This window comes from Arachis stenosperma, chromosome 10, assembly GCF_014773155.1.
Source record: "Arachis stenosperma cultivar V10309 chromosome 10, arast.V10309.gnm1.PFL2, whole genome shotgun sequence".
Lineage (NCBI taxonomy): Eukaryota > Viridiplantae > Streptophyta > Magnoliopsida > Fabales > Fabaceae > Arachis > Arachis stenosperma.
The window spans coordinates 42,644,222-42,716,310 of record NC_080386.1 but is presented as its reverse complement, the minus strand read 5'-3'; the positions used below and the strand labels follow the sequence as shown (position 1 = coordinate 42,716,310).

Below are 72,089 nucleotides of genomic sequence, written 5' to 3'. Positions count from 1 at the left end.
TTGTGGCCAAGAAGAAGGTGATCCCTGAGGTCCCTTTCATGCTCAAAAGGAATGAGTATCCGGATATCCGACATGAGATCCAAAGAAGAGGTTGGAAAGTTCTCACCAACCCCATTCAACAAGTCAGAATATTAATGGTTCAAGAGTTCTATGCAAACTCATGAATCACTAAGAACCATGATCAAAGTATGAACCCAAATCCAAAGAATTGGCTTACAATGGTTCGGGAGAAATACTTAGATTTCAGTCCGAAAAATGTAAGGTTGGCACTCAACTTGCCAATGATGCAAGAAAACGCATGCCCCTACACTAGAAGGGTCAACTTTGATCAAAGGTTGGACCAAGTTCTCATGGACATATGTGTGGAAGGAGCTCAATAGAAAAGTGACTCAAGAGGCAAGCCGGTTCAATTGAGAAGACCAGACCTTAAGCTTGTGGCTAGCAACCGATCCGAAGTAACTGTGGATCGGGCCATCATGATCCATAGTATCATGATTGGGGAAGAAGTGGAAGTTGATGAGATCATACTTCTAGAACTCTACAAGGTGGCTGACAAGTCCTCCACTTTGGCAAGGTTAGCCTTTCCTCATCTCATTTGTCACCTATGCAGTTTAGCTGGAATTGGCATATAGGAAGACAACCTCATTGAAGAGGACAAGCCCATCACTAAGAAAAGGATGGAGCAAACAAGAGAGCCCACTCATAGACCTCAACAAGAGCATGAGGAAATTCCTTATAAAATTCCTGAGATGCCTCAAGAGATGCACTTTCCTCTACGCAACTATTGGGAGCAACTCAACACCTCTTTGGAAGGCTTTAGTTACAACATGGACTAACTAAGGGTGGAGCACCAAGAGCACTCCATCATTCTCCATGAGATTAGAGAAGATCAAATAGCTATGAGGGAGGAGCAACAAAGGCAAGAAAGAGACATAGAGGAGCTCAAAAGCACTATTGGTTCTTCAAGAGGAAGAAGACGCCACCCTCACTAAGGTGGACCCGTTCCTTAATCTCCTCGTCTATTTGTCTTTCTATTTTCGGCTTTGAGCTTTATGTTTTACTATGTTTTGTGTCTTTACTACATGATCATTAGTGTCTAGTGTCTATGCCTTAAAGCTATGAATAATTCCATGAATCTTTCACCTCTCTTAAATGAAAAATGTCCCTAATTACAAAAGAACAAGAAGTACTTGGATTTCAAATTTTATCTTGAAATTAGTTTAATTATTTTGATGTGGTGGCAATACTTTTTGTTTTCTGAATGAATGCTTGAACAGTGCATATTTTTTATAGTAAAGTTTATGAATGTTAAAATTGTTGGCTCTTGAAAGAATGATGAACAAAGAGAAATATTATTGATAATCTAAAAAAATCATGAAATTGATTCTTGAAGCAAGAAAAAGCAGTGAAAAGAAAAAAGTAGCGAAAAAAAATGGTGAAAAAAAAAAAGAGAAAAGAGAGAAAGAAAGAAAAAGAAAAAAGCAAGCAGAAAAAGCTAATAGCCCTTTAAACCAAAAGGCAAGGGTAAAGAGGATCCAAGGCTTTGAGCATTAATGGATATGAGGGCTCAAAGGAATAAAATCCTGGCCTAAGCGGCTAAATCAAGCTGTCCCTAACCATGTGCTTATGGCATGAAGGTCCAAGTGAAAAGCTTGAGACTGAGTGGTTAAAGTCGTGATCCAAAGCAAAAAAAGTGTGCTTAAGAACTCTGGACACCTCTAATTAGGGACTTTAGCAAAGCTAAGTCACAATCTGAAAAGGTTCACCCAGTTATGTGTCTGTGGCATTTATGTATCCGGTGGTAATACTGGAAAACAAAGTGCTTAGAGTCACGGCCAAGACTCATAAAGTAGTTGTGTTCAAGAATCAACATACTAAACTAGAAAAATCAATAAAACTATCTAAAATTCTGAGTTCCTATAGATGCCAATCATTCAGAATTTCAAAGGATAAAGTGAGATGCCAAAACAGTTCAGAAACAAAAAGCTACTAGCCCTGCTCATCTAATTGGGACTAAGTTTCATTGATATTGTGAGATTCATTGTATATTCTCTTCATTTTGTTCTATTTTGTTTTCAGTTGCTTAGGGACAAGCAACAATTTAAGTTTGGTGTTGTGATGAGCGGATAATTTATACGCTTTTTGGCATTGTTTTTAGATAGTTTTTAGTAGGATCTAGCTACTTTTTAGTAATAATTATTAGTTTTTAAGCAAAATTCACATTTCTGGACTTTACTATGAGTTTGTGTGTTTTTCTGTGATTTCATGTATTTTCTGGCTAAAATTGAGGAACCTGAGCAAAAATCTGATTCAGGGGCTGAAAAAGGACTGCAGATGCTGTTGGATTCTGACCTCCCTGCACTCAAAATGGATTTTTCTGAAGCTACAGAAGCCCAATTTACGCGCTCTCAATTACGTTGGAAAGTAGACATCCTGGACTTTCCAGTAATATATAATAGTCCATACTTTGTCCTTTTTAACGATGCAAACTGGCGTTCAAACGCCAACTCCCTGCCCTATTCTGGCGTTAAACGCCAGAAACAGGATAAAAGCTGGAGTTAAACGCCCAAACTGGCATAAAAGCTGGCGTTTAACTCTAAGAAAAGTCTCTACACATGAAAGCTTTAATGCTTAGCCCAAGCACACACCAAGTGGGCCTGGAAGTAGATTTCTGCATCATTTACTTATTTCTGTAAACCCTAGTAACTAGTCTAGTATAAATAGGACCTTTTACTATTGTACTCACAATTTAAGTTTGGTGTTGTGATGAGCGGAAAATTTATACGCTTTTTGGCATTGTTTTTAGATAGTTTTTAGTAGGATCTAGCTACTTTTAGTAAATAATTATTAGTTTTTAAGCAAAATTCACATTTTTGGACTTTACTATGAGTTTGTGTGTTTTTCTGTGATTTCAGGTATTTTCTGGCTGAAATTGAGGGACCTAAGCAAAAATCTGATTCAGAGGCTGAAAAAGGACAGCAGATGTTGTTGGATTCTGACCTCCCTGTACTTAAAATGGATTTTCTGGAGCTACAGAAGCCCAATCGGAGCGCTCTCAATTGTGTTGGAAAGTAGACATCCTGGGCTTTCCAGCAATATATAATGGTCCATACTTTGTCCGAGTTTTGACGATGCAAACTGGCGTTCAAACACCAACTCCCTGCCCTATTCTGGCGTTAAACACTAGAAATAGGATAAAAGCTGGAGTTAAAGGCCCAAACTGGCATAAAAGCTGGCGTTTAACTCCAAGAAAAGTCTCTACACATGAAAGCTTCAATGCTCAGCCCAAGCACATACCAAGTGGGCCCGGAAGTGGATTTCTGCATCATTTACTTATTTCTGTAAACCCTAGTAACTAGTCTAATATAAATATGACATTTTACTATTGTACTCACATCTTTGGATTATCCTTAGATCATCTTTGATCATTTTTATGCTATCTTAGACTTTTATGGGGGCTGGCCATTCGGCCATGCCTGGACCTTCATCACTTATGTATTTTCAACGGTGGAGTTTCTACACACCATAGATTAAGCTGTGGAGCTTTGCCTTTCCTCGAGTATTAATGCAAAGTACTATTGTTCTTCCATTCAATTCAAGCTTATTCTTATTCCAAGATATTCATTCACACACAAGAACATGATGAATGTGATGATCAAGTGACACTCATCACCATTCTCACTTATGAACGCGTGCCTGACAAATACTTCCGTTCTACATGAAAACAAGCTTGAATGCATATCTCTTGGGACTCTAATCAACGATTCACATCGTTTCCCCTCTGACAATAGGGCATCTGAATCTGAGATTAGAACCTTCGTGGTATAAGCTAGAATCAATTGATAGCATTTCTCAGATCCAGAAAGTCTAAACCTTGCCTGTGGTATTCCGAGTAGGATCTGGGAAGGGATGACTGTGACGAGCTTTAAACTCACGAATGTTGGGCATAGTGACAGACGCAAAAGGATCATTGGATCCTATTCCAACACAAGTGAGAACCAACAGCTGATTAGCCATGTGGTAGCTGTGTCTGTTATTTTTCATCCGAGACGAGAAATTCAACAGTTGATTAGCCGTACAGAAATCGTAGAAGACCATTTTCACTGAGAGAACGGGAGGTAGTCATTGATAACGGTGATCCCCAACATACAGCTTGCCATGGAAAGGAGTATGAATGATTGAATGAAGGCAGTAGGAAAGCATAGATTCAGAAGGAATACGCCATTTCTATACATTTATCTGAAACTCCCACCAATGAATTACATAAGTATCTCTATCTTTATTTATAGTTAGATGAGGTAAGCGAGCTTCTTTTATTTAGTTACCATAATATGAATTACTTATCTTATTTTACCACTTATTACTGATGATTATCTAACATATTATGTTGTAGTTCTTGTGGACGTTGTATGATGACCTTGCATTACTAGACCTCTGCTCGTTGTGGCTGAAGGATGAGGCAGAGTAAGGGACATGAATGTCTATTATTTCCCTGATATATGTCAATATAGTTGAGTTTCACCACGTAGACTGCGTGAAATGCCAGTTTGGGAGCGAGCAGCCATTTCTAGGGGCCGCGGTCAACGTCGACAGGTTCCTGACTACCACTTGATGGGGGCGAGGACGTGTGGTGGCCTGCCAATTCCCAAGAGTGGTATAATCATTTTAGGGCTCAATTTAAGGAGGGACATTAGATCTCCATTCAGTCGTTCACAGACTATCAGCCTACACAAGAGTATTGGGATTGGTACCGATAGGCATGTCGCATTAGACACCTATTCGAGTAGCATGTGCTTAATGATCCAGGCTGTTGGACTTACTGGGTGACGTCCAGCCTACTGCCAGTAATCCAGGGACGTCCTTCACCTCCTGTGGGATGTGCCTAATCATCGTTGGCATGCTAGGGAGGTTCAGGAGGACACCCGGAAGCCTACCAGGAGAGTGAGAGGGTTGCTAGAGAGCATAGAGGGGTACGGAGGGACAGGGTCAGGCCTCGTAGGGATTGCTTGGATGTGGAGTCCGAGGAGGAGGGTGAGTATCACCGATAGGAGGAGCACGGTAAATAACGTGTATCCTTAAATACTGCATTCATGCACTCGGAGAGGTTCGTTGTCATATGCCCAAATAGGTGACTACCGTCGTAGTGTGTAGCTAGAACTTTTTGTTAAACCTACCAGCCCAGTCTGCCATCTCTTGCGACAAACCTCTCAAGGCATCCATGTACCACTCGTACGCAGCCTAGCTTGGAGCATCATTTATAAGATATCACTTTCCCTCGGTAGACTTGAAACGAGACATGAAGTTTTCTGGCATGTGCCTGACACAATAAGCATGAAACACTCTAGGAGGCTGCCAACCACTATCATCGATTTTCAGTGCAGCCTTGATAGCCTAGAATCTATCAGAAATAATTAACAGGCCATCCTGTAGGGTCACATGTCATCTATGATTGGTAAGGAAGAAAGACCAGGACTCTGTGGTCTTAGACTCAACAATTGCAAAGCCTATAGGAAGGATATTGCTGTTACCGTCTTATGCCACTGCAATGAGCAAAATACTACCATATTTGCTATACAAATGCATGTCATCGACAGAGACGAATGGCTTGCAATGCTTGAAAAGCTCTACACAAGCAGGGAATGCCCAAAATACTTTATCAAACATGCTACAGTCATGCACCATAAGGTGACCATCATGGTACAGTACAGCCTTGAATTCACATATCGTTTCGGAATAACGACTCTATAGTGTTTGTAGCAACCTCGACACCTTATTGTATGTCTTATCCCAATCACCATATATCTACGTAATAGCCTTTTGCTTCGCCATCTAGACCTTTCTGTACGAGGGTTTGAAGTAATATCTTTGCCTAACTACATCTTGTAAAACAGGGATGCTGACGGATGGGTTGAATTGTATCAACGACAGGATGACACTGCAGATGAGACTGCTATCTAACTATCAATGGTCTTGGGACATGTTGGGTACTAAACACGTGTGCGCTCCTCCTACCCTACGCACCTCCCTAATGAAAATAACACATAATGGTTGGCATTTAATCCAAATATAACAATCAAAAAATGAGAAAATACACCACGGTTAAACTTAAACTCACCAATATTTGAGATTCTGTTGGAGGTGCAACATAGAGACTCCAAGGGCATCCTGCTACATGTTGCCAGCAATGTACATGGTACTTTAATCGATCCGACTCCACAACTCGGTACTCAGCACTTCTGCGAATGCTGTAATTCTTCACACCATGCACTACTACATCTTTGCTTCTGAACCTGTGGCCAACCCAAAACTCTACACCATCGTCTAAGTTATAATCGTCTTCACCCGTGTTGAAAAATGAAATTTTCTCGTGCATTGCATCCAGATCCAATATCTGATAGTGACTGGGTACAGTTGATAAGGCCATATTTGGGTGCGGGACAGGCAGAAGATACCGAACTAATGGCTTGACCATCATCTTTGGTACAAACTCCTGCTCATCATAATCTTCAGAAGAACCACTATCGTTGCTATCCATAACACATTCCTCGTCGTAGTCCTCACCATCAACGTCTATGTCTTCCACTAGACTAGTAACATGTAGCGATGGTGGTGCGAGAAGACGGTCATCCTGCACAAAATCCGATTGGCCAGATCTACCGCCACCAATAATCATAGGCGACTCTGATAATTATACTGAAAGATAATAAAACAATAATAAAAAAAACTTTTTGATTTTTGATCTATATTTATGTGAGATTGGTTAACTTCTTTGTTAATATTTTTTATTTGGGTTAACAGAATATGCCTCCATAACCCATTAAATAGCTAATTTATCTATTAAGTGATAATTAAGATTGACAAATTTTTTTTGTTAAAATCGTGTCTTTTAAAAATAATTGTTAGAAGTTGTTTATGATTTTTTTTTATTTTTTGTTTTTTTTTTCATATAAAATTGTCTAAATTTACTGTGTAAAAATCAAGAAATATTAGTGATTTTTAAATTTTTTTACCTATATAAAAATTAAATGAAAAATATAGTTTTTTAATTTTTACATTGTTACTTAGAAAAATTGTAAAAATATTATATTATTAAGATTATGTTAAGTCTTAGTTGTACTCAATTTAAATTAACTATCGTAATTCACATAAACTCATTATTATTAAAAAAATGCATATTCTGTTTTATAGTAAATAATAAAAAAGTTGATACAATATTTTATCTAAAATAGATACAATAAATGAGTTTATGTTAACTCATCAAGTAGATATAACATCAAATATTCAAAGTTCAATATTTTGGAATAACTAATAACAAATAGATAAGACTAGTAATAACAATTAGCAATCTCATTCTTAGATATTTAGCCGTTTTTAGATAAAAATAGAGAAAAAAAAATTTAAATGACCCTTGACAATTATCCAAAAAATGAAATCCTCCAAAAAAAAGTCAACTCATTAACACGCCATATAAACATGCTCTTTTAACTCAAGAGAGATATTATTGACGGTTGGATTAACCAGTCTCACCAAATTAAATATCATAGAGGTTTTTTTTTTTTTTTTTTTTTACAGAGATGGTCTTTTAAAAAAATGATCAAAGGCCGGGATAACTATTCATCCATATCACATTAAAATTTAAAAATGATCAAATTAGTGTATTATGTACCAAGAGTTGGGTGTTCAAGGGGAAAAAAAAAGTTAACTATGATTTATATGAATTAGGGCAATCTTGACAAAGAGAGTTCTTGTTCTATTCCATTCATAGTGATTCTAGTTAAAGTGAACGCTTCTAAGAGAAGCAAATTATCAAAATTTGAGATAACTGTGGCCGCTTGTCTTCAGTATCTGCCACACCATAAAACACTATACATCTTGAATTATTACCAAAAATCGTAAAGATCGGAACCATCTTCCCATGCCACACATAAATCAATTGGCTGAGGTTGAAGACTGCGGTGGTGAGAACTGAAATACAAAAGTTGTTCCTTAAAACTTCACTAGGAAAGCATACGGTAAAAAAACTTGCAAAAAAACACTCATCACTCTTGAGGCGAAGAGGCTAGAGCGGGAGAGTTGATCGGCTTGCCCCGCCCCATGGTGAAACCTCTTGTCCCATCTGGCATTCGCGGGCCCTTGGTGTTGGATTTAGTAGATGCTTCGCAAAGGACAACGCTGCTCGGTTGAGAAGGTGGCGCAAGTAGGCCACGACCGGCGTGAGTTTGAGTGCGTCCTCTTCCCTTTCCACGGCCTCTAGCCCATCCTTTCTTCGATCCTACTGAATTTTCGTCAACCTGCAGATTTATTGATCTCATTTCGGAACTTGTCACATTGATTGAAAAGAAACTAACATACATACAATTCCCAAAAGAAAGTCTTTGGAAATCTACAAATTGTTGAAATGTAGAATGCATGAAAAAACAGAAGTCTGTATATTCTTGAAAACAGGCTCAACATTCGAACCAGGTTCCATGCATGCATATAGAATACCTGAATTTATCTTGTACGAGATTAGAAAGAATACATGACATAAAGAAAGAAATAACACGTTTTCATCTGATAAGACTGGTTATGCATTGAATGATACTTACATTAGTGTCAGCAGTTAATTCAGTGTTGTTTGAATGAGACGAATCCTCAGCAGAATCAGAATTTAGCATGTCATCGTCATCCAAATAGCCATCGAAATCCGACTTTCTGCTCTTCAGGACAGATTTGGGCTGCGAAGTTGAAATTAAAAACTCGTATTGCAGACGCATATGAAATTCAAGAGATACAATAGACATACGATCATGGGATATTCCTTTCAGCCATGAACTTACCGAACATCTAAACAGCACCCTTACTCGCATACCTTTCCTCCAGTTCCTTTCATCGTTTAACTTCTCAACCTAAAGTAAAGACAGGTCTTTTCTGTTACAGATGAATAACAGAATCCTGAGTAACTTACCAATAGAAATTACTGAAGAATTTACTCACAGCTTTCTCAGCTACATCCGGTGTCTCATACTCCACAAGTGCATGAAGCTTGAGTGGAAAAAGCCACAAAAAGGAAAGAAAACCCCTAAGTATCATTTAAACACTCAGAAAAACATATTAACATGTTATGGAAATGTCTGTGTACCTTGTTACTGATGAAAAAATCACCCTTTGGACGTGAAGAATTGGATTCTGGGGGATGGCATATTCTAATTGTTTTCACACTGTTCACATATCAACCATCAATCACAATGTTAAACTGAAAAAGTATATATTACATATAATTAAGCAAAGGATGGACAAAAAGAAATTCACCTTCCAACTACAGAGAATATTTTCTGAATATTTTGATGGGAATGATCATCCGGTAAATTCTCTGCCACAACAGTACGAGACTGCAAGATAAAGAAAAGCACTTCAAATTTAGATTATGCTACAAAATTTGTAGTTTTGAGATTATCCATGTGAACAAGGGGAATCTCAGTTCTTTACCTGCAATTCCTCTTTATCCTTTTCGGTGAAAGGGTTTTTACGTTTAACCTTCTTGCCATCAGGACTCAAAACCTTCAAATTTTGCATTATTTAAGGGTATATCAGTCCATAGGAAGAAGACCAAGATAATAATGTTTCTTTTACGATATCATACAGCATAAATACTTCATCAGAAATACTTACAACTTTCGAAGATGAACGGAGAGCCTGGGTGATTAGATGAGTGTTATTAGTTAGGGATTTGATCTTTTTGGTTGAAGCAATTAGGCTTATTGGAACTGTCAAAGAACCAAAATCCATGACTGAGATTATTCCAATCTTGAAACCATTAAAGGAACCAAATTTGTGACTAACAGCATTTTACAATCCTTACCATAACCTTCAGGATCTTTATTCACCTGTTTCTGAAAAGATTCATTTGCCAGTAAGCTCATATCACTAAACTGGTACTCCACCTATCACATCAATTTACGATCTTTAGATTTGATAGGCAATGCAAATTCCCTTATTACAACAAACAACATTAGTTAACTCCAAATAAATAAATAAATAAAAGTATTATCTATGTCAAATAATTTAACCCCCCAAAAAAGAGAAATCCATTTATCACATATGCATGCACATTGAGGTGGGAGTCAGATTCGAACCGAACCAAACCAAACCATGACACTTGGCAATGGATAAACGTGTTCAAGTAATAACAATTACACCCTGAACAACAGCTATAATTATTTTATTCTAATGGCAAAAGCTCAATGAAACAACATCCAATCAAAGATCATCAATTTCAATAGCTCAAGAATGCAAAACAAAATTGAATTTCGATAAGGAAAGATGAATGAAATTAGAATGCACCTGCTTGATGATCTTTTGCTGGAGATCAGGGGTGAGGACATTCTTGTTGGAGCAATTAGGGATTGGAGCAGCGGCGATGGCAGAGGTGGCAGCGGCAGGGATCAAACATGCAGCAGGATCATGATCTCCAACGTAGAACCAATCCGAATCAGAAGATCCACCAAGAATCTGAAAGCAGGGATAGAAATAACCGGAAATCGGAACCTGCGTATGCGATCTTGGAACAAATTCAGGTGCTTGTGCATTGAACTTGAAACCCGATTGCGCACTCTCTTGTGCAGCAGCAGCACCCCCGCTACCACCTTTTTCTGGATCCTCAGGGATCATCTTCTCTTCGGCTTGTACCTGCGCCATTCTTATCTTCTTCTTCTTCTTCTTCTTCTTCTTCTCCCTGTAATTCGATTTGTGTGCGTTAGAATTGGTGAATTGGGAAAATTGGGAATTAGGGTTGTGGTGGTGTAACGAAGAGAGAGTGTGTGTGTGGGTGTGTGGGTTAATAGATGCTATTGTTTCGGTTATTGAATCCACGTTTCGCGCCAAAAGAAGGGCAAAACAAAATAGTTAGTTATAGTTTTCTTAAACACATGCTTCTTTTCTTTTGACTAAATCTAATGCTTACTTTGCTATTTATTCCCCTCAAACCATGCTCATTCCTCAAACCATTTTCCGTACATCCATCATTTTTCTTTTTTTCCAACAAATTCCTTTTAAGTTAATATATAATTAGCTATTCATCACGTGGATAAATATGATTCTTTTTAAAAGAATAATTGTAGATATTAATTACTTTAATTCGTTAAGTGACGAAAATTTTGTTTTTGGTAAACAACAATGGAAAGAAAAACAAAAAGAAGCACTAATTCTTTCTAAATGACAGCATCAATACAATCAATTTGACAAAGATCATCGTCAGGAGCCAACCATTCACCATAATTCGAATTTATTTAGGCACTTTATTTTACAAGCAGGTCATCTACACAATTTATCTCTCTGTATATCGATTAAATCAGACTCTCTATAATTAGTGATGTTTTGTATTAAAAGACCTCATTATTATATAGATAATAATGGGTAAAAATAAATCATTTGTACAAATATTCACTAATTTATTATTACATTAATTAACAAAAATGTAAATAAAGTGCACAGGCAGTAAACTTAAAACAAGAGAGAAGGGGAAAAGAGGGCAAGGGGGGGAGGAGTTGACTAATCACTGGATTACCAATTGACATACACCCAGCAACAAATTCAGTTAAAACATCTCTATTGCCACGCTTTTAAAGCGTGGCGATAGCTTTTCGCCACACTTTTTGAATTACTAGCACGCTTTTAAAATGGTTACATCTACAAACATGTCAGTTATTCTATTACCACGCTTTTGATGACCTATCATCACGCTTTTTTTGCCACGCTTTTAAAGCATGCCAATAGCGAGATACTACCATGCTTTTAAAGCGTGGATTTATCCTTATCAAATTAAAAAAAATCTGGTATATCCTTATCAAATTAAAAAAAAAAATCTGGTGAAACCTGTTTGCAACCACCAAGAACAATAAATATGTAATAAACAAAGTCAAGCAGCAGGTCAAACAATTTTACATCATTTAGAAATATCTGTAATCACATTGGGGATACAAAATTACGAACTAGTGTTATTACAATCTTCAAATGATCAAAATAATCCATTAGGAAAAACAGTATGATAAAACAAGATATAAAAGAGCATGATAAAGCCGACTATGAGACAACCTTGAGCAATAATCCATTTTTTGTACAGTATTGGATAGTAAAATTTTCAGAATCCCTCAATAATTTATTTAGATTCAGAGCTCTAAGTCCTTGCAATTCCTTCCCTGCCGCTATCAAGCCTGTTGCCTGTTCAATTATGCTCAAGCCACCCAGAAAAGGTATCCAGGGACAATAGAATCTAAAGGATCCAAGTTACAAAGCAAAAGGAAATGCTTGGCTGTGCAGCACTGCTTGATGGTTCTCCCACACTGGCACTGCAATTACATGGCCTATATAACAGCAATAATTCATCAATTTCCATGACTCAATGAATGAAGATTAGCAGCAAGAGTACATTACATGGCAAGACAACCTTGGTACCGAAGCAACAACCAAAGTTCATATAAAGCAAAGAAAAGAAAAGAAATGAAATGAAATGAAAAACCTGCTGAAAACAGTATCAAACAAGGATAACCACTCTAGCCTAACTTTTTGTAATCTGCCAAATCCAGTTTATCAAACAAATCAGATACCTTAACATATTTTCGTAGGAATGAAATCTTAATAATATATTCTCCAAATATTTCACAGCCATCATTGCCTTTTTAATTAGCTTTTGATATATATATATATATATATATATATATATATATATATATATATATATATATATATATATATAGTAATAGACAATAAAACTACTATCAAAATAATTAACTACTACTATCCCATGTTGAAGGTTCCTCAATAATAATATAAAGTCAATAAAAAAATTAACGATAGCTCTATATCCCTCTTCAAATGCTAAATATCTAGTTCTAATTATTATTGCCCAAACATTAAGACAAAGAATGAAGGGAGCCAGGGAATATAAACCTAACTAGAAAAAGAAGAACTTATTGCTTACTTTGTTAGATTATTTTGATTCGCAATCAGACATACAATGAGTAGAGGATCCGAAGAAATTTCATTAGTCAAAAACTGTTCGTATGAAAAACAGAGAGAAGAAAATCCTCTACTTTCGTTCTAATCAAGATCATTGCAATAAAATCATGTATTCATGTCAATGGCATTAGATTTAAGTTCACTACCTTGTTGAGTTACTTGTACATATTCCTACATTAACAAGAAAAAGAATCAAATTATTTCTATCTACAAACAAACCTGAGTCTCAGCTGAATTCAAACCAGAAGAAAATGACTTCACATCATCATCTCTGAATCCTTTTAGACCAGCAACAATGTCATTCACGGCGACGGAATCATCCCAGGGTGCGAACTCTGTGATGAAAAGCAACTTCGATCAAAAAAATGCTTTTTACGTATTATTCATCATAACATTTAAACGAAAACTTGGACATTTTAACACAGACATCTTAGAGCTATTAATTTTATCAATATTTAAATAGTTTGAAAGAAATAATAAATGGTAAATGTTGCACATATACCCTTTAGGATTTATCCCAGCAGCTACAACATACAGATCAAGCTTCCCAATGGATTGCCATTTCCATGAACTCCAATCTCCAAGTCCAAAAATTCTGCTCCCATCGGTAACAACAACCATATCAACCTGAAAAGAACATAAAAAGAGATGTCTCATTATTAAAATGTTGAAATGCATCATTGTTCATCACTATTGTGTGTATAAAGTTGAGCTTCAATTAGAAAGAAATAATAAAACCATAGCAGATAAAAATATATACCTTATACACTTATCATGATGCAGTTTGCAGTGAGTCTTCCATCGGTTGGCCAATCAATTCTATGTAGTGAGTTTGTAGCATTGTGCACTCCTGAATCCACAACACTTTTTGCAGAAAAAAACACAAGGAACTTTCCATTTGGGCTGGTCAAAATTCCAAAATGATCGCCATAGTTTTAGGCACCTACCTTCTCAATAATTGATATAGTTTCATAAACTAGTAAAATTTGTTCCATTCACTTTGAGTGTTGAGCCTTATTCAATTATCAAAAAAAAAAGAGAAAGAAAAGAAAGAAGAAAAAACATACACAGATACCTGAATCTTGGAAAGAGGGGGGCACAGCTTATGATTCGAGTAAGGTTCGGTATATGCTATTCTTGAGTTGAGCTACATGAAAAGAAATACGTACTAGTATCTAAAAGGATTTAAAAGAGGGAGAATTTAGAAGATATTATTACTAAAGTGACTTACTTGATCTCTTGTTCATTGATGGGGTGCTCTAACTGCATACAATTAATAACACACCTCTTCTTGAATATATCCACCAATGTCTCTCAATACAACATTTCCTAAAGTAAGTATTTACTAATGGCCCTCACAATCCACCAACCGAAGTAAGTATTTACTTCACATAAATGTTAATGTAGTAATAGGCATCTCAAACCAAAGTAGCAACAATGTCACATACATTTTTCATTTTAGCTTTACCTTTGGTTTCAAGTCTCTATGAATGATACCATGACTTTGTAATATTTTCATACCAGAACCTACAAAACACAGGACCAAACTCCTTAGTTGCAAACTTGCAAGGCTAAAACATGCTCCAACACCAAAAGAATACTTCAATAAAGAATGCAGGAAAAAGAGTTACCAAGCTGCTGCATGAATCTTCTGGCAGTTTATTGTTGAACTCTCCCATGGGATAGGATATAAGAAGCAAGGTTCCCTCCAGCACAGAACTCCATCACCAAGTACGCACATCCATCATACTAAAGTAGAAATCAGAAATAGCGAAAGTTTAAATAACAATAATAAAATGATCCTTCAATTATGCAACAAAAAATTGATTCTTTTCAACATATTTCACTTCAATTTAAAAAATAAGAAAAAAGGCATTCAAATAAAAGGGAACTAAAATTAAAAAAGAAGAACCTGGAGAAATCAAGGAGGCGAACGATGTTGGGGTGGTTGACGGAGGACAAGAAATTGAGCTCGCAGTGGAACGATGACTTAATGCGAGGGATGAGTTTGGAGAGGAAGACCTGTTTCACTGCCACCTCTTCGTCGGTGCCTCTGTGCTCGCCTCCACACCGCCGAGAACGACCCATTTCCGATCTTCCGCTTCAGAATGATGTCCTTTACTCTTCCATTCCTGTTGATAGTGATAGAACTGCTGCTGCTTCTTTGACGGAGAAGAGCGCCGCGGTAGGGACTCGCGACTTGGCGACGAGGAACGCGCCACCGCCGTGGATTGCATGAGAAGGATGGCAGGGCAGAAGAACAGCGTCGCAGATGGAGGAGGAGGAGGGACGCACTACGGTCTACCACTCTACGGATGGAGGGAGGGAGAAGCTATGGAGGAGAATGGAGATTCTGAGAATAGGGGTGAGGGAGGGACTGAGGGAGGCGCTGCGTGAGTGAGTATCACTTAGGGTTTTAGCGGTTTTGTTATTACGTTATTAGGAGTGTTACGTTTTGATAAAAGAACGAAAGCTTTTTTTTTTTTTGGAAAACCTTTTGGCCACGCTTTATAAGCATGCCAAAAGAATACAAGAAACGGCCACGATTTTAAAATATCACTATAACGAAATTATGTCGCCACGCTTTAAAAGCGTGTCTGTTTTTCTCTATGGTTATGCTTCAAAAAAAAGCGTGGCTAAATTTTTAATCAATTGCCACCTTCATAAAAATGTGGTCATTGATCTCTTTTACCACATTTTTGAACCATAAGTCCATAACAAAAAAAACATGATCAAATTTCTAATCAATCGCCACCCTTATAAAAACGTAGCCATTAACCTTTTTTCTCGAAGTGGTTGAAACTTGATAACATAAAAGATAGTAAGATCTTTCATGATGTGTGTTTGTAAAAATAAGGTGGAATGAGGAGTCGTATTTCATAATTAAAAGTACAAGTACAAGTAAGAGTTATCTCGTATATACAATAATATATAGTACAAATTTATATATTCTGAATTGATAATATAACAAGAATTTTTTATTTTTAATATTGGAGTCACAGTCGTGTTTTTTTAAAATATGGATTGTTGGTGTTTATTTAAAATGTGGATTGTTAGGGTGTTATTTTTAAATATGGAATCGTTTAACTACAGAAGTAAAAATCAGACCGTCCGAATTATTAGAGGTACAGAAATCGGACTGTCCGATTTTTAGATGTATACAAATCGAACTGTCTGATTTCTAGAGGTACAGAAATCGGATCGTCCGATTTGTGAGAGGTATACAAATTGGACCGTCCGATTTGTGTTAAAAAAATTAAAAATTTTGAAGTACAGAAATTGGACTCTCCGATTTGTATACTTTCCACAATTTTAAAAAACACTAAAAATTACAATTTTAAGGTATATCACCACTTTTACATTGATAACAAAAAAAAAATAGTCATATAACAAAGACTATACTAACTAAGTAGGTTAATAATTAAATTCGTCTATGAAAGATTACTCATTCTTTAAATTAATTTTTAAAGATTAAATTAGTCATGTTAATCTCGAAAGTTAAATTATAAATTAAATTAGTCCTTTCATGAGTTAAACGATGACGTATCACGTTAATTGCCACGTGGTATGATGATGTAGTAGATTAATACTACGTGTCAAAAGATAATTGGTTGACATGTCAAACTAGTAACATATGGCATGCCATGTGTCATTTGGCACATTATAAATTTATTTAGAATTAAATTAGTCCCTAAAAATGTACATGTAAGTTATTTTTATTCCTAAAATTTTAAAAATTGATTAAATTAATTTTTATATAAATCTCTTTTATGTTTTTCATAATAATACATTTTTAATAATTTTTAATGCTACTAATTTTAATATCTTTTTTTAAACCTTAATAAACAAAAAAATTCTTCACATAAAATAATAAAATATAATTAAATATTACAAAGTTATTTTTTATTTGTATTTTAAAATTTTATATTTTAAAATTATATTTTTTGTAGTGAATTTTTTATTTAAATGATTTTTTTTAAACTATTATTAATTATATACTTAAAATTTTATTTTTTTTGAACCTTACTAAATAAATATAGTAGTTATTTTAAAATTTAAATCTTTTAGACTTTTTAAAATTTATAATTTTTGTTATTGTTTAATTTATGTGGTAAAACTCAATAATTGAAAATCGATTTGTGGGATCACTCGTTGAATCTTAATATCTTAATGTAGTTATTTTAATATTATTATTACCTGGTTATTGCTATTTCTCTACGTTTTCTCAATTATCAAATTTTTTTTAAATTAATTTATTAAAAAGAATTTTGAACTAAAACAAATATAGAAAGATAAAGATAAGAGTATAACAATAATATAAAGATCTAGCCATAGCTCGTGGAGTTTGAGCCGGCTAGCTATACACAGTTGAAAACATCATATACAAGTTTTTCTCTCAAAATAAGCCTCTAGGCAAAAGTAAATACAAAAGTGAGAGAAACAAAATAATCAAAAGACTTCAAAATACATCCAGGATCCTCCGCTCTGTCACCATCAAAACAACTTACCGAGGTGGGTTGCGACCTGCATTTGAAAAACAACAATAGAATATGGTATGAGAACCGGAGGTTCTCAATATGGTAACAGTATCCAGTGATGTAAGATATAAGACCCCGGGACGCCAGAGGCAATCCTAGAACTTCATATCCATCACAAGATTCATCTTAAAGCATAACTAAAACAGTAAAACATAACTTAAAACCATAACATACTAAAATGATAATCTAACTTAAGGGATTTTCTAATCTAACAGCTCTCCGCTGTCCCACAGCCTTCACCAACCTATCCTCCATGCGATCCCATCGCCACCGCCTTCCGAACCTCCTCAATCCCAGTAGAAAGCACATATAATATCAATGCAAGTAAAACACAAGTATAGGCATATATAGCAAGTAATTCAAGTAGGAAATTAAGCATGTTATGCAATTAGGCAAGCAATTACAAGTCGGCAAAGCAAACAAACAGATAGAAGATGCATATGATGAATGCCTGTCTTATTGGCTGTGATATTACATTGTCGGTTCAACTGCCAACCTAGCCACAAATTGTTGTACATCCCTTTTCATCTTATCTTGCCCTTGAAGGAGAACGCCAAGGGTTTCATCCATGAGAGATTGAGGTGGATATGAGGGTTCATTGTCTTGGAGAAAGGATTCATGATAGAAAAGTAGTTCTTCTTGGTAAGGGTGTGGAGGTGGTGGTTCTTGGGAGTATTGATATTGGAATGGTGGTGGTTCTATGTATGGCTCATATGGTTCAAAAGGTGGTTGGTGTGGTGGATAGTATGGATTAGGGTCATATGGAGGTGTTTGGTGAAAAGGGGCTTGTGAGTATGGTTGAGGGTTATGTTGGTGATGTGGCTCATAGGCATATAGTGGTGGTTCTTGAAAGTCACAAGGAGATTCACCATAGCCATTGGATTGGTATGCATCATAAAATGGCTCTTCTTCATAGTGCATTGGTGGAGGTTGTTGCCAAGAGGATTGATCATATGCATATGGCTCCTCCCACCTTTGGTTATCACATCCTTGATGCATATTGTCATTGAAATTCACATCTCCTACAACATAATTGTAATCACACTCATAGCCAAAGTGAGAATTCATGGTAGAAAGAGAAAACAAAATTAAAAGCTAATAGAAAACAAGAGAAACAAAACTCTACAACTAGCAAATAAAGTAAAAAGCAAGATATTCACACTATTCACATATATACAATAACCAATAACACAACACCATTGCAACTCCCCGGCAATGGTGCCATTTTTGATGATTGGATTTTTGTGTGGTCTAGAATTTCACAAATAAATTCTCGTTGTAAAGTATAGTCTCTAAACCAACAATAATTCTTTCATACAAAAATTTGTTTGTCACTAGTACAAACCCCTAAATTTATAAACCGAAGTATTGAACCTCGGGTCGTTCTCCCTAGGAATTATAATGAAGTGTCTTGTTATTGGTTATGAGTTATTTTTGGGGTTTTGATAAGAGACATGAAAGATAAATGGCAAAAAGTAAACTAATAGCTAAAAAGGTCTTGGCAAGGGTTGGTGGTCAAGGATCTCTATCCTAATCACTAACCACAATATGAGAATTGGCAAGGATCAATCCCATTAAGTCATCCTCTAACTAGTAGTAAAGGAAAGTCAAATGAGCTATATCAATCCTAGTCCATAAGTCTTAACTCTCCACTAATTCAATTAGTGAGAACTAGAGTCAATGGATCCCAATCATCAATTACTTGGACATTAGCAACTCAAGAAGTCCTAAGTTACCTTTCTAAGCCAAGAGCATAAAATTCTACTCTAAAATCCAACCAAGCATTTTATCAAACACTTGGAAGGCAATAAAAGGAAAGCATAGTAAAATTTCAAGAAAAGTAAATCTACACTACTCAATTGCAAAGAATTAAACAACAACAAATCAAATGAACAATAAAGGAACATGAATCATAAATTGCATTAAAGAGAAATAGAAGAAACAAAAGTACATGAACATAAAAGTAGAGAATTACAAGAATTAAATGCTAAACTAGAGAGAAGAGATGTAGGAGAAGAAGAATTACAAAAGAAAAAGTAAATCAAAGCATGAATTAGACCTAGATCTAAGAACTAAACCTAATCCTAATCCTAATTCTAGAGAGAAGTGAGAGCTTCTCTCTCTAGAAACTAACTCTAACTACTAAACTAAACTAATAGTAACTAGGTGTTTCATCCCTCTTCAATCCTTGGCTTAAATAGCATCAGAAATGAGTTGGATTGGGCCCACAAGGCTTCTAAAATCACTGGCCACGAGTTGCATTAAGTGGGTCATGTGCCACCATCGGTGCGTCCGCGTACCGTGCGTGTGCGCGCCCTTATACGCGATGCAACTATGGCAAATCTTATATCATTTCGAAACCCTAGCTTTCCAACGCAACTAGACCCGCATCATTTGGACTTCTGTAGCTCAAGTTATGGTTGATTAAGCACGAAGAGGTCGGCTTGACAGCTTTTGCGATTCCTACATTTCTTCATGAGTTCTCCATTTTTACATACTTTTCCTTCATTCCCTTGATCCAATCTTTGCCTCCTAAATCTGAAATCACTTAACAAACATATCAAGGCATCTAATGGAATCAAGGTGAATTAAATTTAGCTATTTTAAGACCAAAAAAGTATGTTTTCACTCTTAAGCACAATTAAAGGAGAATTTACAAAACCATGCTATTTCATTGAATAAATGTAGGTAAAAGGTGATAAAATCCCCTAAATTTAACACAAAATAAACCCTACAAATGGAGTTTATCAATGAGTTATGATCCGTTGATAAACCCCTATTTTATGATTCATCTTGTGCTTAAATTGAGTGTTTTTATCAACTCTTCACCCACTTATTCATATGAATTTGCATGGTTTTACAATTCCTTCCTTATGATATGACATATGAGAAAACATATTTCCTATGCTTTAAAAATATTAAATTTAATTATTCTTTATTACCATTCGATGCCGTGATTTGTGTGTTAAGTACTTTCAGGTTTTATAGGGCAGGAATGACTTAAAGGATGGAAAGGAAACATACAAAAATGGAAGGAAAGCACAAAATGGAGTTATTGAAGAACTGGCAGCGACGCGTCCGCGTGGATGACGCGAACATGTGCTTTGCGAAAAGTGGCATCTGCGCGAACGCGTGGCTCATGCGAAACACAAATGACGCGGATGCGTAACTGACGCGACCGCGTGGAAGAGCAACACTGCAGATGACGCAACCGCGTGACCCACACGGACGCGTGACGTGCGCGATCTGCAGAAATTACAGAAGTCGGCCCCAGTGACTACTGGACCCTTTTTGGTCCAGATCCAAGCCCAGAGAACACAGATTAAAGGCTATAAATTGGGGAATCCTTCCATTCATCAAGATACATGATACAACATACATTCATATATATTTTTAGGATTGAGATGTAGTTTTTAGAAAGAGAGGTTTTCTCCTCTCTCTTAGGATTAGGATTAGGATTTATCTTATTGGGATTATTTCTTCATCACAGGTTCAAATGTTCTTTTTATTTATTTTCTCTTTTATTTGTTTATGAATTTTTCCATGTTGGATTTGATTTCTTTTATTAATATTTGAGGTATTTCAGACATATGACTTTTATTTAGTTTCTTATATTCTTGGTTCTAGTTGATTAATTGGTGATTCTTGAGTTATCAAACTCATCATGATTGATAATTGTTATCTTTGCTAATTGATTTAGATTCCTATAACTCTAGTCTTTTCTCAGGAGTTGACTAGGATTTAGGTGTTAAATTGATTTATCCACTTGTCTTACCTTCATAGTTAGAGGTTGACTTAGTGGGAGCAAAATATAATTCTCATCACCATTGATAAGGATAACTAGGATATGACTTCTAGTTTTCATACTTTGCCAGGAGTTTTTCTTTGCTATTGATTTAATTCCTTGCAATTTATTTCCCTTGTTTAAACCTTTTCAAAACCCAAAAATACTATTTTCCATAACCAATAATAAAACACACCTCCCTGCAATTCCTTGAGAAGACGACCCGAGATTTTAATACTTCGGTTTATAAATTTTATTGGGTTTGTTACTTGTGACAACCAAACATTTGTACGAAAGGATTTTCTGTTGGTTTAGAAGCTATACTTACAACGTGAACTTATTTGTGCAATTCTTTACCGATAGAAAATCCGATTCGTCAAAAATGGCGTCGTTGCCAGGGAATTGTAAACGTGTGCCTTATTATTGGTTATTGTAAATATTTTTCTTTTACTTGTTTATTTGTTTTTGTTTTCCCTTCTTATTTCTATTAGCTACTATGAGTTCTCACCCCTCTCGCTTTGAGTTTAGTTCTAATTTTGTTGAAAGGAATGGAAGCTATAACAGGAACATGCACCAAGGTCAAGGCAATCAAAGATGGATGGAGCCGAGAGGATATGATCGACCCTTTAGGCAACAACACCTTCCAAGATATCATGGACAAGGACCATTCTACAATGCATACCAAGCTGATAGATATGGTGGACTCCCTTGTAGTTACCGACAAGCCCCACCCTGTGCTTATAGACCATCCTCTCAACATAGCTTCGAACCACCACACTCACAAGCTCCTTTTCACCATTCACCACTGGTGCGCGAAATTGTGAACAATACTTTTTCACAACTCTCATAATCCCCGGTCATGAACTCCAAAAGACTTGGTGGTTCAATTCCATGGCATTACACAACTTCGCACAACTAACCAGCAAGTGCACTGGGTCGTCCAAGTAATACCTTACGTGAGTAAGGGTCGATCCCACGGAGATTGTTAGCATTGAAGCAAGCTATGGTCATCTTGTAAATCTTAGTCAGGCAAACTCAAATATATATGATGATGAACGAAAATAACATAAAGATAAAGATAGAGATACTTATGTATATCATTGGTGTAAGAGCTTCAGACAAGTGTATGAAGATGCCTTCCCTTCCGTCTCTCTGCTTTCCTACTGCCTTCATCCAATCCTTCTTACTCCTTTCCATGGCAAGCTCGTGTAGGGTTTCACTGTTGTCAGCAGCTACCTCCCATCCGCGCAGTGAAAGCTAATGCATGCACTCTGTCACAGTACTGCCAATCACCGGTTTGGTTCCCTCCCCTACCGGAATAGAATCCCTCTTTTGCGTCTGTCACTAACGCCCAGTAGGTTACAGGTTTGAAGCACGTCACAGTCATTCAATCATTGAATCCTACTCAGAATACCACAGACAAGGTTAGACCTTCCGGATTCTCTTGAATGCTGCCATCAGGTCCTGCCTATACCACGAAGATTCCGATTAAAGAATCCAAGAGATATTCACTAAGCCTCAGATGCTTGTAGAACAAGAGTGGTTGTCAGTCACTTTGTTCATGGGTGATAATGGTGATGGGCGTCAATCATCACCTTCATCATGTTGAAGAACAAGTGATATCTTGGACAAAGAACAAGCGGAATTGAATGGAAGAACAATAGTAATTGCATTAATACTCGAGGTACAGCAGAGCTCCACACCTTAATCTATGGTGTGTAGAAACTCCACCGTTGAAAATACATAAGAACAAGGTCTAGGAATGGCCGAATGGCCAGCCTCCCAAAGGTCTAAGATAGCATAAAACGAAGATAGCTACCAAAAGTCTCTCCAATACAATAGTAAAAGGTCCTACTTATAGAAAACTAGTACATAGATGAGTAAATGACATAAAAATCCACTTCCGGGCCCACTTAGTGTGTGCTTGGGCTGAGCAATGAAGCTTTTTCGTGTAGAGACTCTCCTTGGAGTTAAACGCCAGCTTTAGTGCCAGTTTGGGCTTTTAACTCCCAATTAGGTGCCAGTTCCGGCGTTTAACGCTGGAATTTCTTGAGGTGACTTTGAACGCCGGTTTGGGCCATCAAATATTGGGCAAAGTATGGACTATTATATATTGCTGGAAAGCCCAGGATGTCTACTTTCCAACGCCGTTGAGAGCGCGCCAATTGGGCTTCTGTAGCTCCAGAAAATCCACTTCGAGTGCAGGGAGGTCAGAATCCAACAGCATCTGCAGTCCTTTTGAGTCTCTGGATCAGATTTTTGCTCAGGTCCCTCAATTTCAGCCAAAAAATACCTGAAATCACAGAAAAACACACAAACTCATAGTAAAGTCCAGAAAAGTGAATTTTAATTAAAAACTAATAAAAATATACTAAAAACTAACTAAAAGATACTAAAAACATACTAAAAACAGTGCCAAAAAGCATACAAATTTTCCGCTCATCACAACACCAAACTTAAATTGTTGCTTGTCCCCAAGCAACTGAAGATCAAATAAGATAAAAAGAAGAGAATATGCAATGAACTCCAAAAACATCTATGAAGATCAGTATTAATTAGATGAGCGGGGCTTTTATCTTTTTGCCTCTGAATAGTTTTGGCATCTCACTCTATCCCTTGTAATTCAGAATGATTGGCTTCTTTAGGAACTCAGAATCCAGATAGTGTTAATGATTCTCCTAGTAAAGTATGATGATTCTTGAACATAGCTATTTATTGAGTCTTGGCTGTGGCCCAAAGCACTCTGTCTTCCAGTATTACCACCGGATACATACATGCCACAGACACATAATTGGGTGAACCTTTTCAGATTGTGACTCAGCTTTGCTAAAGTCCCCAATTAGAGGTGTCCAGGGTTCTTAAGCACACTCTTATTTGCCTTGGATCACAACTCTTATTCTTTCTTTTTCTTTCTCTTTTTTTTTCGGTTTTTTCCTTTTTTTCTCTTCTTCTTTTTTTTTTCTGCTTTTTCTTGCTTCAAGAATCATTTTTAATGATTTTTCAGATCCTCAGTAACATGTCTCCTTTTTCATCATTCTTTCAAGAGCCAACATTCATGAACCACAAATTCAAAAGACATATGCACTGTTTAAGCATACATTCAGAAGACAAAAGTGTTGCCACCACATCAAAATAATTAAACTATTATAAAATTCAGAATTCATGCAATTCTTTCCTTTTCAATTAAGCACGTTTTTATTAAAGAAAGGTGATGGATTCATAGGACATTCATAACTTTAAGGCATAGACACTAAGACACTAATGATCACAAGACACAAACATGGACAAACATAAAGCATAAAAATCGAAAAACAGAAGAATAAAGAACAAGGAAATCAAGGAACGGGTCCACCTTAGTGATGGCGGCTCTTTCTTGCTCTTGAAGATCCTATGGAGTGCTTGAGCTCCTCAATGTCTCTTCCTTGTCTTTGTTGCTCCTCCCTCATGATTCTTTGATCTTCTCTAATTTCATGGAGGAGAATGGAGTGTTCTTGATGCTCCACCCTTAGTTGTCCCATGTTGGAACTCAATTCTCCTAGGGAGGTGTTTAGTTGCTCCCAATAATTTTGTGGAGGAAAGTGCATCCCTTGAGGAATCTCAGGGATCTCATGGTGAGAGGGGTCTCTTGTGTATTCCATCCTTTTCTTGGTGATGGGCTTGTCCTCATCAATGGGGGTATCTCCCTCTATGTCAACTCCAACTAAATAACAGAGGTGACAGATGAGATGAGGAAAGGCTAACCTTGCCAAAGTGGAGGTCTTGTCCGCCACCTTGTAGAGTTCTTGGGCTATAACCTCATGAACTTCTATTTCTTCTCCAATCATGATGCTATGGATCATGATAGCCCGGTCTATGGTAACTTCGGACCGGTTGCTAGTGGGAATGATTGAGCGTTGTATGAACTCTAACCATCCTCTAGCCACGGGCTTGAGGTCATGCCTTCTCAATTGAACCGGCTTTCCTCTTGAATCTTGCTTCCATTGTGCGCCCTCTTCACATATGGTTGTGAGGACTTGGTCCAACCTTTGATCAAAGTTGACCCTTCTAGTGTAAGGATGCTCATCTCCTTGCATCATAGGCAAGTTGAACGCCACCCTCACACTCTCCGGACTAAAATCCAAGTATTTCCCCCGAACCATAGTGAGATAATTCTTTGGATTCGGGTTCACACTTTGGTCATGGTTCTTGGTGATCCATGCATTGGCATAGAACTCTTGAACCATCAAGATTCCGACTTGTTGAATGGGGTTGGTGAGTACTTCCCAACCTCTTCTTCGGATCTCATGGCGGATCTCCGGATATTCACCCTTTTTGAGTGAAAAGGGGACTTCGGGGATCACCTTCTTCAAGGCCACAACTTCATAGAAGTGGACTTGATGCACCCTTGAGAGGAATCTATCCATCTCCCATGACTCGGAGGTGGAAGCTTTTGCCTTCCCTTTCCTCTTTTTAGAGGTTTCTCCGGCCTTGGATGCCATAAATGGTTATGAAAAAGCAACGCTTTTACCACACCAAACTTAAAATGCTTGCTCGTCCTCGAGCAAAAGAAGAAAGAAGAGAGTAGAAGAAGAAGAAATGAGGAAGAGGGGGAAGGTGGTGTGTTCGGCCAAGAAGGGAAAGAAGGGGTGTTTAGGTTGTGTGAAAATGAAGGGTTGAAGAAGGGTATATATAGGAGAGGGGGGGTAATGGTTCGGCCATGATGGGTGGGTTTGGGAGGGAAAGTGGTTTGAATTTTGAAGGGTGAGGTTGGTGGGGTTTTATGAAGGATGGATGTGAGTGGTGAAGAGAAAGATGGGATTTGATAGGTGAAGGGTTTTTGGGGAAGAGGTATTGAGGTGATTGGTGAATGGGGGAAGAAGAGAGAGATTGATGGTGGGGTCCTGTGGGGTCCACAGATCCTGTGGTGTCAAGGAAAAGTCATCCCTGCACCAAAAGTTGCTCAAAATCACGTTTTGAGCCATTTCTGGCGTTAAACACCGGGCTGGTGCCCATTCCTGGCGTTTAATGCCAGGTTGTTGCCCTTTACTGGCGTTTAACGCCAGTCTGGTGCCCCTTTCTGGCGTTAAACGCCCAGAATGGTGCCAGACTGGGCGTTAAACGCCCAACAGCTAGCATTACTGGCGTTTGAACGCCAGCTTCTTCTCCTCCAGGGTGTGCTGTTTTTCTTCCTGTTTTTCATTTTGTTTTTGCTTTTTTCATTGTTTTTGTGACTTCTTATGATCATCAACCTACAAAAAAGATAAAATAACAAAAGAAAATAGTTAATTATAAAACATTGGGTTGCCTCCCAACAAGCGCTTCTTTAATGTCATTAGCTTGACAGAGGACTCTCATGAAGCCTCAGAAATGATCAGAGCAATGTTGGAACCTCCCAACACCAAACTTAGAGTTTGAATGTGGGGGTTCAACACCAAACTTTAGAGTTTGGTTGTGGCCTCCCAACACCAAACTTAGAGTTTGACTGTGGGGGCTCTGTTTGTCTCTGATTTGAGAGAAGCTCTTCATGCTTCCTCTCTATGATGATAGAGGGATGTCCTTGGGCCTTAAACACCAAGGATTTTTCATTCACTTGAATGATCAACTCTCCTCTATCAACATCAATCACAGCCTTTGCTGTGGCTAGGAAGGGTCTGCCAAGGATGATGGATTCATCCATGCACTTCCCAGTCTCTAGGACTATGAAGTCAGTAGGGATGTAATGGTCTTCAACTTTTACCAGAACATCCTCTACAAGTCCATAGGCTTGTTTTCTTGAGTTGTCTGCCATCTCTAGTGAGATTTTTGCAGCTTGCACCTCAAAGATCCCTAATTTCTCCATTACAGAGAGGGGCATGAGGTTTACACTTGACCCTAAGTCACACAAGGCCTTCTTGAAGGTCATGGTGCCTATGGTACAAGGTATAGAAAACTTCCCAGGATCTTGCCTCTTTTGAGGCAGTTTCTGCCTAGACAAATCATCCAGTTCTTTGGTGAGCCAAATAACTTGTCATTTAGCTTCATGATTGCTCCAAGGTATTTAGCAACTTGCTCTTCAGTGACATACTCATCCTCTTCAGAGGAAGAATACTCATCAGAGCTCATGAATGGCAGAAGTAAGTCCAATGGAATCTCTATGGTCTCATTTTGAGCCTCAGATTCCCATTGTTCCTCATTGAGGAACTCAGAGGAGATTGGTACACGCCCACTGAGGTCTTCCTCAGTGGCGTCCTCCTCCTCTCTTTCCTCTCCATATTCGGCCATGTTTATGGCTTTGCACTCTCCTTTTGGATTTTCTTCTGTATTACTTGGAAGAGTACTAGGAGGGAGTTCAGTAATTTTCTTGCTCAGCTGTCCCACTTGTCCTTCCAAATTTCTGATGGAGGACCTTGTTTCATTCATGAAACTTTGAGTGGTTTTTATTAGATCAGAGACCATTGTTGCTAAGTCAGAAGTATTCTGCTTAGAACTCTCTGTCTGTTGCTGAGAAGATGATGGAAAAGGCTTGCCATTGCTAAACCTGTTTCTTCCACCATTATTGTTATTGAAACCTTGTTGAGGTCTCTCTTGATTCTTCCATGAGAAATTTGGGTGATTTCTCCATGAAGAATTATAGGTGTTTCCATAGGGCTCTCCTAGGTAATTCACCTCTTCCATTGAAGGGTTCTCAGGATCATAAGCTTCTTCCTCAGATGAAGCATCCTTAGTACTGTTTGGTGCATTTTGCATTCCAGACAGACTTTGAGAAATCAAATTGACTTGTTGAGTCAATATCTTGTTCTGAGCCAATATGGCATTCAGAGTGTCAATCTCAAGAACTCCTTTCTTCTGACTAGTCCCATTGTTCACAGGATTCCTTTCAGAAGTGTACATGAATTGGTTATTTGCAACCATTTCAATCAATTCTTGAGCTTCTGCAGGCATCTTCTTCAGATGAAGAGATCCTCCAGCAGAGCTATCCAAGGACATCTTAGATAGTTCAGAGAGACCATCATAGAAAATACCTATGATGCTCCATTCAGAAAGCATGTCTGAGGGACATCTTCTGATTAATTGTTTGTATCTTTCCCAAGCTTCATAGAGGGATTCTCCATCCTTCTGTCTGAAGGTTTGGACTTCCACTCTAAGCTTACTCCATCTTTGTGGTGGAAAGAACTTTGCCAAGAAGGCATTGACTAGCTTTTCCCAAGAGTCCAGGCTTTCTTTAGGTTGAGAATCCAACCATATTCTAGCTCTGTCTCTTACAGCAAAAGGGAATAGCATCAGTCTGTAGACCTCAGGGTTAACCCCATTAGTCTTGACTGTGTCACAGATTTGCAAGAATTCAGCTAAGAACTGATGAGGATCTTCCATTGGAAGTCCATGGAACTTGCAATTCTGTTGCATTAGAGAAACTAATTGAGGCTTAAGCTCAAAGTTGTTTGCTCCAATGGCAGGGATAGAGATGCTTCTCCCATAGAAATCAGGAGTAGGTGCAGTGAAGTCACCCAGCACCTTCCTTGCATTGTTGGCATTATTGTTGTTTTCGGCTGCCATGGGTTCTTCTTCTTTGAAGAATTCGGTCAGGTCCTCTAAAGAGAGTTGTGCTTTGGCTTCTCTTAGCTTTCTCTTCAAGGTTCTCTCAGGTTCAGGGTCAGCTTCAACAAAAATGCCTTTGTCTCTGCTCCTGCTCATATGAAAGAGAAGAGAACAAGAAAATGTGGAATCCTCTATGTCACAGTATAGAGATTCCTTGAAGTGTCAGAGGAAAAGAGAAATAGAAAGAAGAAGGAGAAGAAGAATTCGAACTTTAATTAGTTAGAGTTCGAATTGTGCATTAAGAAGGAGTAGTACTCCATAAATAGAAGGATGTGGGAAGGAGGGAAGAGAATTTTCGAAAATTCAATTAAAAGATTTTGAAAACATTTTGAAAATTTGATTGATAATTTTCGAAAATTCAAAGTGAAAAAGAAATCAAGTGATTTTTGAAAAAGATTTTGAAATTAGAATTTAAAAAGATTTGATTGAAAACTATTTAAAAAAATGTGATTAAAAAGATTTGATTGAAAAGTTATGGTTTTAAAAAGATGTGATTGAGAAAATATGATTTGAAAACAATTTTAAAGGATATGATTTGAAAACAATTTGAAAAGATATGATTTTAAAAATTAATGACTTGCCCAACAAGAAAAGATATGATTCAAACATAAAACATTCCTTAACAGAAAAGGCAAAAAATGTTCAATCAAATCATTAATTGTTAGTAAGTATCTTTGAAAAAGGAAAGAAATTGATTTTGAAAACATTTGATTGAAAAGATATGATTTGAAAAAGATTTGATTTTGAAAAACTTTGAAAACTTGAAAAAAGATTGATTTGAAAACAAAATCTTCCCCCTAGCACCATCCTGGCGTTAAACGCCCAGAATGGTATACATTCTGGCGTTTAACGCCCAAAATGCTACCTTTTTGGGCGTTAAACGCCCAACCAGGTACCCTGGCTGGCGTTTAAACGCCAGTCTGCCTTCTTCACTGGGCATTTTTGAATGCTCAGCTTTTTCTGTATAATTCCTCTGCAGTATGTTCTGAATCTTCAATTCTTTGTATTATTGACTTGAAAAGACACAAATTAAAAATATTTTTGGATTTTTAATAATCAAAATGCAACAAGAATCAAATAACAATGCATGCAAGACACCAAACTTAGCAGTTTGTGTACTACTGACACTATATGAGACACATAAACACTCAAGCCAAAAGAATTAAAAGATCAGAGTAAGAAATCATCAAGAATTACTTGAAGATCCTTAAGACACATGAATGAATGCATGCAATTGACACCAAACTTAAGATGAGACACTAGACTTAAGCAAGAAACAGCAAATATTTTTTTTTGGTTTTTATGATTTTGTAATTTTTTTTGTGTTTTTCGAAAATTAAGTGGAAAAAGGTATCAAAATTCTTAATGAGAATTCCAGGAATCAGTGCAATGCTAGTCTAAGACTCCGGTCCAGGAATTAGACATGGCTTCACAGCCAGCCAAGCTTTCAAAGAAAGCTTCGGTCCAAAACACTAGACATGACCAAAGGTCAGCCAAGCCTTAGCGGATCACTGCTCCAAAAGCAAAATTGATGAAAATCAACAAGCTCTTGTGGTGATAAGTTGAAACCTCGGTCCAATCAGATTAGACATGGCTTCTTAGCCAGCCAGATTTCAACAAATCATCATGAAACTCTAGAATTCATCTTCAAGAATTTCGAAAAAAAATAAATACCTAATCTAAGCAACAAGATGAACCGTCAGTTGTCCAAACTAGAACAATCCCAGGCATTGTTACCAAAAGCTTGCTCAAAACTTGAACAATCCCCGGCAACGGCGCCAAAAACTTGGTGCGCGAAATTGTGAACAATACTTTTTCACAACTCTCATAATCCCCGGTCATGAACTCCAAAAGACTTGGTGGTTCAATTCCATGGCATTACACAACTTCGCACAACTAACCAGCAAGTGCACTGGGTCGTCCAAGTAATACCTTACGTGAGTAAGGGTCGATCCCACGGAGATTGTTAGCATTGAAGCAAGCTATGGTCATCTTGTAAATCTTAGTCAGGCAAACTCAAATATATGATGATGAACGAAATAACATAAAGATAAAGATAGAGATACTTATGTATATCATTGGTGTAAGAGCTTCAGACAAGTGTATGAAGATGCCTTCCCTTCCGTCTCTCTGCTTTCCTACTGCCTTCATCCAATCCTTCTTACTCCTTTCCATGGCAAGCTCGTGTAGGGTTTCACTGTTGTCAGCAGCTACCTCCCATCCGCGCAGTGAAAGCTAATGCATGCACTCTGTCACAGTACTGCCAATCACCGGTTTGGTTCCCTCCCCTACCGGAATAGAATCCCTCTTTTGCGTCTGTCACTAACGCCCAGTAGGTTACAGGTTTGAAGCACGTCACAGTCATTCAATCATTGAATCCTACTCAAAATACCACAGACAAGGGTAGACCTTCCGGATTCTCTTGAATGCTGCCATCAGGTCCTGCCTATACCACGAAGATTCCGATTAAAGAATCCAAGAGATATTCACTAAGCCTCAGATGCTTGTAGAACAAGAGTGGTTGTCAGTCACTTTGTTCATGGGTGAGAATGGTGATGGTCGTCAATCATCACCTTCATCATGTTGAAGAACAAGTGATATATTGGACAAAGAACAAGCGGAATTGAATGGAAGAACAATAGTAATTGCATTAATACTCGAGGTACAGCAGAGCTCCACACCTTAATCTATGGTGTGTAGAAACTCCACCGTTGAAAATACATAAGAACAAGGTCTAGGCATGGCCGAATGGCCAGCCTCCCAAAGGTCTAAGATAGCATAAAACGAAGATAGCTACCAAAAGTCTCTCCAATACAATAGTAAAAGGTCCTACTTATAGAAAACTAGTACATAGATGAGTAAATGACATAAAAATCCACTTCCGGGCCCACTTGGTGTGTGCTTGGGCTGAGCAATGAAGCTTTTTCGTGTAGAGACTCTCCTTGGAGTTAAACGCCAGCTTTAGTGCCAGTTTGGGCGTTTAACTCCCAATTAGGTGCCAGTTCCGGCGTTTAACGCTGGAATTTCTTGAGGTGACTTTGAACGCCGGTTTGGGCCATCAAATCTTGGGCAAAGTATGGACTATTATATATTGCTGGAAAGCCCAGGATGTCTACTTTCCAACGCCGTTGAGAGCGCGCCAATTGGGCTTCTGTAGCTCCAGAAAATCCACTTCGAGTGCAGGGAGGTCAGAATCCAACAGCATCTGCAGTCCTTTTGAGTCTCTGGATCAGATTTTTGCTCAGGTCCCTCAATTTCAGCCAGAAAATACCTGAAATCACAGAAAAACACACAAACTCATAGTAAAGTCCAGAAAAGTGAATTTTAATTAAAAACTAATAAAAATATACTAAAAACTAACTAAAAGATACTAAAAACATACTAAAAACAGTGCCAAAAAGCATACAAATTATCCGCTCATCAACCACCGTATGATCCTCATCCGCCCCAATTCCAATCCAATTACTCCCAAGAACCACCACTTTCCTACGTACCATGTCCATACCCATCGCCTCAAGAATCACAGGCTCGCTTCGAAGAATCAGTAGATCAATTTCATGCAACCCTTCATCAACTAGATCAAGCAATAAATCAATTATCTTCCAGACATTCAGACACTCAAGGAATCCCCATGGCTTCATGTGGAAAATCTAATGAAGAACGTAGTACGAAGGAGACACTAGAAACTCCAACAAATAGTAAGGAGTATGACTTTGTTCTGGAACAATTGGAGGAAGCCCAAATTATCCAAGAAGAAGAAGTACTGGTTGAAGACTTAGGAGACGTTGAACCTCCATGGGAATCCAGAGTTGTGAAAAATTCCGTCAAGGACGTTACAATTGATGCTAAGGAGGATAGTGCACAACCCGCAAAGCAGCTACCTCATGAAGAGCTGGACAGAATGACCCAAGACGCAAGTCTCCTTGAGAATGATAATCACGAGTCAAGTTCTCTTAGTAATGAACTTGCAACCGCAAGTGAATTCTTTGAGCTAGAAGAATCTTCCCCAAGTGAATACGAAGATGATGCAGAGGTAGACTTTTCTCAACCTCCCAAATATGACTCAAGTGATGAGGAAGATATCGAAGACTTTGATTAAGACATGGTTGAAATTGAAGAAGTTTACAAAGAAGTGGAGGAATTCACAGAAGACCACAAGGGAGTAGAGCTTGCAAAACCACTGGAAACACCTATCCCAAGGCCATTACCGCCCAATACAAACTTCAAGTGGGTAAAATCCTTAGCTTTTATCTTTACTTTGCCACTTGAATATGGTTTACTTGAAACAGATGGCCAGATTAAAGCTCTTTGCGGCTTTAAGTGTAAAAGGGAAATGACTCGCACTCAGAGCTGGTATGCGAGATTCAATAAGGTTTCACACTTCAATTTGAGATGCAAGGATTGGTGTCAAGCTCAATTGTATGGGTCTCGGAAGCTGTTTGGTCGCTGCAGTGAGAATTCAGATTGCTTACCACCCGGCTGGAAAAATGTAGATCAAGACAAAAATGGGTGTAAAAGTAAAGTTTGGGATCCTGGAATCTGTTCTGACATTCAACACCCCGAGAGCCTGAAAACCTGTTTGAACTTGGTCAAAGGCTTTACGTGCCTTGTTTGGGACCCCGGAGGATGCTGGCATTCTAAACATTAGTGGAGATTTCTGGATGAATTCAAGCACAAGCCACCATAGCAGGAAGCTCATCAAATGTCCAACTTAAGGACTTTAACTAAAAGTGCTAGGTGGGAGACAACCCACCATGGTATGATCGTTCCTCTTCCATTTTAGTCTATTTTTTAATTTTGATTGAACCTGGAATTGTGCATAACATTCATTGCATTCTGCATTCTGCATACTGCATATAAAAAAACCCCACCCAAGCGCGCAGGCCACGCGTGGGCGAGGAATGGAAATCGGCGTAAAGATCCAACACCCAGAAAGTTGGGCTGGAATCGTGCGGCTGGTGTGCGTTTAGCAAAAAATGGCCCACGCATTCACGTCAATTGCACCACACTCATCCCACGTGAAAGCATGAGCGACGTATCCGCGTCGCATGGATATTATGGCTCCCTAAATGGAAACAAAGAGTTGCGCCAAAATGACGCTGAAACTGTGCGTCTAGCACAATTGACTAAGACGCGTTCGCGTGCCTCACGCGTCCGCGTCACTCATCTTTTACCCAACTTACGCGATCGCGTCAATCACGCGACCGCGTCATACCCCTTTTACCCTAATCACATGATCGCGTACTTCACGCGTTCGTGTGGATTTGAATCCACTAAACCCAAATCACGCGAACCCTACCCGTCGCGCCCCCCATTCCCCCCCTTCTCCTTCCTTCTCTGCAACCACCTACCTCCTCTGCAACCACCACTGCCACGCCCACCAGCCCCAACCACCCAGACCACCGCAACCTCCCAGAACCGCCGCCCACCACCTCCCACCCCGACCTCCCCACAGCCCCATTCCCTCATCCCATTTCCTTCTCCTCCACTACCCTCCACCACTGCCCCTACCCGAACAACCACCATTGCGCCGCTTTCCATTACCGCCGACAACCCCAGCTCCACAACCTTCGCCCCCTTCTTCCTTCCCTACCCTCCCTTAACCCTAACCTAGCACTACAATCACTATTTTCACTTTCTAACTTTCTTTTACCTACTAACCATTTTAACTTTCCAACTTCTCTTTTTACCTGACTACTTTAACTTTCTAACTCAGGGCGTGATCATTATTTTTCTAATTAACATGACTTCCACTTATCATATATTTTGGATTGTGATTTCTATTTTCCGACTTTTCCACTTGCATCCAATCCAAAATGCACATATATTTCACTCATTTCATGCTTCTCTTGCTCTTTTGTCACTCTGTGCTTCTATTTCTATTATTCTATTTGCCTACTTGTTTTCCTACTTTTATTCTTCCATTATATCCTGGAATTTTTGCTTTTCAGGATGTCTGACCCTCCAAGCAAAGGAAAGGGCAAAGCAACCACTGGCAAGAGGAAAAGAGGCGAATCCTCTATGACCATCCTTGGCATTTTGCATGATGATTCCTAGCGGGAGAAGAACTTTATCCCGCAGGAAAAAGCTTATCAGTTGGTACCTGCGACTGACCCGGTAAAATTTGCAAACAAATACTGTGAGCTGAAGTACCCAGTTTTTGCCACATCCAGGAACCTATACCTGGAAAGGACACTCAAAATTCCAGAAGAACTCAAGCAATACACTTCAGACCAAATTAAACAGAGAGACTGGTTCTTCCTGGAGAAAAACTTGACTGAGATCAACTCATCCTGGGTCAGAGAATTCTACTGTAACTACTTTAAAACATCCCTGGATGCAGTACAGCTCAGAGGCAAGCAAATTCTGATCACTGAGGAAGTAATTGAAGACATCCTCCAGCTCCCACCTAAATCAGATCAACCAGACGGTTACCAAAAGGCTGAGGAGTGTAGAACCTATGCACAATTACTCAAGAGGGGGGTGAATTGAGTATTGCAATAACAATGAATATTTTTGCGAAAGTTAAAGACAATATACAAAAGTGTTATTGTACTAGTATTTTTCCAAGAGCTTAACTCAATTGCTAAGCATTTATAAGGAGCTTTTACTTTCCAATAGACACCAACTCAAATAAATTGATCAAGCTTTTCACCAATCGGACTTAAGCCACTTCTTAAGTACTTACGAAGCTACTTTTCGATCACAATTTATTTGCTCAAAAGTAAAAGACAATAATGTTGAAGAGATGAGTTTGGAGAAATGCAAACGCTATTTAGAGTGGTTCGGCACAATCCTTGTCCTACGTCCACTTTCTTTCTCAATCGCAATTGAGAAGTTCCACTATTGCCAAGCTTCAAGGTGCTCGCGCAAAACCTTTTACAATCCGAGTCCTTAGTTTCTAACACCTCACGGTATATGATTACCACTCGTATACTAACCCACTCCACTTAGAGATACCTTCTCTAAGATTTGCCTTGAGTACTTAGTATACCTCTTTGGTATCCTCACCGACTATAGTGTTTATAACTCTTGACTCAACCTAGGAGATCACACTCCAATTTACAAGGTGTACAAGAAAACAATTCTCAAAGAATTGTTGAGATGAAATGGGTACTCTCTAGAAGAGTGTATGATTACAAGTTTAGCACTATTGAACCAATTGATATTACTCTCTCAAATTGTGTATTATAACACCTTAAAAATGTGTAGAATGAAAGAATATGAACGAGATAGTTTGCAAATGCTCAAAGATGTGAAATGAGGCTTCAATCCATCCATTTATAGATTCCCCAAACCTTAGAAACGTTGGGGAATTAATGGGATGGAGCATTTATGTCAAAACTAGCCGTTTTTTATGTTTTTGAATTATTTGCATCGATGCATAACACTTTGCATCGATGCAAATGTGTCTTTGATGCTGAAATTTGAATTTTCAGTTAGGTTGCATCGATGCAAACATCTTTGCATCGATGCAACAAGTCGTTGCATGCTTTGCATCGATGCAAGATGAGTGTGCATCGATGCAAACCTTAAAGAATGGCTTAAAATCACTTCAAAATGCTTAGGATTGATCTCAAACTTGTTGGAGTCAATTCCTATGCTTTTGTACCTTTGAAAACAAGTTTTTAAACCTTTTGGCTAGCATCGAATTGCAAGATGTGCATCAAAACATTTTGTGAGTGTGTGTTGAGATTTTTAGCAATTGGTTCTTAACAAGAAGTTACCTAAGTCCTAAGACTCTATACTTGTCTTCAAAAGTTGTGGACTTGAGTTTCTTGTTGTTGTTGTGTTTGCTTTCAACTCTTCATGCTTGTTCATTCAAGTTGTTTGTTGGTTTGTCTTTTCATGTCGTTTGTTGGTTTGTCATTCATCAAAACCTACGAATACAAACTTCGCATACAAGCAACATGATTTACAATTTCCCCCTTTTTGATAATGACAAACCAATTTTGAGGATATGTATTTATAAATGATTTTGAAAGCAACAATAATGCACTTTGTTTTATAGAAAGCTTTGGAGAAGACTTAAAAAAAAATTTGCAAGAGTTCCCCCTAAATATGTGCATTTGTTCCCTTAAAGATTTAGATATCAAAGTTTTTGCTTAGCGGAAGTCTTTTTGAAATCATTGTTTCGCAAACTTATTTCTTCTTTTCAAATCCTCAAACTTCTTCTTTTTCAAAAGATCAAAACCTCAAACTTTTCTTCCTTTTTCAAAAGTTCAAAACTTCAAATATCCTCAAACTTTTCTTCCCCCTTTTGACATTATCAAAAAGAAAGGATTTTGAAAATGTGTTATAGAAGCATGCATAAAACAATGAATTTTTAAGATCAATTTCTCTATTAATCTCAAGAGTGAGATATTTCCCCTTTCAAAAAGAATTTGATTTCCTCTTTTTATTTTTAACAAGCATGCATAATTCCCCCTAAAGAAGTGAAATATATCAAAGCATGCACATTAACTTAAAATAGGGGTACCAAGCCTATTTTGAGTCATTTACTAAATAAGCATACAAGCATTAATCATTAAACATATATCAAAGTATTTAAACCATAATAGAAATCCTTATCTTACTAGGAGTTAGTTTAACAGTTCATATAATCAAATAAACATAAAGCAATAAAAAGTGACTTGATGAAGAGGAGATAATCAATCTTGGTCTTCATTATCATCACTATCCTCTTCATACGGTAGGTGGATGCCGAAATGCTCATATAAGTCATCAATACGACGATCCAAGCGACCCGTGCGATGATCTACACGAGACACACGACGATTAAGTGCTTCAAGTTGCCTACCATGCTCTACTTCAATCCTTTGGATGTTTTGGTTGATGGATTGTAATTCTCTCATTACATCAACCAAGGAGGGTGGTTCTTGAGCTTGAGGTGCTTGTGGGGGAGCTTGCTCTTGAGGATCTTGTTCATCAACATTTCTTCTTCCCATTTTGTTGAGAAGATGAGTGTTGATACAAGATTGAGGTGGTACTTCCTTGGCAATTTCATTTGATACATCAATACCAACATAATCAAATACTTTAGACCATAGGCAAAGGAATCCTAATCCACCATTCCTATCCTTCATCTTGAGCCTAGTCATATGTTGTACTATAAAGTATGGCCAATTAATCTTAATCCCATTTATCATAGCCCACATGACAATCAAATCTTCATCATTTACATTTGCATGCCCGGATATTCTAGGTTGCAATACATAGGAGACTAGATATAACAAAGTTCTATGTTCCGCACTCATTGAATTGCAACTAATTTTGAGTGAGCTCCTTGTACAAGGTTGAATAAATGCATGGCATTTCCTTTGAATAACCCCATTCATCAATTGGGGTCTTACCACCTTGAAACAAGTCACCTTGATTTGGCAACTCCCAAATGGTGGCTAACTCATCACCATCTAGCCTATAATCCTTTCTTCCTATCTTGAAGAACAATGTGAAATTTGATTCATCTCCCTCAACAATCTCAATCATGAGTGTACTATAGGCTATGGCAACTAAATCCGGATAATATTTACTCTTAATTTGAACAAAATCCATGAGACCTTGATGAACTAGAATGGCCTTAAGAGTATCAAACTTATGAATGACAAGAAGGGTCGGATCTAAATACCTCGGAGGAATTTCCTTTCTTCCGGCGAGCCTTGTCTCATAGAATTGAAGATCTTCATTAGAAGCAAAGTACCTTGCCAAAGGATGATCATTTGGAGGTGGAACCACACTTGAAGAGCCTTTTGACTTCTTGATGGTTCTCTTGATTCTAGGCATTGTGCACGATTTTGTTTTATGGGTTTTATAGAAGAGAATGTGGGGACTTCAAATATGTAATTTGTTTGTAGTGGGTATCAAAGTTTTGTGAGTTGTATGAAGCTATATGTGAGCTTGTTTTGGAGGTTATGGAGGTTTGAATGTGGGGATATGAGTTGTGAGGTTGAAGATGATGAAAAAGTGGGGCTTTGTTGCTCAAAAATGCCAAATTCACGTGTTTTTGTGCAATTTGGTTGTGTTTGCATCGATGCAATAGGTTTTGCATCGATGCACATAGCACGTCATGTGCTTTGCATCGATGCAATAGGCTTTGCATCGATGCACATAGCACGTCGTGTGCTTTGCATTGATGCAAAGCTTGGTTGCATCGATGCAACATGCATCATTTTACCCAAAATCACCAAATTTTCATCCTTTGGTGGTTCTTTCTTCAATCCTTTGAGTTCCATCATGTATATACTCACTTAAACCATTATAAACTTCAATTTGTTGATCCTCCATTGCTGATAATCTTCAAATTCTTCAATCTACCTCAAGATTAATCACTCATTCATCAACTCATAAACCTACAAAACAATGGCCAATTTGATATCTCCAATGCTTAAGTTAGTAAGAGATACAAAGATAGCAATATAAACACGATGAATTCAAACAAATCATATTAGATTAGAATCCAAGATACCAAGTTCATTTCGGATGTTAAAAAAACTTTCTTTACATAAAGGTTTAGTGAAGATGTCCGCTAGTTGTTTACTAGTTTCGACAAATTCAATAATCACATCACCCTTTTCAACATGGTCTCTTATGAAGTGATGTCTAATCTCAATATGCTTGGTTCTTGAATGTTGAACCGGATTATTGGTTAAATTTATTGCACTAGTATTATCACATTTGATAGGAATGTGATCAAGCATGAGTCCATAGTCCATAAGTTGTTGTTTCATCCATAAAATTTGGGCGCAACAACTACCGGCGGCTACATACTCGGCTTCGGCGGTAGACAAGGCTACACTTACTTGTTTCTTACTATGCCATGAAACAAGAGAGTTTCCTAGCAAGTGACAAGTGCCGCTAGTGCTTTTCCTATCCAATTTGCAACCGGCAAAATCGGAATCGGAATAACCAATCAAGTCACAAGTGGATCCTTTCGGATACCACAATCCAACATTTAATGTTTCTATGAGATACTTCATGATCCTTTTTACCGCACTTAAGTGAGATTCCTTAGGATTAGCTTGGTGTCTCGCACACATGCATACACTAAACATGATATCTGGCCTACTTGCCGTTAGATAAAGTAATGATCCTATCATGCCTCTATACTTCTTTACATCTATGCTTTTACCTTGTTCATCTTTGTCAAGGTAGCAAGTAGTGCTCATTGGTGTGTCCATTGCCTTAGCATTGTCCATTCCAAATCTTTTGAGCAGTTCCTTGCAATATTTGGTTTGGCTAACGAAGGTTCCTTCTTTTCCTTGTTTGATTTGCAAACCAAGGAAGAAGTTGAGTTTGCCCATCATGGACATTTCAAATTCACTTTGCATGAGGTTTGAGAAAAACTTGTAAAGTGATTCGTTAGTTGAACCAAATATTATGTCATCGACATAAACTTGTATCAAAAGGATATTTTTGTTTTCTATCAAGATAAATAAAGTTGTATCAACCTTCCCTCTTCTAAAACCCTTTTCTATTAAAAACTTGCTCAAACGTTCATACCAAGCTCTTGGAGCTTGTTTAAGACCATAAAGAGCTTTCTTGAGTTTAAAGACATGATTAGGATTTTCATAATCCTCAAAACCGGGAGGTTGTTCAACATATACTTCTTCTTTAATGAAACCATTAAGAAAGGCACTCTTAACATCCATTTGATAAAGTTTGAAGTTATAAGAGGATGCAAAAGCAAGTAACATTCTAATTGCTTCTAATCTAGCTACGGGAGCATAAGTTTCGTCATAATCAATGCCTTCCTCTTGATTATAACTTTTAGCTACTAATCTAGCTTTGTTTCTAACAATTGTACCATTTTCATCAAGTTTATTTCTAAAAACCCATTTTGTTCCTACAATTGTTTGATTATTTGGTTTAGGCACCAATTCCCAAACGTCATTTCGTTTGAATTGGTTAAGCTCCTCTTGCATTGCCATAGCCCAATGTTCATCATTAATTGCGGACTCAATGGTAGATGGTTCAATTTGAGAAACAAAAGCACTATATGCAAATAAATTTCTAAAAGTGGATCGAGTTGTTACCCCTTTCGAAACATCACCAATGACGTTGTCTAGAGGATGATCCTTTGAAGTACGCCAATCCTTTGGAAGTGCATTTATTTGTGCTTGTGATGGTTCAATTTCTTCAACTTGAACACTATCCTTTGTTGAGCTTGTAGAGGCTTTATTTAAACCTTTTTCTTTGTCTTCACCATTCAAATTTAGTGAATCAAAGTTTTCTACATTTTCATCAAAATCTTTTCTAGCACAATAACGGTTAGTTTCATCAAAAGCGACATGAATACTTTCTTCCATAGTCATGATGCGTTTATTATATACTCTAAAAGCTTTGCTAGTTAAAGAATAGCCTAAGAAGATTCCTTCATCAGCCTTAGCATCAAATTTGCCTAAGTTATCTTTTTCATTATTCAGAATAAAGCATTTACAACCAAAGACGTGAAGGTGGGAAATATTTGGCTTTCTTCCTTTGTACAATTCATACGGTGTTTTCTTAAGAATAGGTCGAATGATAATCCTATTCATAACATAACACGCGGTACTAACCGCATCCGCCCAAAAGTACTTAGGAACATTAGCCTCATTGAGCATAGTTCTCGCCATTTCTTCTAAATGACGATTTTTCCTTTCAACCACACCATTTTGTTGTGGTGTTCTAGGAGAGGAAAAATTATGCTCAATGCCATTTTCTTCACAAAAAGTTTCAAAAAGATTGTTTTCAAATTCTCCACCATGATCACTTCTAATAGATGATATATGCAAATTCTTTTCATTTTGAATGACTTTGGCTAATCTTTTGAATGCTCGAAATGCATCACTCTTGTTTGCTAGGAACAAGGTCCATGTAAATCGAGAGTAATCATCAACAATAACTAAAGCATAGTAATTGCCACCAAAGCTCATAGTCCTAGAAGGACCAAATAAATCCATGTGCAAAAGTTGTAATGGCCTTGTTGTTGAAACAATGTTTTTGGATTTAAAAGAGGCCTTTACTTGTTTTCCCTTTTGACATGCGTCGCAAAGGACGTCTTTTTCAAAACGTAGTTTTGGTAAGCCAATTACTAACTCTTTAGAAACCAACTTGTTAAGATGGTCCATGTTAGCATGAGCTACTTTACGATGCCATAACCAAGTTTCATCATTTTTACTAACAAGGCATTTCACATCATTTGAGGAAACTTCATTTAGATTAATCATGTATACATTGTCAATACGGTGCCCAATCAGCACAATTTCATTAGTGTCTTGCCTTTTTATCAAACAGCATTTTGAATCAAAGGTGACTAAGTTTCCTTTGTCACAAAGTTGGCTAACACTAATGAGATTATGTTTGAGACCTTTGACAAGTATAACATTATCTATGGAGGTAGAAGGATTTTTACCAACTTTTCCAACGCCGATTACTTTGCCGGTGTTGTTGTCTCCATAGATCACGTTTCCTCCGTTTGTAGGCTCTATTGCGGTGAATTTTGATTCATCGCCGGTCATGTGTTTGGAGCATCCACTATCAACATACCAATTTGTATCCTTAGCTCCAACACGTACCTTTTCTTCGCTTGCCATTAAGCAAAGATTTGCAACCTCGTCGTCATTGAAGTCGGATTCATCCTCGTTCTCCCATGATATGTATGCTTTCTCCTTCTTCTTAAATTTCTTGTTTTTGTCCTCCTTTTGAAGTTTTGGACAGTTGGGTTTGATATGTCCAACTTCTCCACACTCATAGCATTTTGGTACCTTTGTTTTGCTCTTGAAATTTTTCTTCATTGCAAACTTATTGAATCTTTTTAATAAGAGTGCAAATTCTTCATCTCCTTCTTCTTCATTATCATCACTCTCTTCTTGCAGTGATGTTGTTTTAAGGGCGAGACTTTTCTTCTTGCTTTCTTCACCTTTTTGTCTATTTAGCATAGTCATTTCATAGGTGAGTAGATTACCTCGTAGTTGATCAAATGTAAGTTGATCATAGAGCCTTCCTTCCACAATGGCGTTTACTTTGGAGTTCCATTTTGGTGTAAGGCTTGTAAGCACCTTGGTCACAATTTGTTTATCATTGTACTTTGTGCCAAGCATGCTTAGATTGTTGAAGATCTTGGAGAGTCTTTCAAGAGCTTCTTCAATGCTTTCTTCGTCTTTCATTTTAAAATTTTCCCATTCATGAACCAACATAAATACCTTTGATTCTTTAACGTGGTCGGTTCCTTCGTAAGTGATTTGGAGTTTATCCCAAATCTCTTTAGCGGTTTCACATGTAGAGATCTTCATATAATCATGCTCGTTAAGTGCACAATGAATGAAGTTGATGGCTTTATCATTCATTGCCACTTTCTTCCAATCATCGTCACTATATTCATCTTCTCCTTTCGGTACTTGCTTTAAGACGGAGGCTTCTCCTTCTTTAGCGCTTGTTGTCTTTGTTGGAATGTGATTTCCATTCTCAATCACTTTCCAAATTCTCACATCTTGAGAACGGATCCAAATTCTCATCTTATTTTTCCAATAGGAGTAATTTGTTCCGCTAAAAAGAGGAGGTCTGGCGGTTGAGTTACCTTCGCTAGTGTTGTTGTTGTTAAAGCCTGTGCTTGCCATGATCTTTTCCCTTAAACGGTTAAGTCTTTCAAAGGGTTAAGCTCTGATGCCACTTGTAGAACCTATGCACAATTACTCAAGAGGGGGGGTGAATTGAGTATTGCAATAACAATGAATATTTTTGCGAAAGTTAAAGACAATATACAAAAGTGTTATTGTACTAGTATTTTTCCAAGAGCTTAACTCAATTGCTAAGCATTTATAAGGAGCTTTTACTTTCCAATAGACACCAACTCAAATAAATTGATCAAGCTTTTCACCAATCGGACTTAAGCCACTTCTTAAGTACTTACGAAGCTACTTTTCGATCACAATTTATTTGCTCAAAAGTAAAAGACAATAACGTTGAAGAGATGAGTTTGGAGAAATGCAAACGCTATTTAGAGTGGTTCGGCACAATCCTTGTCCTACGTCCACTTTCTTTCTCAATCGCAATTGAGAAGTTCCACTATTGCCAAGCTTCAAGGTGCTCGCGCAAAACCTTTTACAATCCGAGTCCTTAGTTTCTAACACCTCACGGTATATGATTACCACTCGTATACTAACCCACTCCACTTAGAGATACCTTCTCTAAGATTTGCCTTGAGTACTTAGTATACCTCTTGGTATCCTCACCGACTATAGTGTTTATAACTCTTGACTCAACCTAGGAGATCACACCCCAATTTACAAGGTGTACAAGAAAACAATTCTCAAAGAATGTTGAGATGAAATGGGTACTCTCTAGAAGAGTGTATGATTACAAGTTTAGCACTATTGAACCAATTGATATTACTCTCTCAAATTGTGTATTATAACACCTTAAAAATGTGTAGAATGAAAGAATATGAACGAGATAGTTTGCAAATGCTCAAAGATGTGAAATGAGGCTTCAATCCATCCATTTAGATTCTCCAAACCTTAGAAACGTTGGGGAATTAATGGGATGGAGCATTTATGTCAAAAACTAGCCGTTTTTTATGTTTTTGAATTATTTGCATCGATGCATAACACTTTGCATCGATGCAAATGTGTCTTTGATGCTGAAATTTGAATTTTCAGCTAGGTTGCATCGATGCAAACATCTTTGCATCGATGCAACAAGTCGTTGCATGCTTTGCATCGATGCAAGATGAGTGTGCATCGATGCAAACCTTAAAGAATGGCTTAAAATCACTTCAAAATGCTTAGGATTGATCTCAAACTTGTTGGAGTCAATTCCTATGCTTTTGTACCTTTGAAAACAAGTTTTTAAACCTTTTGGCTAGCATCGAATTGCAAGATGTGCATCAAAACATTTTGTGAGTGTGTGTTGAGAGATTTAGCAATTGGTTCTTAACAAGAAGTTACCTAAGTCCTAAGACTCTATACTTGTCTTCAAAAGTTGTGGACTTGAGTTTCTTGTTGTTGTTGTGTTTGCTTTCAACTCTTCATGCTTGTTCATTCAAGTTGTTTGTTGGTTTGTCTTTTCATGTCGTTTGTTGGTTTGTCATTCATCAAAACCTACGAATACAAACTTCGCATACAAGCAACATGATTTACAAGGAGGATATGAGATTCCTGAGATTTGACGGGGATGCAGTAAAACGGGCTATAGCTCTTGATCCTTCTGTTCCATGGGTCATGGGAAAGAGCACAGTGGTACCCAAGGGAATCAGGCTGATATATCTAAATGATGAGGCTCGACTATGGCAGCAGATTCTGAGTAACTACGTAATGCCGAGCACTCATGAGACAGAGGTGCCAGCTGCTATGATTACCCTCATCTGGTGTGTGATGGAGGGTAAGGACCTTTATCTGCCCCGCTTCATCCGGCATTACAAGGCCAGGGTCCATGTGAGAGGCATCCTCCCGTTTCCATTCCTAATTACTTTTTGGGTCTCCGAGCTGAGGTACCTTGGGAAATTGCTGATGAAAAGCCATCTGCCACGGACTGCAGGAAGATCATCCCTCACAGTAGGAAGTTTCAGGCTCTTTGCTACCAACCTCCGTTTCTCACTGATTCTGCCGAGGCAGCTACATCTTCAGCTGCCCCTTCAGCATCCCCTGCCCCAGCTCCATCCACTACACCCCCACCTGCTCCTGAGCCAGTTTATCTTCTGGTGCACCGACTCTTTGACCGCTTAGACCAGATGGAGCGCCGCCACCAGCAGCAATTTGAGATGTCTGAACGTTGCAATAGGCGACGTTTTGAGAGATCTGCGCGTCGCCACAAGCGACGCTATGAGCACCTCAAGCCGATGCTCTGATCTGGTGGCGACATCCCCTCCGAGCCAGACACACCATCAGAGACATCTGAGGAGGAGGCGAGCGATCTTGAGGAGGAGGCACATACCCAGGCTGAGCAGGCAGCACCTGAGCATACTACACCACACCATGAGGAGCACCACCACCACCTACAGGCCGCAGATCTGGAGATTCCTCTACAAACAGAGCCTCCACTTCAGCAGACCGCTCCTCCTACACTCACAGAGACTGCAGACCCTCAGCCTACCACCGAGACACCAGCAGTCCATCCTTCCGGAAATGACACTTCTTCACACATATTATTTAAGTGTGGGAAGGTCGCCATCTCTGGCATATATTTTTTGGTGAACCACTACAGACTCTTATCTTATTTTGTTCATTTTTTGTATTTTATTTACACATTTTTTCTCTTTTTTTTTTGCTTTTGTTGTATTTTTGCATTCTGCACTTTGGGCTGTATATATCTTAGATATTTTAGCTTAATTTGCACTTTTAGTTTACTAGTTATATATTAAGTGGATTAATTAGTATAGTTTGCCCTTTTAGCATATGATAAGTTGGTTTAATTGAAAATAAAAGAGTAAACTAGGAACTTTAGTAAATTAAAACAATCCACACACCTTGTATATATAGCATTACATGTTAGTTAGTTAACAACATTTCTTCAAGAAGGAACACTAAGATTTTAAGGGGCACCTTAAGATTTACATTGAGTTGAATGGAAACTCTTGATTTCTACTTGCATGACATACATAACTGATATATGATCTCTGAGCTTGAGAATACACAGCCCGTGAGTTTTGAGCTTAATTGTATGGTTACATCAAACCATAAATTTCATTCCTATGTGTTTCGCACTTCTTTTCTATGCTTACAATCTTTATTTTGTTTTAATCTGTATGTCTAATTATAGAATATAGATATATACCAAGAGATGATTGAGGCCATTATTTGTATTTATGCTCACCTGTCCCAAATAAACCTACCTTCTATGCCATCCTTGTTAGCCCCCTTGAGCCTTTTAACCCCCTTCTATTTCATAACCACATTACTAGCCTTAAGCAGAAAAACAAAATGAAAATCCCAAGTTGAATCATTGGTTAGCTTAAGATAGATATTGTGTATAATTTAAGAGTGGAAAATTTTATAGGAACATGGGATGATAGAAACGGAGTAGGGATTTAAATTGAATAAGCTATTTCAAAAATTTGGGAAGCATGCTCATGTGAAAATCAAAATAATTAAATTACCATGTGCATTGAAAAAAAATAATTATTTTTTAATTAAATAAGGGGATACAAAAATTTCTCCAACGCAAAATAAAAAGAATCAATGCACATGGGACAGAATTCAAAAGTAAATTTGGTGCATGAGCATGTAATACAAAAGTGAAAAAAAAGTTGGGTAGCTAGGTAAAAGAATTTTGAAAATTATAAAGTATGTATGTTAAGTGAGATCTTAGACTAATCAAGGATTCACTTTGTTAGCTCACTTAAGCCTTATATGTACACCATTACCCTTACCTTAGCCCCATTACAACCTAGGAAAAGACCTCATGATTTTTGTATGTCTATATTCCATATTTGTTGATTGGTTAGATGAAAAACAAAGTTTTAGAAAGCATGACTAGAAAAGAAGAGAGTGATTAACCCCAAACACTGAGTGATTAGAGAGTAAACACAAAATACAGTGAGGGTTCAATAGCTCATTCTCATATATCCATGTTTAATTACTAATTGTCTTGCAAACTGTGAACTATCTTAACTCAACTCAATTGTAACTGTGCTTTAAAATGATTTGGCCTCAATTGTACATATATGATTCCTTGAAGATATGGATTAATTTAACTACATGTAAGCTTTATATACAAGTGAATAATAACTAGAATTGCATGACTCATTTAGGTAGCTTGCATTTAGAATAGATTGCATTACATAAGATTCCACCATTTTACCTTTACTCTTTCCTCTTGGGTTTAGCATGAGGACATGCTAATGTTTAAGTGTGGGGAGGTTGATAAACTCCTATTTTATGATTCATCTTATGCTTAAATTGAGTGTTTTTATCAACTCTTCACCCACTTATTCATATGAATTTGCATGGTTTTACAATTCCTTCCTTATGATATGACATATGAGAAAACATGTTTCCTATGCTTTAAAAATATTAAATTTAATTATCCTTTATTACCATTCGATGCTGTGATTTGTATGTTAAGTACTTTCAGGTTTTATAGGGCAGGAATGACTTAAAGGATGGAAAGGAAACATACAAAAATGGAAGGAAAGCACAAAATGGAGTTATTGAAGAAACTGGCAGCAACGCGTTCGCGTCGTCGCTTTGCGAAAAGTGGCATCTGCGCGAACGCGTGGCTCATGCGAAACACAAATGACGCGGATGCGTGACTGACACGACCGTGTGGAAGAGCAACACTCCAGATGACGCGACCGCGTGACCTACGCAGATGCGTGATGTGCGCGATCTGCAGAAATTACAAAAGTCGGCCCCAGCGACTACTGGACCCTTTTTGGTCCAGATCCAAGCCCAGAGAACACAGATTAAAGTCTATAAATTGGGGAATCCTTCCATTCATCAAGATACATGATACAACATACATTCATACATAGTTTTAGGATTGAGATGTAGTTTTTAGAGAGAGAGGTTTTCTCCTCTCTCTTAGGATTAAGATTAGGATTTATCTTATTGGGATTATTTCTTCATCACAGGTTCAAATGTTCTTTTTATTTATTTTCTCTTTTATTTATTTATGAATTTTTCCATGTTGGATTTTATTTCTTTTATTAATATTTGAGGTATTTTAGACATATGACTTTTATTTAGTTTCTTATATTCTTGGTTCTAGTTGATTAATTGGTGACTCTTGAGTTATCAAACTCATCATGATTGATAATTGTTATCTTTGCTGATTGATTTAGATTCCTATAACTCTAGTATTTCCTCAAGAGTTGACTAGGACTTTAGGTGTTAAATTGATTTATCCACTTGACTTACCTTCATAGTTAGAGGTTGACTTAGTGGGAGCAAAATATATTTGCCAGTTTTCATACTTTGCCAGGAGTTTTTCTTTGCTATTGATTTAATTCCCTGCAATTTATTTCCCATGTTCAAACCTTTTCAAAATCCAAAAATACTGTTTTCATAACCAATAATAAAACACACCTCCCTGCAATTCCTTGAGAAGACGACCCGAGGTTTGAATACTTCAGTTTATAAATTTTATTGGGTTTGTTACTTGTGACAACCAAACGTTTGTACGAAAGAATTTTCTGTTGGTTTAGAAGCTATACTTACAACGCGAACTTATTTGTGCAATTCTTTACCGATAGAAAATCCGATTCGTCACCCGTCATTACTAAAAACCAGTTTTTCCTAAATTCCACAAATTTCTCAATTCCTTGCAATACACAACCAAAACCAAATCAAACAATTACAAACTCCAATTTACATCATAAGTCACCCTTTATGCAACTTTCCACCATTCATACTAAAATTTTCACCCATATTACTATATCATCAACCTCAACATCACATATATCATACTAAATCATTTTTCAATCCACACAATCATCCATCATCATTATATCATTAACAATCATCATAATTAAACTCATTCAACCTCAATCTCACTCTTCAACATCATTTTATCAACATTAACAATCACAATTCATCAAAATAGCCAAAACTCATCAATTCATCACGCATCATATCTCAACAATTCCAACAACCAATTTAATTCAATCCTATCCTATGGGTGACTAGCCTAAGTGTCCAGATATATTATATATTACATAGAGGAAACCGAAATCATACCTTGACCGATTCCCAATATGTACCAAAACCCCAATTGATCACAAGTTAAGCTTCCAACCACAATCCAAGTCACCAATCACTCCAACATGCATCAACAATCACCAACAAGCTCCAATATTCAAGCTAATATCACAAATTTCACATAAAGCAAAACCTAATACTCACCATAAATCAATTTACAAGGGTTCAAGAACAACTCACCTTACCCAATAGTTTTAGAAGCCAAAATCAATGTCAATCAAGGGCTAAAGTGTACCTAAACACTCAAAAATAACAAAATTTTACTTAATCCAAAACCTTAGAAATTTGAAATTTTGGAAGGAAAAACTAAGAGAGATTCTGTTATTTCCTTACCAATTTCTTGGGTGGGTTTTGTAGAGCTCTTCGCAAGAAATGCGTGGCCGCAAACGGTGCGGCGATGGGAGCTCCTTAGCTCAAGATATGAGCTTGACAAGATGATGATGAATAGTGAAAATGGAAATCCTCACTCTCTCTTCCTCAATCTCACTTCAGCTGTGTTTTGTGGTTTATGTGACTGAATGAGGTTCACTTAAGTGTTTATATATGTTGGGTTTGGGCCCAACTTGGGTCCAGTCCAACCCGTTAGCGTTTTTAGCCCGTTTGGCCCAACTTTGGGCCAAACCTTTAAAATTAACGCCCGGTTTTCGACTTTAAATATTTTCCTAAGGTTTTTGACTGTTTTAAATTTTTCTCGCATAGTACCAGGCAGACTTAAACCGGTTCGACCAGTTCACGATTTTTCACAGTTTTTCATAGAAAATACATTTTCTGACTCAGAAAAATCTACTGAGTCCAAAAATATTATTTAAATCCTCTAATTCTCATTCTAAAATTTTTGGATCCTATTTTGGGCAATATTAATTATTTAATTAGACGGTTAATTAGTCTCGGTTCTTACATTCTCCCCACCAAATAAGAAATTTTGCCCTTAAAATTTAGTGATTACCTAAGAATAGCTCAGGATAATCCTTTCGCATCTCGGAATCCAATTCCCAAGTATGCTCCTCAACTCCAGCTCGCTTCCAAGCAACTTTAACCAATTGAACTTCTTTCCCGCTTAACTTCTTCACACTAGTGTTGTCAATTCGCACCGGCGTTACTTGAAAAGTCAAGTTCTCTCTTAACTCGACCTACTCGGGCTCTAGCACATGAGCCGCATCCGACGTGTACTTACAGAGTTGTGACACGTGGAATACGTCATGCAAGTTAGATAAATAAGGCGGCAAAGCTACTTGATATGCCACCGGCCCGAATCGCCTCAGAATGTCAAACGGTCCAATGAATCTCGGATTCAGCTTCTTGGTTTTAATCGCTCTTCCAATCCCGGTTGTCAGTGTAACCCTTAGAAATACATGTTCTTCCACTTCAAATTCCAACGGTTTCCTTCTCTGATCTGCATAACTTTTTTGTCGACTCTGTGCCATTAGAATTCTCTCCCGAATCTTCTTAATCTTCTCATTAATCTCTGCTACCAAATCAGGACCCAAAACACTTGTTTTACTCGACTCATACCAATAAAGTGGAGATTGACACTTTCGTCCATACAAGGCCTCATACGGAGCCATCCCAATGCTCGCATGAAAGCTATTGTTGTACGCAAACTCCACCAATGGCATGTAATGGTCCTAACTCCCAGGTTGATCCAATACACATGCCCTCAGCATATCTTCCAACGTCTGAATAGTCCTTCCCGACTATCCATCTGTTTGTGGATGATACGCGATGCTGAGACATAGCCTCGTACCGAAAGCTTTTTGGAAAGCCCCCCAAAACCTTGATGTGAATTGGGGATCACAGTCCGACACTATGCTCGATGGCACACAGTGCAACCTTACAATCTCCTTGATATACAATCTCGCCAACTCCTCCATTGAATAATTCACTCGAATAGGCAAAACATGAGGGAATTTGGTTAAGTGATCCACGATCACCCAAACCGCATCAAATCCCGACCTAGTCCTCGGTAAACCGATCACAAAGTCCATTGCAATTCCTTCCCACTTCCACTGAGGAATATCAGGTGGCTGTAACATTTTCGACAGTTTTTGATGCTCTATCTTCACCTTCTGGCATGTCAAACACTTGGATACCATTATAGCTACATCACCTTTCATCCCAAGCCACCAGAACATCTTCTTTAAGTCATAATACATCTTTGTACTTCCAGGATGAATAGAAATCCCACTGTCATGAGCTTCTTACAATAAGTCTTGCCTCAAACTCCCAACATCTGGTATACAAATTCTCCCCTTATAACTCCACAACCCTTCATCATCCTTAGTAAACTCTTCATGTCTCTCCTTGCCAACTGGTTGAAATAATTGCTGAAGCATTTGCTAATCTTGCTGAGTCCTCTGAATCTCTGTTTTAAACGTACTTGAAATCTGCAACTGATTCAAACAGGCTCTTTCGGAAACTTCACCAATATCCAGCTTAAGATCCACAAACTTATCCACTAACTCCTCTTCCTTGATTCTCATCCAAGCAATTGTTAAAGACTTCCGACTCAACGCGTCCGCCACCACATTCACCTTTCCAGGGTGATAACTTAGTTCAAAATCATAATCCTTTAGCAACTCCATCCACTTCCTCTGACGCATATTAAGCTCTTTCTGATCAAAGATGTACTTGAGACTCTTATGATTAGAAAAGACGCTAAGCCTCACTCCGTACAAGTGGTGTCTCCAAATCTTCAATGCAAACACAATCGCCGCTAATTTTAAGTCATGAGTTGGGTAATTTACCTCATGCGGTCTCAGCTGATGCGATGCGTAAGCCACCACATTCCAGTGTTGCATCAACACGCAACCCAAACCTTTCAAGGAAGCATCACAGTATACCTCAAATGGTTCATGCAGTTCCGGCAAAATCAAAACAGGCGCTGAAGTTAACCTTTGTTTCAAGGTCTGAAAACTCTCTTCACACTCCGATGTCCACACAAACGGCACCTCTTTCCTTGTCAACTTAGTCATCGGTAGTGCAATCCGGGAAAATCCTTCAATAAATCTCCGGTAGTATCCGACTAAACCCAAGAAACTTCTGACTTCTATCACCGTCATTGGTCTTTCCCATTCCATCACCGCCTCTACTTTTGAAGGATCCACCGCTATTCCTACTTTGCTCACCACGTGACCTAAGAACTTCACTTCCTCCTTCCAAAACTCACACTTAGACAACTTAGCATACAATTTCTGCTGTTTTAAAATTTGCAACACAATCCTCAAGTGTTCCTCGTGCTCCTTCACCATCTTAGAATAAACTAAGATGTCATCTATGAAAACCACCACAAATTTGTCAAAAAAGGGACAAAATGCTCTGTTCATGTAATCCATGAATATAGCAGGTGCATTCGTTAACCCAAAGGACATTACCGCAAACTCGAAGTGTCCATAGCACGTCCTAAACACAGTTTTCAGAATATTCTTCTTCTTCACCCTTATCTGATGGTAACCAGATCTCAAATCAATCTTGGAAAACATTCCAGCTCCTTGCAGTTGATCCATCAAGTCGTCAATCCTAGGCAACGGATACTTGTTCTTCACAGTCACTTTGTTCAACTGTCGATAATCCACACAAAGTCGCATTTCTGCATCCTTCTTCTTCACCAATAAAACTAGCACTCCACACGGAGATACACTCGGTCGAATGAACCTCTTGTTTAGAAGCTCTTCCAACTGAGTCTTTAGTTCATCCAGCTCTATCGGAGCCATTCGATACGGTATAAATCGACACTGTTCCGGCTCCCGACACCAATTCAATTGCAAATTCAATCTCTCTTTGAGGTGGGAATTCAGGAATATCTTTCGGAAACACTTCCGGAAAGTCTGTAACTACTGAAATCTGATCTAAGTTCTGGGCGTCACCTAAAGCATTAGCAGTCAACAAGATATAACACTGACACTCTTTCCCACTACAGTGCACCCTCACAGAGTTCAGGTAGTAACCCTCAGCTATCACTGCTCCATTTTCCCCTTCTAGCATAAACTGAATTGGCCGCTCAAAGCAATCCAACAAAACTCGGTTCTTTAACAACCAATCAAATCCCAAAATCATCTCTAACCCAACCATTGGTAAACAAATCAAGTCATGTACAAAGTCTCTACCCTCAAGCTTGAAACCTACTTGCCTACAACCTGACCTAGTCATAACCGTCTGATGTGGAGTATGTACATGCAATTCAAATGCTAATTCTGACACTTTCAAGCCTAGCTCCTCAACTTTGTCAAACAAAATAAATGAATACGAAGCTCCAGTATCATACAATGCAACCAAGATTTTATCACCAATTAAACAGTTACCTCTCATAAGAGGATCTGCCTTAGTAGCATCTTTGGCACTCACAGCAAATACTCACCCTTGGTGTTGACTCTGACCCGCATTCGAATTCTTCCCACGAGTGCAATCTCTCGCAATGTGACCAGGAAAACCACAATTGAAGCAACCACCTAAACCAATCTTGCAAGAGTCATATGGATGAAAATGTCCACAACGATCACAAGCTGAATCCGGAGAAACCTTACCCTAGTTTCCTCTCTCTTTGCCACGCTGAAACTGATCATGAGTGTTCTTTCTGAAGCCTCCGTGTCCTTGAGGCGCATGTCCTCCTCTCTTGAAATTCTGCCCCCTCGGCTAAAAGTACTTGCCACGTCCCCTACTAATGCTTCCTCCATGAGTGTCCTCTGACGAGGCTACCGTCTTTGCATATTCTTTAACAACTCTCACCTTGTTCACCAGATCGGAGAAAATACGAATCTCCATAGGAGCCACAGCAGTCATGATGTTATCCTTCAAGCCCCTCTGATACTTAATGCACTTTCAGCTCTCATAGGTCTCCAGGGCTCCCTGACACACCCTAGAGAACCTACAAAGCTCCTCGAATTGGCTAGTATAGTCCGCCACTTACAAGGAACCTTGCTTCAGCTACATAAGTTCCATCTCCTTCGCTTCCCTTGCAGACTCAGGAAAATACTTCTTATAAAAAGCTGTTTGGAATACATCCCAAGGGATATCAATATTTTGAAGCTGTAGCAAATGGTATTCTCCTTGGCACCAATGCTGGGCTTCTCCCAAAAGCTAATATGCAGCAAACTCTACATATTGGTTGTTCAGAACATGCTGTGCCTGCAGCGCGTGCTCCATGGCCTAGAACCAGTTATTCGCTTCTGTAGGGTTGGTTGAACCTCTGAAACTTGGCGGATGAACCTTGAGAAAAGTAGCCAAGGTCATTGGAGCACCTCCCATATTATTCCCATTTCCTTCAGCATTATCATTCGCGTTTCCTTCGCCATTCTCGTTTTCGTTTCCAACCGATTGGCCTAACATCTGCACAGCTTGCAGAGTCGCAGCAGCTTAGCTTCCATGGTGTTCACAAGATACGCCATTGCTGCCATAAATTCGGCATGGTTATCGGCCGGCTGCTCATTCCTACTCTCTGCTCGGAAACGTGTACGACATCGTCTGCGAGTGGCCATTAGGGTTCCTGTCTATACCAAACAATCGATATCAAGGTAATCTGTCTCAATATCAAAAGCCTACTGCTTCAATTATCCTAAAAGGCACTCACAAACAAGCATGCTATGCAATATCAATTAGATAACCTAATAGCATCAAAGAAAAGACACACAGAGTATGCAATGAATCATAATCAATCCATCCCTCAGGCTCACGAGGACGAAACGCTCTGATACCACTAAATGTAACACCCTAATTACCCTAAGTCTTACCTCGCGTCGTAAAGCAAAGGCTAATCAAAGGTTACGACAGTTCTAAAGCTTATACATATAAAATATAGAAGTAGTAATATATTCTAGAAGCTCGATGAAGGATACAACTCAAAACAGGATTTGAAAAGCACAAAACATACACACGAAGCTACAACTTAATGCACAAGATAAAGATATAATATAACAAAAGATAAGAGTATAATAATAATATAAAGATCTAGCCACGACTCGCAAAGTTTAAGCTGGCTATCTATAAGTATAGACAATACAGAATTCTGATAGTTGAAAACAACTTATACAAGTTTTTCTCTCAAAATAAGCCTCTAGGCAAAAGTAAATACAAAAGTGAGAGATATAAACAAAATAATCAAAAGACTTCAAAATACATCCAGGATCCTCCGCTCTGTCACCATCGAAATAACTCACCAAGGTAGGTTGTGACCTGCATCTGAAAAACAACAACAGAATATGGTATGAGAACCAGAGGTTCTTAGTGTGGTAACAGTGCCCAGTGATGTAAGATATAAAACCTCGGGACGCCAGAGGCAATCCTAGAACTTTATATCCATCACAAGATTCATTTTAAAGCATAACTAAAACAGTAAAACATAACTTAAAACCATAACATACTAAAAGGATAATCTAACTTAAGGGATTTTCTAATCTAACAGCTCTTCGCTGTCCCACAGCCTTCACCAACCTATCCTCCATGCGATCCCATCGCTACCGCCTTCTAAACCTCCTCAATCCTAGTAGAAAGCACAGATAATATCAATGCAAGTAAAACACAAGTATAGGCATATATGACAAGTAATTCGGGTAGGCAATTAAGCATGTTATGCAATTAGGCAAGCAATTATAAGTCGGTAAAGCAAACAAACAGATAGAAGATGCATATAATGAATGCCTGTCCTATTGGCTGTGATATCACATTGTCGGTTCAACTGCCAACCCAACACATCTCCATGGAGATGTCGCCCTTCGGAATCATAATTGGGAACCCCCAAGATATGGTGCTCGGAACACTGTCCAGGATTTTGTGCCTGCACACTCTAGTGATCCGAAGGGATGTGAGCGGGATACTCTTGCCACAGACCTCACATCTCAACGCAAGCGGGACGAACCACTGCCCTTACGCCGCCATCGCTACCTAGACAGGCGGGATCCAACCGCCGTCCCTGCTGGATGCATAGTGTTTCAACAATCTCAGTATAAAACAGTAGTTCAGTAGTTTTTAGAAAATATTCTTTTCAGTATAGCATGGATCCATCATTTCATTCCGAGTTCTTAACTCATCTCAACCACTGTCAATTCAAAATTTCCATTCCAAACTCGTTAATTCATCAATTTCTCAATTCATATATCTTTCTCCCTTCTCATTCCACCAGAGCCATCCTCAGTACACCAGAAACCTAAGCCTTCGTTCTCTAACTTTTCAAAGTAATACCATGTAAATATCCTAGGGCCTTCATATGCTTTGATACCTAAAATTAAGCCAAAGAGTATTAAATAGGTGTCACGGAAGTTTACAAGCTTGTTTGGAAGGTGAAATAGTTAAAAACAAAGTTTAAGTTGAAAAACAGGGCATGTGCGTACACACAGGGGTGTGCGTGCGCACTGATGAGCGGATAATTTATACGCTTTTTGGCATTATTTTTAGTATGTTTTTAGTATGTTTTAGTTAGTTTTTATTATATTTATATTAGTTTTTAGTTAAAATTTACTTTTCTGGACTTTACTATGAATTTGTGTGTTTTTCTGTGATTTCAGGTATTTTCTGGCTGAAATTGAGGGACCTGAGCAAAAATCTGATTCAGAGGCTGAAAAGGACTGCAGATGCTGTTGGATTCTGACCTCCCTGCACTCGAAGTGGATTTTCTGGAGCTACAGAAGTCCAATTGGCGCGCTCTCAACTCCGTTGGAAAGTAGACATTCTGGGCTTTCCAGCAATAGATAATAGTCCATACTTTGCCCGAGATTTGATGGCCCAAACTGGCGTTCCAAATCAGCTCAAAACTGCCCGGCGTTAAACGTTGGAACTGGCACAAGAATGGGAGTTAAACGCCCAAACTGGCATAAAAGCTGGCGTTTAACTCCAAGAAAAGTCTCTACACATGAAAGCTTCAATGCTCAGCCCAAGCACACACCAAGTGGGTCCGGAAGTGGATTTTTATGTCATTTACTCATTTCTGTAAACCCTAGGCTACTAGTTCTCTACATATAGGACCTTTTGCTATTGTATTTTCATCTTTGGACGTCTAGTTCTTAGATCATCTTGGTAGCTATCTTTAGTCTTATGCTATCCTAGATCATTTAGGGGCTGGCCTCACGGCCATGCCTAGACCTTGTTCTTATGTATTTTCAACGGTGGAGTTTCTACACACCATAGATTAAGGTGTGGAGCTCTGCTGTACCTCGAGTATTAATGCAATTACTATTGTTCTTCTATTCAATTCAGCTTGTTCTTGTTCTAAGATATCACTTGTTCTTCAACTTGATGAATGTGATGATCCGTGACACTCATCATCCTTCTCACCTATGAACGTGTGCCTGACAACCACCTCCGTTCTACCTTAGATTGAGTGGATATCTCTTGGATCCCTTAATCCGAATCTTCGTGGTATAAGCTAGAATTGATGGCGGCATTCAAGAGAATCCGGAAGGTCTAAACCTTGTCTGTGGTATTCTGAGTAGGATTCAATGATTGAATGACTGTGACGAGCTTCAAACTCCTGAAGGCTGGGCGTTAGTGACAGACGCAAAAGAATCAATGGATTCTATTCCAACCTGATTGAGAACCGACAGATGATTAGCCATGCTGTGACAGAGCATTTGGACCATTTTCACTGAGAGGACGGGACTGTAGCCACTAACAACGGTGATGCCCAACATATAGCTTGCCATGGAAAGGAGTAAGAAGGATTGGATGAAGACAGTAGGAAAGCAGAGAGACGGAAGGGACAAAGCATCTCCATACGCTTATCTGAAATTCTCACCAATGAATTACATAAGTATCTCTATCTTTATTCTATGTTTTATTCATATATCATCCATAACCATTTGAATCCGCCTGACTGAGATTTACAAGGTGACCATAGCTTGCTTCATACCAACAATCTCCGTGGGATCGACCCTTACTCGCGTAAGGTTTATTACTTGGACGACCCAATGCACTTGCTGGTTAGTTGTGCGAAGTTGTGATAAAGAGTTGAGATTGCAATTGAGCGTACCATGTTGATGGCACCATTGATGATCACAATTTCGTGCACCGAGTTTTTGGCGCCGTTGCGGGGGATTGTTTGAGTTTGGACAACTGACGGTTCATCTTGTTGCTTAGATTAGGCATTCTTCTTCAAAGTTCTTAAGAATGAATTCTAGTGTTTCAAGGTGATGTTATTATCATCATCAAAGCTGATTGATTCTCATCAATTTAGCTCTTGAATGTAATGTCCTGCTGAAGCTTGGCTAGCCATGTCTAATTTCCTTAGACTGAAGCTTTAGACTAACATTGCATGATTCCTGGAATTCTCATTAAGAATTTTGATATCTTTATTTTCTTTTCCACTTAAATTTCGAAAAATCCAAAAAAATTTAACAAAATCATAAAAACCAAAAATATTTCATGTTTCTTGTTGAGTCTAGTGTCTCATTTTAAGTTTGGTGTCAATTGCATGTTTCTGTTCTTCTTGCATTCATTCATGTGTCTTAAGTGATCTTCAAGATGTTCTTGATGATTTCCTTGCTCTGATCTTTAAATTCTCTTGTCTTGAGTATTTTTGTATTTCTCATATGCATTCTCATTTTGTTAGTGTCAGTAGTATACAAACTGCTAAGTTTGGTGTCTTGCATGCATTGTTATTTGATTTTAGTTGCATTTTGATTATTCCTCATCATTAAAAATCCAAAAAATTTTTAATTTGTGTCTTTTCAAGTCAATAATACAGAGAATTGAAGATTCAGAACATACAGCAGAGGAATTATACAGAAAAAGCTGGGCATTCAAAACGCCCAGTGAGGAAGGCAAACTGGCGTTTAAACGCCAGCCAGGGTGCCTGGCTGGGCGTTTAACGCCCAAAAGGGTAGTGTTTTGGGCGTTAAACGCCAGAATGTATACCATTCTGGGCATTTAACGCCAGGATGGCACAAGAGGGAAAATTTTGTTTTTAATTCAAATTTTTTTCAAGTTTTCAAATTTTTTCAAAATCAAATCTTTTTCAAATCATATCTTTTCAATCATATGTTTTCAAAATCAATTTCTTTCCATTTTCAAAAATACTTGCTATCAATTAATGATTTGATTCAACATCTCAGAGTATGTTGCCTTTTCTGTTGAGAAAGGTTCAATGTCTGAATCATATCTTTCTTGTTAGCCAAGTCATTAGTTTTTTAAAATCAAATCTTTTTAAATTGTTTTTCAATCATATCTTCTCAATCATATCTTTTAAAACTATATCTTTTCAATCATATCTTTTTAATCACATCTTTTTCAAAATAGTTTTCAATCATATCATTTTGATTTATAATTTCAAAATCTTTTTCAAAAATCACTTGATTTCTCTTCCACTGCTAGTTTTCGAAAATCAATTAAGTTTTTTTCAAAATGTTTTTAAAATCTTTTACTTAATTTTCAAAAATTTCTTCCCCTCTTCTCACATCCTTCTATTGATGGACTAACACTCCTCCTTAATGCACAATTCGAACTCCATCTTTCTTGATAAGTTTGAATTCTTCTACCTCTTCCTTCTATTTTTCTATTCCTCTGACACCTCAAGGAATCTCTATACTGTGACATAGAGGATTCCATATTTTTTTGTTCTCTTCTCTTTCATATGAGCAGGAGCAAAGACAAGAGCATTCTTGTTGAGGCTGACCCTGAACCTGAAAGAACCTTGAAGCGAAAGCTAAGAGAAGCTAAGGCACAACTCTCTGTAGAGGACCTAACAGAAATCTTCAAACAAGAAGAAGACATGGCAGCCGAAAACAACAATAATGCCAACAATGCAAGGAAGGTGCTGGGTGACTTTACTGCACCTACTCCCGACTTCTATGGGAGAAGCATCTCTATCCCTGCCATTGGAGCAAACAACTTTGAGATTAAGCCTCAATTAGTTTCTCTAATGCAACAGAATTGCAAGTTCTATGGACATCCATTGGAAGATCCTCATCAGTTTTTAGCTGAATTCTTGCAAATCTATGACACTGTCAAGACTAATGGGGTTGACCTTGAGGTCTACAGACTTATGCTATTCCCTTTTGCTGTACGAGACAGAGCTAGGATATGGTTGGACTCACAACCTAAAGAAAGCCTGAACTCTTGGGAAAAGCTAGTCAATGCCTTCTTGGCAAAGTTCTTTCCACCTCAAAAATTGAGTAAGCTTAGAGTGGAAGTCCAAACCTTCAGACAGAAGGAAGGTGAATCCCTCTATGAAGATTGGGAAAGATACAAACAATTGATCAGAAAGTGTCCTTCTGATATGCTTTCTGAATGGAGCATCATAGGTATCTTCTATGATGGTCTGTCTGAACTGTCCAAGATGTCATTGGATAGTTCTGTTGGAGGATCTCTTCATCTAAAGAAGACGCCTACAGAAGCTCAAGAGCTCATTGAAATGGTTGCAAATAACCAATTCATGTACACTTCTGAAAGGAATCCTGTGAACAATGGGACGAATCAGAAGAAAGGAGTTCTTGAGATTGATACTCTGAATGCCATATTGGCTCAGAACAAAATATTGACTCAACAAGTCAATATGATTTCTCAAAGTCTATCTGGAATGCAAAATGCACCAGGCAGTACTAAGGATGCTTCATCTGAAGAAGAAGCTTATGATCCTGAGAACCCTTCAATGGAAGAGGTGAATTACATGGGAGAACCCTATGGAAACACCTATAATTCTTCATGGAGAAATCATCAAAATCTCTCATGGAAGGATCAACAGAGACCTCAACAAGGTTTCAACAACAATAATGGTGGAAGAAACAGGTTTAGCAATGGCAAGCCTTTCCCATCATCTTCTCAGCAACAGACAGAGAATTCTAAGCAGAGCCACTCTGACTTAGCAACCATGGTCTCTGATCTAATCAAAACCACTCAAATTTTCATGACTGAAACAAGGTCCTCCATTAGAAACTTGGAGGTACAAGTGGGACAGCTGAGCAAGAAAATTACTGAACTCCCTCCTAGTACTCTTCCAAGCAATACAGAAGAAAATCCAAAAGGAGAGTGCAAGGCCATCAACATGGCCGAATTTGGAGAGGAGGAAGAGGCAGTGAACGCCACTGAGGAAGACCTCAATGGACGTCTACTGGCCTCCAATGAGTTCCCTAATGAGGAAACATGGGAATCTGAGGCTCACATTGAGACCGTAGAGATTCCATTGGATTTACTTCTACCATTCATGAGCTCTGATGAGTATTCTTCCTCTGAAGAGGATGAAGATGTCACTGAAGAGCAAGTTGCTAAATACCTTGGAGCAATCATGAAGCTAAATGACAAGTTATTTGGTAATAAGACTTGGGAGGATGAACCCCCTTTGCTCACCAAAGAACTGGATGACTTGTCTAGGCAGAGATTACCTCAAAAGAGACAGGACCCTGGGAAGTTCTCAATACCTTGTACCATAGGCACCATGACCTTTAAGAAGGCTCTGTGTGACTTAGGGTCAAGTGTAAACCTCATGCCTCTCTCTGTAATGGAGAAGCTAGGGATCTTTGAGGTACAAGCTGCAAGAATCTCACTAGAGATGTAGACAATTCAAGAAAACAAGCTTATGGACTTGTAAAGGATGTTTTGGTAAAGGTTGAAGACCATTACATCCCTGCTGATTTCATAGTCCTAGAGACTGGGAAGTGCATGGATGAATCCATCATCCTTGGCAGACCCTTCCTAGCCACAGCAAAGGCTATGATTGATGTTGACAGAGGAGAATTGATCATTCAAGTGAATGAAGAACCCCTTGTGTTTAAGGCTCAAGGATATCCCTCTGTTACCATGGAGAGGAAGCATGAAGAGCTTCTCTCAAAACAGAATCAAACAGAGCCCCCACAATCAAACTCTAAGTTTGGTGTTGGGAGGCCACAACCAAATTCTAAGTTTGGTGTTGAACTCCCACATTCAAACTCTAAGTTTGGTGTTAGGAGGTTCCAACATTGCTCTGAGTATCTGTGAGGCTCCATGAGAGCCCTCTGTCAAGCTATTGACATTAAATAAGCGCTTGTTGGGAGGCAACCCAATGTTATATTTAATCTATTTTCCTTTGTTATTTTATGTTTTCTGTAGGTTGATGATCATGGGAAGTCACAAAATCAGTTGAAAAAGCAAAAACAGAATGAAAAACAGAAAGAAAAATAGCACGCCCTGGAGGAAGGTCTTGCTGGCGTTTAAACGCCAGTAAGGGCAGCAAATGGGCGTTTAACGCCCAGTCTGGCACCATTCTGGGCGTTTAACGCCAGAAAGGGGGCACCAGACTTGCGTTAAACGCCAGGAAAGGGCAAGAAGCTGGCGTTAAACGCCAGAAATGGGCACCAGCCCGGCGTTTAACGCCAGAATTGGCATAAAGAGCATTTTTGCTCGCCACTTGGTGCAGGGATGAATTTTCCTTGACATCTCAGGATCTGTGGACCCCACAGGATTCCCACCTACCCCACCACCCTCTCTTTTCTTCTTCACCCATTCACCAATCACCTCAACCACTCTTCCCCAAAAAACCCCTCACCTATCAAATCCCACTATTCTCTTCACCACTCACATCCATCCTTCATAAAACCCCACCTACCTCACCATTCAAATTCAAACCACTTTCCCTCCCAAACCCACCCTTACATGACCGAACCATACCCCTCTCTCCACCCCTATATAAACCCATCTTCACTCCTTCATTTTCACACAACCTACACACTACTTCTCCCCCTTTGGCAGAACCACAAAGCCATATCCATCTCCTCTATTTCTTCTTCTTCTATTCTCTTCTTTCTTCTTTTGCTCGAGGACGAGTAAACCTTTTAAGTTTGGTGTGATAAAAGCATTGCTTTTTGTTTTTCCATAACCATTTATGGCACCTAAGGCCGGAGAAACCTCTAGAAAGAGGAAAGGGAAGGCAAAAGCTTCCACCTCCGAGTCATGGGAGATGGAGAGATTCATCTCAAGGGTGCATCAAGACCACTTCTATGAAGTTGTGGCCTTGAAGAAGGTGATCCCTGAGGTCCCTTTCAAGCTCAAAAAGAGTGAATATCCGGAGATCCGACATGAGATCCGAAGAAGAGGTTGGAAAGTTCTTACCAACCCCATTCAATAAGTCAGAATCTTAATGGTTCAAGAGTTCTATGCCAATGCATGGATCACCAAGAGCCATGATCAAAGTGTGAACCCGAACCCAATGAATTGGCTTACAATGGTTCGAGGGAAATGGTTAGATTTTAGTCCGAAAATGTAAGGTTGGCATTCAACTTGCCCATGATACAAGGAGATGAACACCCTTACACTAGAAGGGTCAACTTTGATCAAAGGTTGGACCAAGTCCTCATAAACATTTGTGAAGAGGGCGCTCAATGGAAGAGAGATTCAAGAGGGAAGCCGGTTCAACTAAGAAGGCATGACCTCAAGCCCGTGGCTAGGGGATGGTTGGAGTTTATCCAACGCTCAATCATTCCCACTAGCAACCGGTCCGAAGTTACCATAGACTGGGCCATCATGATTCATAGCATCATGATTGGAGAGGAAGTAGAAGTTCATGAGGTTATAGCCCAAGAACTTTATAAGGTGGCGGACAAGTCCTCTACCTTGGCAAGGTTAGCCTTTCCTCATCTCATTTGTCACCTCTGTTATTCAGTTAGAATTGACATAGAGGGAGACACCCTCATTGATGAGGACAAGCCCATCACTAAGAAAAGGATGGAGCAAACAAGAGATCCCACTCATCATGAAATCCCTGAGATGCCTCAAGGGATGCACTTTCCTCCACAAAACTATTGGGAGCAAATCAACACCTCCCTAGGAGAATTGAGTTCCAACATGGGACAACTAAGGGTGGAGCACCAAGAACATTCCATCCTCCTCCATGAAATTAGAGAAGATCAAAGAATCATGAGAGAGGAGCAACAAAGGCAAGGAAGAGACATTGAGGAGCTCAAGAACTCCATAAGATCTTCAAGAGGAAGAACAAGCCGCCATCACTAAGGTGGACCCGTTCTTTAATTTCCTTGTTCTTTATTTTCTTGTTTTTCGAATTTTCATGCTTATGTTTATCTATGTTTGTGTCTTATGATCATTAGTGTCTTAGTGTCTATGCCTTAAAGTTATGAATGTCCTATGAATCCATCACCTTTCTTGAAATGAAAAATGTTCTTAAATTGAAAAAGAGAAGAATTGCATGAATTCTGAATTTTATAACAGATTAATTATTTTGATGTGGTGGCAATACTTTTGTTTTCTGAATGTATGCTTAAACAGTGCATATGTCTTTTGAATTTGTTGTTCATGAATGGTTGGCTCTTGAAAGAATGATGAGAAAGGAGACATGTTACTGAGGATCTGAAAAATCATAAAAATGATTCTTGAAGCAAGAAAAAGTAGTGAATACAAAAAAACGAAAAGAAAAAAAAGAAAGAAATAAAGTTGTGATCCAAAGCAAAAAGAGTGTGTTTAAGAACCCTGGACACCTCTAATTAGGGACTTTAGCAAAGCTGAGTCACAATCTAAAAAGGTTTATCCAATTATGTGTCTGTGGCATGTATGTATCCGGTGGTAATACTGGAAGACAGAGTGCTTTGGGCCACGGCCAAGACTCGTAAAGTAGCTATGTTCAAGAATCATCATACTTAACTAGGAGAATCAATAACATTATCTAGATTCTGAGTTCCTATAGAAGCCAATCATTCTGAATTTCAAAGGATAGAGTGAGATGCCAAAACTGTTCAGAGGCAGAAAGCTAAAAGCCCCGCTCATCTAATTAATACTGATCTTCATAGATGTTTTTGGAATTCATTGCATATTCTCTTCTTTTTATCTTATTTGATTTTCAGTTGCTTGGGGACAAGCAACAATTTAAGTTTGGTGTTGTGATGAGCGGATAATTTATACGCTTTTTGGCATTATTTTTAGTATGTTTTTAGTATGTTTTAGTTAGTTTTTATTATATTTCTATTAGTTTTTAGTTAAAATTCACTTTTCTGGACTTTACTATGAGTTTGTGTGTTTTTCTGTGATTTCAGGTATTTTCTGGCTGAAATTGAGGGACCTGAGCAAAAATCTGATTCAGAGGCTGAAAAGGACTGCAGATGCTGTTGGATTCTGACCTCCCTGCACTCGAAGTGGATTTTCTGGAGCTACAGATACCCAATTGGCGCGCTCTCAACTGAGTTGGAAAGTAGACATCCTGGGCTTTCCATCAATGTAAATAGTCCATACTTTGCCCGAGATTTGATGGCCCAAACCGGCGTTCCAAATCAGCTCAAAACTGCCCGGCGTTAAACTCTGGAACTGGCACAAGAATGGGAGTTAAACGCCCAAACTGGCATAAAAGCTGGCGTTTAACTCCAAGAAAAGTCTCTACACATGAAAGCTTCAATGCTCAGCCCAAGCACACACCAAGTGGGTCCGGAAGTGGATTTTTATGTCATTTACTCATTTCTGTAAACCCTAGGCTACTAGTTCTCTACATATAGGACCTTTTGCTATTGTATTTTCATCTTTGGACGTCTAGTTCTTAGATCATCTTGGTAGCTATCTTTAGTCTTATGCTATCTTAGATCATTTGGGGGCTGGCCTCACGGCCATGCCTAGACCTTGTTCTTATGTATTTTCAACGGTGGAGTTTCTACACACCATAGATTAAGGTGTGGAGCTCTGCTGTACCTCGAGTATTAATGCAATTACTATTGTTCTTCTATTTAATTCAGCTTGTTCTTGTTCTAAGATATCACTTGTTCTTCAACTTGATGAATGTGATGATCCGTGACACTCATCATCATTCTCACCTATGAACGTGTGCCTGACAACCACCTCCGTTCTACCTTAGATTGAGTGGATATCTCTTGGATCCCTTAATCGGAATCTTCGTGGTATAAGCTAGAATTGATGGCGGCATTCAAGAGAATCCGGAAGGTCTAAACCTTGTCTGTGGTATTCTGAGTAGGATTCAATGATTGAATGACTGTGACGAGCTTCAAACTCCTGAAGGCTGGGCGTTAGTGACAAACGCAAAAGAATCAATGGATTCTATTCTAACCTGATTGAGAACCGACAGATGATTAGCCATGCTGTGACAGAGCATTTGGACCATTTTCACTGAGAGGACGGGACTGTAGCCACTGACAACGGTGATGCCCAACATACAGCTTGCCATGGAAAGGAGTAAGAAGGATTGGATGAAGACAGTAGGAAAGTAGAGAGATGGAAGGGACAAAGCATCTCCATACGCTTATCTGAAATTCTCACCAATGAATTACATAAGTATCTCTATCTTTATTCTATGTTTTATTCATATATCATCCATAACTATTTGAATCCGCCTGACTGAGATTTACAAGGTGACCATAGCTTGCTTCATACCAACAATCTCCGTGGGATCGACCCTTACTCGCGTAAGGTTTATTACTTGGACGACCCAGTGCACTTGCTGGTTTGTTGTGCGAAGTTGTGATAAAGAGTTGAGATTGCAATTGAGCGTACCATGTTGATGGCGCCATTGATGATCACAATTTCGTGCACCAGGCACGCCCATAGAGATTTTCAAAAAGTGTGCGTTCACACAAGTACCAAATTTTACAATTCTGTTTGCTCACACGAGGCGTGCAAGTGCCCTCAACAGAATGCACTTTCCAATGTATGCGTGCGCACAGCTTGTAGAACTTCGTTGGTTGTGTGTGCGCACAAAGCGTGCTAGCGCTTTCACCAGTATCCACATCCCCGTGTGTGCGTACACACGAGGCTGTGTGTGTGCATAGGTTTAAAAATTCGTGGGGTGTGCGTGAGTACGAGGTTGTACGTGCGCACAAAAACCAGAAATCATAAAATTCCGCAACATTATAGAATTCAGATTTTGACACCAAATTTTGAATGATCATAACATCCTCTACAAAAATCTAAATTTTACAAACTTTATATCAATTTGAAGAGTTTTCAATGAACTTTAATTCTAAACAAATTTTAACAAATTTTGAAAATTGAGGCATAAGTTATGACCCGTCAAAGTTCACTAAAAATCAGTTTTTACCAAATTCCACAAATTTCTCAATTCCTTGCAATACACAACAAAAACAAAATCAAACCATTCCAAACTCCAATTTATATCATAACTCACCCTTTATGTCACTTTCCACCAGTCATACCAAAATTTCCACCCATATTACTATATCATCAACCTCAACATCACATATATCATACTAAACCATTTTTCAATCCACACAATCATCCATCATCATTATATCATTAACAATCATCATAATTAAACTCATTCAACCTCAATCTCACTCTTCAACATCATTTTATCAACATTAACAATCACAATTCATCAAAATAGCCAAAGCTCATTAATTCATCATGCATCATATCTCAACAATTCCAACAACCAATTTAATTCAATCCTATCCTATGGGTCACTAGCCTAAGTGTCTAGAAATATTATATATTACATAGAGAAAACTGAAACCATACCTTGGCCAATTCGCAATATGTACCAAAACCCCAATGGATCACAAGTTAAGCTTCCAACCATAATCCAAGTCACCAATCACTCCAACAAGCATCAATAATCACTAACAAGCTCCAATATTCAAGCTAATATCACATATTTCACATAAATCAAAATCTAATGCTCACCATAAATCAATTTACAAGGTTTCAAGAACAACTCACCTTACTCAACAATTTTAGAAGCCAAAACCAATGTAAATCAAGGGTTAGAGTGTACATAAACACTTAAAATCACAAAATTTCACTTAATCCAAAACCCTAGAAATTTGAAATTTTGGAAGAAAAAACTGAGAGAGATTATGTGATTTTCTTACCAATTTCTTGGGTAGGTTTCATAGAGCTCTTCGCGAGGAATGCGTGACCGCAAACAGTGCAGCGATCGGAGCTTCGTAACTCAAGATACGAGCTTACGAAGATGATGATGAATAGTGAAAATGGAAACCCTCACTCTCTCTTCCTCAATCTCATTTCAGTTGTGTTTTGTTGTTTATGTGGCTGAATGGGGTTCACTTAAGTGTTTATATATGTTGGGCTTAGGCCCATCTTGGGTCCGGTCCAACCCATTAGCGTTTTTAGCTCGTTTGGCCCAACTTTAGGCCAAACCTTTAAAATTAAAGTCCAATTTTCGACTTTAAATATTTTCCTATGGTTTTTGACTGTTTTAAATTTTTCTCGCACAATACTAGGCAGACTTAAACCGGCTCGACTGGTTCAGCTGTCGGTTCGCGGTTCTTCACGGTTTTTCGCAGAAAATACATTTTCTGACTCAGAAAAATCTACTGAGTCCAGAAATCATATTTAAATTCTCCAATTCTCATTCTAAATTTTCGGATCCTATTTTGGACAATATTAATTATTTAATTAGACGGTTAATTAGTCTTGATTCTTACACAGGGACCCAAATAAAAGAAAAAAAAGTATAGGGATCCAATTTAAAAAAAATTAATGCAAGAACTCAATTAAAAGAAAAAAAAAAGAAGAAAAATGACTTAATTAAAAATTTTGTGAAATTATAAAGACTAATTGAGTAATCAAATTTTTAAAAATTTAGTGATCTTTTAAAAATAAACTTGACTATTAATCCCAACTAAACGAGTACCTAAGACCAGAAAATACTCTAAGTCTCCTTGTACCCTGACGTGGGTCCAAATTCAACTCTTAGAACCTCTAATAGAATACTCTAATTTATACCATTCTAAATTAGGTCCTTACAATGCTTATTTTTATACAACTCCTACATAATACCCATATTATAACGGTATCTAGAAAATTTTCTGTTTATACTACAATCGAAAGAAATTCAATAATCCCATATTATCACAAATATATATATATATATATATATATATATATATATAGGACGAATGCTGACGAATTACTCATGAGAGATCAAAAATAAATTTTATACTCATAAAAATGCTCTATCTTTACCAAAAATGCTCCTAAAGTGTTCAAACAACAGAAATGACTTGTCTGGAGTGTAGAGTGTAATATTGCGATCCTGTACAACATAAAACAAAGCCAACAATTAAAAAGCGATCTATTCTATTATATAAAAATCGGATGTCTACACTTAATGATGGAGCTGACGTGGCATATTCCGGAGAGTGTTTTCTGATTTAATTATTTTAACTCATTCAATACAATTTATTACCATGACTTAATTATATCAGCTAATTGATTTGATTAGATATTTAAATATTAATATAATTTATTATAATATATATTACTTAATTAATTTTACTACATTAATTATAATTTGTTATATTAGTTAATTAATTTATTCATTTATAAAGTCTGAAATAAAATAAATAATTTATTGTTTATTCTAATTCAATTCATTAAATTTAATTATACATTATATACGAATTAATAATAATTTGTAAATCACTTTATATTATATATGTATTAACAAAATATTATATATATCTTAATGTGTTAATTAAATATTATATACGCATAGAAAAATAAATAAAAAATGATTTATATAATATTAATAATATTATATTATCACGGTGATTTTTTTGTTTCGATATCATATAGTATTGATAATTATAATATTATTATATAGTATTATATAAACTTTTTAATATTAGTATAGAAAATTAGAAAATTATTCCTTATGGCAATCACTTTGAGTGGAATAGTGTGTCCCTTATATAGTATTGATAATTGTTGTTTAATTTAAAGTAATTGTATGTTGGTATCTTAAATTTATTTTTTAATAATGACCTAAATAGATAAATCTAATTAAATTGAATGATTATATAAAATATTTTATATTATTAATATACTAAAATTAAATTCATTTTTTGGTATAGAATTTTATAGGTAAATTTTATTCAAGATTAAGTTATTTTTTATTTTTTTTATTTGTTTTATCTGTGTTACTTTATTTAATTTTAAATAGCGTCATATTTACAATTACCGCCAGTATGATATTTTATAAAATATGAAAATCAATTTTTTTATAATTTAAATATCAATGTTTGAGTTAATTTTAATTTAACTTTTTTAAATTAATGTTATCTTTCATTTAGATCTTAATTAATTTAAAATACAAAAATACCAATATATTTTCTGTCTCTTTAAATAATAATAACTTTAATTTATTTATTGTCTTTTTTTCTTTTATATTTATTTTAGCAAAGATAATATATGGATTATGATGGAGTTAAAAAATACTCTATGTGATGTATGTTTATCACTGATAAATTCATATGAAATAGAAGAGAAGAAAACAGAAAGCTAAAGAACACTGAGTTGAATGGTGTAAACAAATTCATTGAAGCCAAGTGTCTATGGGTTCTCATGTCTCATCTCATTTTTCAAAGTTCAAACACATTTTAAATGTATAAATTTTAATTATATTTGTTTTTTCCCTCATCAAAAAAATGTAAAAAGAAAAATCAAAGAAATTAAAAATATTATATTTTAAAAAATTAAATGCTCTTTTAATTAAATATCTATGTAATTCGTATCTAGATATATAAATTGTATTTTAATATATTGAGTGGTAAATATAAAAAAAATATATAATTAATAGATAAGTTAAAATAACGAATAATGAGATATCTATTTATTCTATTATATAAAAATCAAATTTTTGCATTTAATGATAAAGTTGACGTGGCATGTTTCTTAGAATGTTTCCTCATTTATTTCTTTTAAGTCATTAAATACAAATCATTACGGTGGATTAATTATATCAACTAATTGAGATATTTAAGTATCACATAATTTAATATTATGTATATCAATTAATTGAATATAATTGTTAGAGTATAATTAGGATTAATTAGCATTATTTAACATATCTAAATATTTATTATAGGATATTACGTCTTTATTATTTCGATTCTCTTAGCACCTATATATTGTATCATTTTACACAACTTGAATACACACAAACCTTTTCTCTACTGCTCTCTCTTACCCTTTCTAATAATAATAAGTACAGTTTAATTTAGTTAGAAGTTCATTATTTTATAGTCTTCTATAGAATAATCTTTTTATCATTTTGGATATTTTAACTCTTTTTTCTTTTTTTTTCTCTTTACATGTAATTTTGTTGTGTATTAACTTTGTTTATTTAATGATAAAATATACTCATGTTAATTCTATCATATAATAGTTTGTTTTTCTCCTATGTATTTTGATTTGTATAGTTACTATTAATCTTACTGTTTTCGATCTTGCTGCTTTTGTTTTCTTGAATTGTCCTTTATTTTTTTATGACTTGATAATTTAAAAAAAAAGAGCAAAAAATAGAAAAAAGATGGCCAAAGACGAAGGTTAGAAGTCTAAAGCAGCAACATCATTTCTCAGAATTATTATTATTAATATGAACTTTATTATTTCTTTTCTAACATTCTTTAATACAAGCTTCGTTTCTTTTTCTTAATTATTATTAATACTTTTATTCTTTTCTTCTCTAATTATAAATCTCCTTATAATAAATTTTTGATCGAATATTTTTTTGGTCTAATAATTTTTTCTATTTTTTGTCAAAAATAATTTATATTAGAAAAAAAAAGATAAAAGTAAATTTTAAGATTCAAATTTAAATAAGATGTGCAAAAAATAACACTTGAATTCATTTGGTCTATTTAAACACTATGTATTATCGTC

General features: G+C 37.5%; 2 protein-coding genes, 1 long non-coding RNA gene and 2 other non-coding genes across 9 annotated transcripts; 1 reads left to right on the top strand and 4 right to left on the bottom strand.

Moving 5' to 3' along the window:
- Positions 1–7,701: 7,701 nt before the first annotated feature.
- LOC130956178 (la-related protein 6C) lies at positions 7,702–10,905 on the bottom strand. The gene is made up of 10 exons (XM_057883219.1): positions 10,324–10,905; positions 9,842–9,923; positions 9,652–9,746; positions 9,469–9,540; positions 9,292–9,371; positions 9,122–9,200; positions 8,977–9,024; positions 8,820–8,888; positions 8,589–8,717; positions 7,702–8,291 (listed from the first exon to the last, which is right to left on the bottom strand). Exons 1-10 carry the CDS (start codon positions 10,675–10,677, stop codon positions 8,040–8,042), a joined length of 1,260 nt encoding a protein of 419 aa, XP_057739202.1. The 5' UTR covers positions 10,678–10,905; the 3' UTR covers positions 7,702–8,039.
- Positions 10,906–11,905: 1,000 nt separating this feature from the next.
- Positions 11,906–15,410, bottom strand: LOC130954985 (uncharacterized). 5 transcript variants are annotated; one of them, XR_009076544.1, is made up of 9 exons: positions 14,909–15,410; positions 14,628–14,745; positions 14,465–14,523; positions 14,228–14,341; positions 14,072–14,143; positions 13,757–13,943; positions 13,499–13,623; positions 13,216–13,331; positions 11,906–12,341 (listed from the first exon to the last, which is right to left on the bottom strand). It is a non-coding gene; the product is annotated as an uncharacterized LOC130954985 (long non-coding RNA). The 5 variants fall into 5 exon arrangements; XR_009076539.1 differs by having other exon boundaries at positions 14,228–14,523; XR_009076541.1 differs by having other exon boundaries at positions 13,757–13,939; positions 14,228–14,523.
- Positions 15,411–28,317: 12,907 nt separating this feature from the next.
- Positions 28,318–28,425, top strand: LOC130959068 (small nucleolar RNA R71). Its single transcript, XR_009078164.1, has one exon. It is a non-coding gene; the product is annotated as a small nucleolar RNA R71 (small nucleolar RNA).
- A 24,806-nt stretch (positions 28,426–53,231) lies between these two features.
- On the bottom strand, positions 53,232–54,832 carry LOC130957021 (uncharacterized). Its single transcript, XM_057883927.1, has 4 exons — positions 54,779–54,832; positions 54,237–54,341; positions 53,918–53,999; positions 53,232–53,761 (listed from the first exon to the last, which is right to left on the bottom strand). Exons 1-4 carry the CDS (start codon positions 54,830–54,832, stop codon positions 53,232–53,234), a joined length of 771 nt encoding a protein of 256 aa, XP_057739910.1.
- A 5,807-nt stretch (positions 54,833–60,639) lies between these two features.
- On the bottom strand, positions 60,640–60,747 carry LOC130958812 (small nucleolar RNA R71). The gene has a single exon (XR_009077917.1). It is a non-coding gene; the product is annotated as a small nucleolar RNA R71 (small nucleolar RNA).
- Between the last annotated feature and the right edge of the window lie 11,342 nt (positions 60,748–72,089).

Coding starts and splice junctions, on each gene's coding strand:
- LOC130956178 (XM_057883219.1), bottom strand. CDS start 10,677: ATGGCGCAGGTACAAGCCGAAGAGAAGATGATCCCTGAGGATCCAGAA. Junction 9,924..10,323: donor AGCAAAAGATCATCAAGCAG/GTGCATTCTAAT, acceptor TTGATGTGATAG/GTGGAGTACCAGTTTAGTGA. Junction 8,889..8,976: donor CGGATGTAGCTGAGAAAGCT/GTGAGTAAATTC, acceptor TCTTTACTTTAG/GTTGAGAAGTTAAACGATGA.
- LOC130957021 (XM_057883927.1), bottom strand. CDS start 54,832: ATGGCGAAGGAAACGCGAATGATAATGCTGAAGGAAATGGGAATAATA. Junction 54,342..54,778: donor AAATGGGAATAATATGGGAG/GTGCTCCAATGA, acceptor ATTAAGTATCAG/AGGGGCTTGAAGGATAACAT. Junction 54,000..54,236: donor TTAAAGAATATGCAAAGACG/GTAGCCTCGTCA, acceptor GACTCTTGCAAG/ATTGGTTTAGGTGGTTGCTT.